General features: G+C 42.1%; 1 long non-coding RNA gene across 1 annotated transcript; it reads right to left on the reverse strand.

Moving 5' to 3' along the window:
• Positions 1-12,746: 12,746 nt before the first annotated feature.
• Positions 12,747-52,820, reverse strand: LOC118153592 (uncharacterized). The gene is made up of 4 exons (XR_004742857.3): positions 52,590-52,820; positions 47,547-47,660; positions 16,779-16,903; positions 12,747-16,050 (listed from the first exon to the last, which is right to left on the reverse strand). It is a non-coding gene; the product is annotated as an uncharacterized LOC118153592 (long non-coding RNA).
• Between the last annotated feature and the right edge of the window lie 19,269 nt (positions 52,821-72,089).

Below are 72,089 nucleotides of genomic sequence, written 5' to 3' on the forward strand. Positions count from 1 at the left end.
CCCTTATTATTTCATTGCTACTGACTGCTTTGGGTTTGCTTTGCTCTTATTTTTCTTGACGTTTGGCTGGGGGGCTTTGATTATTGAACTTCTTCCACTTCTCTAATGTGTGCATTTAGTGCTGGAAGGTTCCTTTTTATCACTGCTGTGACTGTTTCACAAGTGTTAATATGTTGTGTTTTTATTCGATTCAATGTACTTTTAATTTCTTTTGAGACGTTCTCTGACCAACTGAGTGTTTAGAAGTGTATTCTTTACTTCTCAAGTGTTTAGAGATTTTCCTGTCGTCTTTCTGTTATTGATTTCTGGTTTGATTTAATTGTGGTAAAAAAATGCTTTGTTAGATCTTAATTCTCTTCCATTTGTTGAGTTTTCTTTTTAATTATACTTTGAGTTCTGGGGTACATGTGCAGACCTTGCAGGAGTGTTACATATGTATACATGTGCCATGTGCCTTGCTGCCTCCAGCCCCCCCCCATCACCTAGACTTGGTATTTCTCCCAATGTTATCCGTCCCCAATGTCTCCACCCCCCACTATCCCTCCCCTAGCCTTCCATCTCCCAACAGACCCAGTGTGTGATATTCCCCTCCCTGTGTCCATGTGCTCTCATTGTTCAACACCCACCTATAAGTGAAAATATGCAGTGTCTGGTTTTCTGTTCTTGTGTCAGTTTGCTGAGAATGATGGTTTCCAGATTCATCCATGTCCCTGCAAAGGACATGAACTTATCCCTTTTTATGGCTGCATAGTATTCCATGGTGTATATGTGCCACATTTTCTGTATCCAGTCTATCATTGATGGGCATTTGTTGGTTCCAGGTCTTTGCTATGTAAACAGCGCCACAGTGAACATATGTGTGCATGTGTCTTTATAATAGAATGATTTATAATCCTTTGGGTATATACCCAGTAATGGGATTGTTGGATCAAACAGTATTTCTATTTCTAGATCCTTGGGGAATCACCACACTGTCTTCCACAATGGCTGAACTAATTTACACTCCCACCAACAGTGTAAAAGTGTTCCGATTTCTCCACATCCTCTCCAGCATCTGTCTCAGGATACAAAATCAATGTTCCTTCCTATACACCAATAACAGACAAATAGAGAGCCAAATCATGAGTGAACTCCCATTCACACTTGCTACAAAGAGAATAAAATACCTAGGAATGCAACTAACAAAGGCCATGAAGGACCTCTTCAAGGAGAATCACAAACCACTGCTCAAGGAAAGAAGAGAGGACACAAACAGATGGAAAAACATTCCATCCTCATGGTTGGGAAGAATCAATATCATGAAAATGGACATATTGCCAAAAGTAATTTACAGATTCAATGCTATCCCCAACAACCTACCATTGACCTTCTTCACAGAACTGGAAAAAACTGCCTTAAACTTTATATGGAATCAAAAAAGAGCCCACATAGCCAAGACAATCCTAAGCAAAAAGAACAAAGCTGGAGGCATCATACTACCTGACTTCAAACTATACTACAAGGCTGCAGTAATCAAAACAGCATGGTACTGGCACCAAAACAGAGATATAGACCAATGGAACAGAACGGAGGCCTCAGAAGTAATATCACACATCTACAACCATCTGATCTTTGACAAACCTGACAAAAACAAGCAATGCGTAAAGGATTTCCTGTTTAATAAATGGTGTTGAGAAAACTGGCTAACCATTTGCAGAAAGCAGAAACTGGACTACTTTCTTACACCTTATACAAAAATTAACTCCAGATGGATTAAAGACTTAAACATAAGACCTAACACCATAAAAATCCTAGAAGAAAACCTAGGCAATAGGCATAGGCAAGGACTTCATGACTAAAACACCAAAAGCAATGGCAACAAAAGCCAAAATAGACAAATGGGATCTAATTAAACATAAGAGCTTCTGCACAGCAAAAGAAACAATCATTAGAGTGAGCTGGCAACCAAAAGAATGGGAAAAAATATCTGCAATCTACCCATCTGACAAAGGGCTAATGTCCAGAATCTACAAAAAAACTAAAACAAATTTACAAGAAAAAGTGGGTGAAGAATATAAACAGACATTTTTCAAAAGAAGACATTTATGTGCCAACAAACCTATGAAAAAATGCTCATCATCACTGGTCACTAGAGAAATGCAAATCAAAACCACATTGAGATTCCATCTCATGCCAGTTAGAATGGTGATCATTAAACAATCTGTTGAGATTTGTTTTATGGCCCGGGACATAGTTGATCTTGGAATATGTTCCATGAGCTGTTGGAAAGAATGTGTATACCACTGATGTTGTGTGGAATATTCCACAAATGTTGATTCAACTCTGTTGATTGATGGTATTGTTAAATTATTCTTGATTTTCTGTCTAGTATGTTTGTCATTTGTAGAGAAAAGGATATTAAAGTCTTCAGCTATAATTGTGGACTTGTCTTTTTCTCCCTTCATTTCTATCAGGTTTTATTTGGCATATTTTGTAGTTTTTTTGTTTGGTGCATACACACTCAAGATTACTATGACTTATGTGAAGAACTGCCTTTTTGTCATTTTACACAGTTCCTGTCTCTAGACTAGTTACTTCTGCTTTTCTTTGATTACTGCTTGAATAATATATCTTTACAAAAATCTTTTACCTTCAACTTGAGTTTCTTTTAGAAAGCATGCATTTACGTAGCTTTAAAAAATCCTGTCTGTCATTTTATGTCTTTTAGTTTTGTCTTTTATATTTAGACCATTTACATTTAATGTAATTATTAATATTAGGGGCCTAAACTTGACATTTCAATTTCCATTTTTTATTTTTTCTCTCTTTTTTGTTTGTTTTCTTTTTCATGTCTTCCTATGGGTTACTTATGTATTTTGGGGTGTGCCATTTTATCTATTTATCTGTAGTATATCTGAGAGTATCTCTTTGTATAATGTTTTTAGAGGTTGTTCTAGGTATTGTATTTATTACAATGCATGTACATACCTTATTTAGTCTAATAGTGTCATTGAGTGAAGTAATATATTTGTGTGAACAAAGTGTAGAAATCATCGCTCTCTTTATATGCCTTTTCTTTTTTTATAATAGAGTTGCCTTAAATATTTCTCTATACACATTTAGAACTACATAAGACAACATTATAACATTTTGTTTCAAACATTAAATGCAATTTCAAAAATCCTAGTGAAGAAGAAAAATGCATTTATTTCCCATGTTTTTAACTACTTTTATTGTTTTCCTTTCTTTCTTCCAAAGTTTCATGATTTCTCCTTTAATCATTTTCTTCTGTTTGAAGAATTTCCTTAGTCATTCTTTTAGGTGACAAATTATATTAGTTTATTTTCATCTGAAAATTTTAAATTTTCCTTCACTTTTTAAGAGTATATTAATTGGTATAAGATTCTTGGTTTGTAATTATTTCTTTAAGCACCTAGAAACTATGCCGCTGCATTCCGGCTTCTACAATTTCTGATGAGAAATACACTGTTGCTCCAATCGTTTCTCTCTGATGCTTTAAAGATTTTTCTTTGTTGGTAGTTTTCACATTAAATTTGATGTGTCTTAATGTAGGTTTTTGGTTTATGCTGCTTTGGAGTTCACATAACTTCTTGAATTTGTAGGTCTATGACTTTTGCCAAATTTGGGAAATTTTGGTCATTATTTCTTAGAGTAATTTTTCAGCCTTTCTTTTTCTCCTTTCCTTCTAAGAGACTGGTGGTATCAAAGGTAGCTCTTCTATTGCCTTAGTTTTACAAGTTTTGGAGGTAATGGTGTTGTTTGTTTACTTGTTTTTGGTGGGGGGGTCTTTTTTATTTCTGTTGTTTAGATTGGTTAATTTTGTTTGCTCTGCTATCCAGTTCTCTGACTCTTTCCTCTGTCCTTTCTATTATGCTGTTGAGCCAATTTACTGAGCTTTTTATGTTACTGTATTTCTTAGTTCTAAAACTGTCATTTGATGTTTTAGTTTCTTGCTGAGGCGTTCTTCCACTTGCTTCAAGCATGGTTATAAATACCAGTTGAAGCATTTTTTAAATTTGCTGCTTTAAAATTTTGGTCAGTTAATCTAACGCCTCTGTCATCTTGGTGTTGGGATCTACTGATTGTATTTTCATTTAGCTTAAGATCTCCTACTTCACAATATGCTATGTGAATTTATTTGAAACTTGAACATTTTATTCCTATGTTATGAGATTCCAGATTTTATTTAAATATTCTGGTTTAATGGATTTCTCTGAAATCATTACTGCAGGGAAAGGTTTGTGCTTCTGCATCCCTGCTGGGGGACGGTTGAGATCTGGGCTCCACACTGACCCCGTAGGGAGTTGCGGGGGGACGGTTGAGATCTGGGCTCCACACTGACCCCGTAGGGAGTTGCGGGGGGACGGTTGAGATCTGGGCTCCACACTGACCCCGTAGGGAGTTGGGGGGGGATGGTTGAGATCTGGGCTCCACACTGACCCCATAGGGAGTTGGGGGTTGTTACCACCTAGCAGAGATGAAAGCTTCAGCTCCTTACTCACACTTTTCAGACCCCATCCTCATGGAAGGGGGTGGGGTGGGGGTCCTTCAGCCTGGCAAGCATGAAAGTCAAGGCTTCCCACAGCCTATCTTTGCATGGGTGGGGTTGGGGCCTCAGTTCTTCTGTGATGTCTGGCTGTAGCAGAGTGGTTATTGTCTTGTAAGGTCCTTTCTTTTCAACATCTTTGGCTAGAGAGAGTAAGCTTTATGAAAAATATGTAATTGTGGTAAAACGCACATAACAAAAAATGTAACATCTTAATTACTTTTATGTGTACTATTTAGTCTTGTTAAGTGTATTTACACTTTTGTACAACCAATCTCTAGAACTTGCAAACATCTTACAAAACTGGAACTCCATTCCCTTAAATAATTCCCCATTCATCCCTACAGCAAGCCCATAACGGCCACCATTCTTCTTTCTGTTTCCATAAATTTGACTATTTTAGATACTTCCTATAAGTGCAATAATATAGTATTTGTCTTTTGTGACTGGCTTATTTCACTTGGCATAATATTCTCAAGATTCATTTATGTTGTAGCATGTGTGAGACTATCATTCCTTTTTAAGACTGAATAATGTTCCACTGCTCTTACATGTCAGATTTTATTTATTCATTCCTCTGTTATTGGACAGAAGGCAGACTTTTCTTGGCTTTTTTCTTGACTGTGCTGATTGGCATTTCTGGGTTGGTAACTTCTTCATCTCCATGTCTGGAGCCTTATAGCCAAAAGGAAGAGCAAGGGAACTTGCCACCATGTAATTCTTGGGTCCTGAGATACTTAATCAGTTTGTCTTATTCTCTCCACTTCTCTAAGTCTTCTTATGTTTGTGTCATTCATAATATCCAGGATTTTAGCTGTACTTGTTGAAAGAAATAGGGTCAAGTATATTTGTTCTGTTTTTTAAGTACGAGTCCTGGAGTTGAATTTTATGTTGGTTTGTAATAAGTATGCTACTCTTTTTGAAAATGTTTTAATATATCCCAAAAATATAATTTTTTACTAAGTCAGACAAGACCTTTTTTTAATTTAAAGTGCACACAATTTTGCTTTTTGGGACTTGAATTCTTAATAGTTTCACAGTTCTTATTTTGAAGATATTAAATTTGATTTTAAAGGGATTGTAGCAAAAAGGCCTATCTCTTTGCTCTATTTATAAATCTTGGTTTCTCCTGTTAATGTCAACTATCTGGTGAGTGTCTCATAGCCCTTATGTGTGTTGAATTTGAAACCACAGACACAAATCTGTTTCTGGACTGTGGCTTACAGAATGGGGATAAATTCTTTCCAGAATCTCCTAGACTGCTTACAGCTGTAACTTTTATTGACTTTTGAACACTTCATAAAATTTAAACTTACTGAGGAAGCAGTTTGTCACAGATCTTTAGAAAAAAAACAGAGGTAGGGTCTCATATTTTGCCACCAACCTGCAAAGCCTCTGGATGAGCAATGGAGGTGAGAATGATATCTTTTTGAGGGGCCAACAACATTTACTCTAAGTGAAAAATCTTCCATTTGAAGGATAGTAAGTATAAATAAAATTTGAATTTATAGGCTCTTTTTCATAAAATTCACTTTAAAAAAAAAACCTTCTGCACTGAAACATATAATTCATAAGGATACTGTAGGACCGTTTGAGGCATTACCGAGCCAGAAGGATTTGCTTACCTTCTTGAATAGAATCTTACGATAGAACCACAAGGTAACAGACATGGCAATGGCTCAAATGAACAACTGTCTGGCTCCAAGGGAAAGATGAAAATAGAACTAAATCATGAAAGCTTCTTCATGCTTCACGTCTTCTTCTAAAATTTAAAAAAATTAAAATAAAAAATCTGGAGGTGCTTAACTTTAATTACTGCGGGACTGATGTGAAAGGCAGAAGCTGGCCAGGCGCGGTGGCTCAAGCCTGTAATCCTCGCACTTTGGGAGGCCGAGGCGGGTGGATCACGAGGTCAAGAGATCGAGACCATCCTGGTCAACATGGTGAAACCCCGTCTCTATTCAAAATAAGCTGGGCATGGTGGCACGCACCTGTAATCCCAACTACTCAGGAGGCTGAAGCAGGAGAATTGCCTGAACCCAGGAGGCGGAGGTTGCGGTGAGCTGAGATCACGCCATTGCACTCCAGCCTGGGTAACAAGAGCGAAACTCCGTCTCAAAAAAAAAAAAAAAAGATAGCCTTGAACAATGAGGACTGGTGATAGAAAATAGCAAATAGGTGTAAATGCCAATGCTTTGGTGTAAGGAGTTAATACTAGAACCTTTTATGATGTGTAGAATCACCACTAAGTGTCCTTCATACATCCTGCCTGAATGACTGCAGTCTCGAGCTGAGACCACAGCAGCTTAAATGAATGAGTTCAAGACACTGGTTAATTATCACCTGCTGCATAACAAACTGCACCCACACTTACAGCATAGAACAACCATTTTATTATGTCTCACAGTTCTGCGGACCAGAAATTCAGGCAAGTCTCAGCAGAAAGATTATTTTGCTCCACCTGGAGTGACTGGGGCACTTGGGGTACTCAGCTCATCACGTGGCTGATCTGAAGGGTGCAGGTCAGATTTATTCACATGCCTAGCCCCTTGGTACACATGTCTAGAAGGCGCCTTTTCTACTCCAGGTAACCCCAGGGCCTCTTCTCGTTTCTCTGAAGCAGAGCCATTGAACTTCTTACATGGAAACTCCTGGGATGCGTGTTCTTGGATGCTTCCATGTATGAAGTCCATCAAGCCTGTAATCCCAGAACTTTGGGAGGCCAAGGTGGGTGGATCACAAGGTCAACAGATCGAGACCATCCTGGTCAACATGGTGAAACCCCGTCTGTACTAAAAATACAAAAAATTAGCTGGGCATGGTGGTGCGTGCCTGTAATCCCAGCTACTCGGGAGGCTAAGGCAGGAAAATTGCTTGAACCCAGGAGGCGGAGGTTGCCATGAGCCAAGATAGTGCCATTGCACTCCAGCCTGGGCAACAGGAGCAAAACTCTCTCAAAAAAAAAAAATTAAAATTAAATAAAAAAGAAAAGAGAAATCCAACTGAAATAATGTAAGAAGTCTACTGAGAACAGCCACACCGCTGGGGGGAGACTGGGCTACAGGTGCCACCACTACACCTGAACCAGTCCCAGCTCCTGCTACTGGCTGTTTATTAAATATTAACTGTAAAATGGCTGCAATGAAAATCATAACCTGATTCAGTGCTAAGTGCCTCATCTGTCTCTTAAAGTCTCCATACCACTCCGACAGGGTTGGTCAGCTTCTGGGGTGACTCTCTTCCAGGCTGGCACTCAGCTGCCGTCTCACTCTGTCCTCCCGTGTTGAAGAGAACCCTGATGTCTTTTTCTGTTCCCATAAGCCTGCTAATCCCATCATGGGACTCTGCTCTCATCATGTCATCTAATATTAGTTAATATCTTCCTTAAGGCGCCACTTTCTTTTTTTTTTTTTTAGAGACGGAGTTTCGCTCTTGTTACCCAGGCTGGAGTGCAATGGCGCGATCTCGGCTCACTGCAGCCTCTGCCTCCTGGGTTCAGGCAATTCTCCTGCCTCAGCCTCCTGAGTAGCTGGGATTACAGGCAAGCGTCACCATGCCCAGCTAATTTTTTGTATCTTTAGTAGAGATGGGGTTTCACCATTTTGACCAGGATGGTCTCGATCTCATGACCTCGTGATCCACCCGCCTCGGCCTCCCAAAGTTCTGGGATTACAGGCTTGAGCCACCAGGCCCGGCCTAAGGCGCCACTTTCTAACACTGTTACATTGGAGGTTAGGGTTTCAACAGACAAATTTGGAGGGAACAGAGACATTCCGTCCATCTGGTAATATGTCTTGTTATGTGTCTCTTATCCCTTGAGGTGGCCATCAATGACTATTGATTGAATGAATGAATGAGTGAGTGAATGAATGAATGAATGAAACACAAAGCATCTACTAAAAGTAACTGAAAATATCCGGATTGCAGATTTGATGGCCCATTGAGATGAGTGGTATGGCAGCTGAATCCCTAAACTTGCCCCGTGCCTGATATGCGACCCCAGGCCAGCCCTGTGTGTGGCCCTGAACACAGCCGTTCCACCAGTAAAGTGATGACATTGAGGAGACCTGTTTGTTCAGTGTCTTTTAGTGCCTGTGTGGTGAGGGCTAAGGAAACACAAAGACCTTGGAGAAGGGCTCATTTTAAGGAACATTTCACAGCTTTTGTTATTTCAAAGGGAGTCCCTGAACTTGTCTTTACATCATGTATATAATCTGGGCAGGGTAGAAAGTTCTGCTTCCCTGGAGTCCCTGACACCCAGCATAGAGTTTCAGAGACTATGCAGCCACACCATTTGAACATTTTATGGAGCCTTAAGAAAATCCAATTTTATTATTAACAAAAAGTTTTATTTTAGTAGCTATCTATTTAGAAAATGTCAATAGTATTCTAAAGGAAATGAGAGCAGAATTTGTCTTCCCTGAAATTGAATTGTTGCTGCAGCCTCTGAGGAAGCGCCAGGTTTATGAGACCTGGATGGAGCTGAGCAGCTCAAGGACAGAAGGGACGAATAAGGACACATTCGCTCCTTGGCTACTAACTGGGGAATACAAATGGCCCGGGAGTCAAAGATTCTGCTGAGACCTTCTTGTAAGGGTTGTGGCCATAACTCAGGATGGTTTGGAGCTAGGGAGAATGTTTCACAGAATCTGGTGACCAGAATATATGTGCCTTTTACACCTTAAAACACAACCCCATGAAGGTTTTAGGAGAGTCAGGACCATGACGGAAATTTGCAAATCTGAAGGAGACTGATATGCAAAGAGATCGCAGTTGCTGAGGTCTGTGGCACACGCATGTGTGACACTCAGCTTCAAACTCAGCTGGTATTCTTGGGCAGCTTCCGGGACACTCAGGTCCCTTCTGGGCCAGTCAGAAGAGCAGCCTTTCTGAGGTCCCCATTCCTTCTCCCACTCATATTCAGCCCACCCACAACAGGTTGGAAGTACATAATCATGTGCGTTGAAGATGAGACCTTCCTTTGTGTCTAGTAACTAACCTGGGCTACACCTCTTCCAACTTTGAGTCTTTGTGTGTCCTCCTTTCTGTGCTGGACGCGATCTATGCATGCAATCCAGGAATGACTAACAGCATTGGCAGAGCCTGGCACACAGTTAGTGCTCAGTAAATCTAACTGGGATGAACGGGGGTGTCTTTGTCCATTATAAACTTAGGCCAAGAATAATAACAATAAATCAAACGGCCAGGCACAGTGACTCACACCTGTAATCCCAGCACTTTGGGAGGCCAAGGCGGGCGGATTACCTGAGGTGGGGAGTTCAAGACCAACCTGACCAACATGGAGAAACCTCATCCCTACTAAAAATACAAAAAATTAGCTGGGCATGGTGACGCTTGCCTGTAATCCCAGCTACTCAGGAGGCTGAGGCAGGAGAATTGCCTGAACCCAGGAGGCGGAGATTGCAGTGAGCTGAGATCGTGCCATTGCACTCCAGCCTGTGTAACAAGAGTGAAATTCCATCTCAAACAACAATAACAACAATAATAATAATGATAAATTAAACAGTAAGTGTAACCAACATATGACTAAAAAGTAGAGCACACTGTGGTAGGGGCCTTCTTAGCTCCCACAAAAAGGCTGAAAGATGAATAAATATGCTGGATAGCACAAGATTTCTCAGACCTAGATAGGATTTGATAGCCCAAGTCTTGTCATGGACAAGCAGAGTCTTATTTGCCGCTCCTCCTTCAACTTTTCCCGATTACAGTAGTAACTCCCTCTTCTTTGAAACCCTCTTCTATAAAATACAAATACTATGACTTTGCTTGTGTGTGCTATCTGTCTACACTGCAGACAGACTGTTAGTGTAGGTGAGTTCATATTATCAGTGACTTAGAAAATTGTTTATTTGCCCCTTAGGTTCAAACCATGATATGATGATTGCATTAGCTTAATTCTTTCAATATTTTTGGTCCTCCACTTTCTGAATTAAGTCTTATTTTTAATGAGATAGATCTTGAATGTTGCCTCTTTTCCCTTATCCGTTCTCTCTTCAGCCACCCCAATCAGGCCTTCCTCGATGTGTTGTTGTCAGGATCACCAATGAATGGCCTGCAGCCCTCTGCATCGCCCTTCCCAGAACTCCCTGTGTCCACCCTATCCACGGGCATCAAACTGGGCCTGCCCAATATAGATATTTGAGTCCCCACCACTCTTAAATCAGCTCCTTACCCCATCTTCTCCATTTCAATGAAGGATGAACCATTTGCCCATTTGCTCCAACCCAAAGTCTAGGAGTCTTTAATTCCTCTCTCTCATACCCCACATCTAATACAAAAGTACTTTAAAACGTTTCCCAAACTTGAAACTTCCTGCCATTTCCACGGGCACAACCTATTTCTACCCACAGTCATTTTTTCCTGGAAAACATCAGCGGCTTCTTGTCTTTCTTCTCTACAGTCAGGTTTGCACACACCATCAAGAGTGATCTTCTGACACTGTGAATATGATTATGTCACCTCTCTATCCAGACCTTCCAAGGATTCCCATTGCTCTTGCACTAAAATCCTCACTCCTCTTCATGCTCCCAAGCCCCTAAGTTATCTAGCCACCTGGACTGGACTGGGTTTCTCCAAGGTGGTCAAACCTACCTATTTATCTGAGCCCACATGCTCTCTCAACGTGGCTGATGCTCCTCCCACATCATCAGTCTCTGCAAGTTCCTACAGATAGTCTCTACAGGTCTGGGCTTTGACTGGTAGAGTACAGCAGAATTCAGACGGGTTGAATTATAAGGCTACGTTGTATAAAGGATGAAACTTCCTCCTAGATCACTCTCTCTTTCCCTACTCACCTTTAGAACTCAGCTACCATGTTTTGAGGAACTGAAGCCCACAGCCAACAGTCGGCATAAACTCGCCCCCCTTGGGAGGGAGCTCCCTTGGCAATGGCTCCCTGGCCCTGGTCAAGCCTTCAGATGATGGACGTCCAGCTTACTTGTGACACAAGAGACTCTGAGCCAGAACCACAGATGAGCCCCTCCTGAACTGTTGACCAACAGAATTCACGAGAGATAGTAAGTTACTGTCATTGTTATAAGCCACCCATGCAGCGTTTAATAACTAACAGGTGCCTACTTTCTCTGACTCGGCCGCAACCTCTCTGGGTTGCTCAAAAAGTCAAGGCTTACTTCTGCCTCAGGGACTTTGTGTTTCTTACTCTTTCCAAATAAATGTTTTCTTTCTCGTATTTCACATGGGCGTGGTGGCTCACGCCTGTAATCCCAGCACTTTAGGAGGCCGAGGCGGGTGGATCACGAGGTCAACAGATCGAGACCATCCTGGTCAACATGATGAAACCCCGTCTCTACTAAAAACACAAAAAATTAGCTGGGCACGGTGGTGCACGCCTGTAATCCCAGCTACTCAGGAGGCTGAGGCAGGAGAATTGCCTGAACCCAGGAGGCGGAGGCTGCGCTAAGCCGAGATCGCGCCATTGCCCTCCAGCCTGGGTAACAAGAGCGAAACTCCGTCTCAAAAAGAAAAAAAAACCCAAAACATCCTTTCAAATGTTCTACCGGGAGAGCCTCCCTCCACACTTAAACAACAGAAAAGTGTTCCCTGCTGCCTGCACAGTCATTTCTAGCCTAGGACCTCATGATCTTTTCTTCACTGAACATTACTGTAGTAGCTGAGACTATATGCTGATGTACTTATTGAATTATCTGTCTTCTCATTAAAATAGAAGCCTCATGAAGGCAGGAATTTTAAGTCTTATTCAACAGATTCACCAAAGCCTGAGAAAAATGCACAGCACACAGAAAACAAACAAACAAAAAAACTCAATTAAAGTGTGTTAAATAGATATTGAAATAACTCAGTCATTTCCTGGGTTTTTCTTCTAGGGTTCCACCAGGGAATCCTAGTCAATGCCATATGGGGCAAAAGAACCACCTGGCTGAGCCCAGCCAGAACTCCTGACCCACTGATTGTAGCAAAATGGAGCAAGTAGTTTTATTTCTATGTTTCGGGAGTGTTTATAATAAAATTATAGTTTACATGAACAAAAGACTTCCACTCTTTTATTGTGAATATCAGTTCTTGGTCCCCTTCCCTGAAATACTCCTAATCATCCATATCAGGGACCTCATCCCAAGGACAGCCCCAAGAAACCCTGATGGAAGTGTTTTCTGCCTAGAAGAAACCATAGATACATCAAGAAACAATTAAAGTCACACTCTCAATTCTTAACTTCTTTTAATTGAGATCATCAAAGAGAAACAGATTTCATTACATGCACAGCATGTGGGCTACATTCTCTGGAGTTCATGTGTTATTCATTCAAATGATTTCATTTCACTCAGTGTTTTGTTGCAAATAAGTGACTTAAATTGAAAATGAAGAGAGGACAGAATAATTTAAACTGAAAAGTAAAATCTAATATTTGGAAGATTGTTCTGTCAGGAGTGAGACTTTAAAACTAAATTTTTAATGGCCAATCTAAAAATTTAATATACAGCATGTACCCCTGGAGGGATGATATATTTAAAGTCAGACAGCCAAGACAGCATTTACTGTAGAGACACACATCTCTGCAATGGAAGTGTGCCTCTGCAACAACTTTTCTACTCTATTGTTTAAGGATGTTTCCCTTTCATTTTTAATGACATTATCTTTGTAATATATTTTACTGTTATCTCCAGCACTTCTATTGTTAGAAATGTTAGCAATTGCTGAACTCTCTAATAAAAAAGGAGATTAATCTACATTCTAGCACATTGTTTTAACCACAATTAACATTTTTCTTTCTATTATATTTCTATATCTATTCATGTATATTCCCTTTCTAAGACTTGAAGAATGCATGTATTGTCATACACATAAACCAACAACATCACTGGCTTTTGCTGTGAGTTTTTTTTTTCTGTTGATGAAATACGTATTTATTCTGTTAGACACCAGAATAGTTCAAGGTGGACAATTTGTCCTGAGATGGTAACCTGAGATGCCTGGACTGGACTGACCAGCTGGCACAGACCAAGCTCTGTTGACCGTTTATGTCATCAACAACTATTCAGGCATGTGCCCTGCAAGGTAACTTAAGAAATAGAAATTCATATAAAATCTGGCACTTGTCGTTGAACGGTTGATGAGACGGTAGAGAAACACTGGCTACAATATGAGGATTTTATTCTAATATGATAAATGCATAAATAAAAATTTGTCTCAGGTAATGAAGGAGTGGGAGGAGAGATCGTTCACTGCCGTTGATACTGTTAGAGTATCCTGGCTAAATTATATTAATTGTCTATAAATAAAAGAAATAATCATTCCAAAAAAGTTCAAACTGGAAAACAAACGATCCTTAGATCAAAAAACAAGGCAGGACCAGGCGTGCTGGCTCACACCTGTAATCTCAGCATTTTGAGAGGCCGAGGCGGGCAGATCACTTGAGGTCAGGAGTTCGAGACCAGCCTGGCCAACATGGCGAAAACCTGTCTCTACTAAAAATACAAAAAATTAGCTGGGCATCATGTTGTGTGCCTGTTATTTCAGCTACTTGGATACCGAAACAAGAGAATCACTTGAACCTGGGAGGTTGCAGTGAGCCGATATCATGTCACTGCATTCCAGCCTGGGTGACAGACTGAGACTCTGTTTCAAAAAAAGAAAAAGGAAAAATAAGGCAAAGAGAGGTAGACTGTGAAACACCACCCAAGACAAGGTTAATGCCCAAGGATCCATGTAATTTCCTGTCCACCGGCTGCAGGTCAGCCACGCTGAGGTTCCACTTTGGATCAGTCAGTGCAACGTGACTGCTCATATTATCACAGGCTCTTATACTGTATGCATCAACCAGCTGCTCTAGAGAAATGCAATTTTTTTTCCCGACAACTGATTAGGGATCAATTGGGATTATGCATTTTAATATACAAATCATTCCATGTTCAACCTACACCAAAAATCTCAACTCATGTCAGAAATTGCCTGAAAATTGAAATGTAAGTTGACATTTAAAGTTCATTTTTTAATTTAAATGGCCACTTCAAGGATTGACTATGTCCATAAAAGCTCTTCAGAACTTAAGGATGCTCTTTGGCTGAGGAGAATGGCTTCAGGTATCAGCTTGAGGCTTCTGAAGCAGCTCCTTGTGCCTGTGATTCAGAATTCCACAGGGCTGAGTAGACTTCAAGACTCATGTTGGCATCTGCCCTTAGTTACTGTTCCCAGAAGAACCCTTGTTGGAATCTGGGCTTTGAGATCTCTGACCTAAAGCAGCCACTGCCTAGTGCTGCCTTGGCATCAGGCACTCTTGTTCCCCACCCAGATCCCCATGGATCCCCATGGATCTCTGTGCACCCACCCCCAGGTTCCTAGTGCATTGCTGCTAATGCCTCACATCTGTGCCTTTCTCCGGAGCCCTGCCTGTGAGCTGGTGGAGCTGCCTAAGAATCCCTAACCTGTGGCTCCAAGATGAGCCAGACAAACCCTGGAGTATACATTGTAATTTACCCGCCGAATCAGGCTGAAGCTGGGTCTTCCCTCAAAACTGCATCCCTTCTCTACTGGGCCTTATCCCAAGACAATGGGAGCACGTCCTTAATAATCACTCGCTGCTGGATTCTGGGCTCAGACTGGGATGGTAGAAAAATGCTAGGTCTGCTCCATCAGATTCACCCCTGATGGGGCTCATTTCTAAGGTTCTCCTAAAATCCTCCACCTCCCCATCCTTCTCCTCCCTTGTTCAATTTCTTCATCCTTTGCTCTCATAAAAAGAATGAGTTTTTTCTCCAAAGTCCGATTTCCTGACTCAACAGTTCACAGAAAAGCCATTGATAAATGAAGGTATTTCTTGATTGTTAGTTTTTATTAGAATCTTATCAATAAATCACATAATTTCAGAGCAGGAAGTAAGCTAAACAATAATAAAATAGTAAAACATATAAGATTTTTAAGAGTCTGCTACATGTGAAACATTTACCTGAACTAATTCAAGTAATATTTTACAAACCCCCAATCCTGCAAGACAACACAGCAGGGTGTTGAGAATGAGACAGTAAGAAGCAAATGCAGCCTCTGTGTTTACCCAGCTTGCCATGCTGCAACTTGCTCACCTGTGCCACGGCTCACCTGTGCCACGGCTCACCTGTGTCACGACTCATCCATATGATAACCTTGAAGAGCAGCCATTATCTTCCTCATTTGCAACTGAGGAAACACTCTTCCCAAGGTCACTTTCCTGGTGGTCATCCACTCAGAAGTCACCCCCAGGTGTGGTGGCTCTCAGTGCCCACCATCCCCCACCATGCCGTTTACATCTCACATTTACTGACAGCCAGCTGAGGCTTCCCCCTCAGTCCAGCATCGCCGGCCACTGCCCTCAGCCAGGTGAGAAGTGAGCCTTGGAGTACGAGTGTGTCCTGGGCAGAGAGGGGGTGCTTGGTCCTCTGTCCCCATCCCAGCCCTGTCCAATGAGAACATGAAGTCTTGCTTCCAAAAGGACCTGTTTTGTGTCATGTCTCCTCAGTAAATTTTTATAAGTTCTGGAGGATGAGGAAAAAGTTTCACTTCTTTTGTTTCTTCCTTGGTCCCATAAATAAAATAAGCACTTAAATGTAAGTTAGATGTGGGAGTGAATGAATGAAAGTATCTGTTGTTTGCTCAGTTCCTCCCTGATAGAAAGTGAACTCCAAACCAACAGAGCACTTATTAAGACAGCAGAGACCTGTCATCAGAAATCCATCTTGCGCTTCCTTTCTGAACGACCCAGTATAACCGTGGGGAAATCTGAGGCAGCTGAGAATGTTCTTGTCGTGTGATGGTGTCCCCAGACCACCCTCTAACTGTAATAAACTGTTCTCAGCAGGAGGGGATTCTGATGGGAAGGCCAGGACAGCCAGAAGCTTCCTGAACCTGCTAGCCAGAGAAACACCTTGCCTCCAATAGTGCAAATATTCCCTTCTGTGACCCCTCTGGAGTACTCCTAATTGAGCCTGAGGTCACTCAGCTCCTTGCTGGGACCGGGACATGCTCCACTGGTTGCAACTGCATTTGGTGCACTGGGTGTTCCCACCCTAACTTCATTACTATTTAATTAGTTGTGGGTATAAAAGAAGCTTCCTCTCCCCACAGAGCCTCCCGGGGTCACAGAGAGGGTGCCACGAACCACACTCTGGAAGCTTCTAGCTGCCCCCATTGCTGAGACCGCCCACCCCAATCATCAGGCTTCTGTGTCGAACCTCATGTCGATTAGGTATTCCTTAACACCTACCTGTCATTGATGATGCTAATCCAAAGAAATCAGTGAAATGATGTACATTTCAGACACCAAATCAAACAGATGCAAGACACAATGGTGGCAAAGGGTCCTGCAGGGTCTTGGAAATCAAATCTCCCCTGGAAAGTGAGCAAGGACAAATAAGTCAAGGCAATTCCAGGCAAGGCAAGAAGATTCCTGGCAAGGCAAGGCAATGCAAGGAAATTGCAGGCAGGGAAAACGCAGGCAAGGCAAGGCAATGCAAGGAAATTGCAGGCAAGGAAAATGCAGGCAAGGCAAGGCAATGCAAGGAAATTGCAGGCAAGGAAAACGCAGGCAAGGCAAGGCAATGCAAGGAAATTGCAGGCAAGGAAAACGCAGGCAAGGCAAGGCAAATAAGTCAAATTATGCTGACATAATGGACTCTAGCCTGTGCTCAGCCCTGTTCAGAGATTAAGAAACTTAATCTTCCAATATGAATTTATGAAGTTTGTGCAATTGCTATCCCCATTTTATAGCTGAGAAAACAGAGGCACAAGCCATACAATTAACCCAAGATACACTGGTATTGTGTAGCAGAGCCAGGCTTTGAAGTCAAACTGTCCCAGAGGCTAAGGCACTGAGCGGGCACAGAGGCTGAGCCCATACAGATTCCCTCATGTGAGCCACCATGCGCATGAAGCACCTACTGTGTATCTAGTACCCAATGATGGATTCAAAATTATAACATGCACTGTCCCTGCCCTGTGCTGGTCTCGGGAATTCTACATACTTATTAGGAATTAAAGATGTGCATATATTCCACAGACACATCTAAAATTGACAGCATGAAGAGATGATTGCTTGATTATAGAAGGAGAATATTGTGAGAGTGAGAAACTTTATTCAACAGAATAAACTCTCTTTGGTAGCCACTTAAAGTCTAACATATCTCAATAATCCATTTTGGTGTAGGAAAGAAATATTTTGAACCATAATCCGTAGAATATTATTCAAAAGGTAATAAGAATTTGAGATCCTAAATAAATCCCAAGACGGCATTTTTTGAGTTTGTTATATGATCCTTTCGCTTAGAACCTCTTTAGAAAATCACAGTGGGGCTGGGCGTGGTGGCTCATGCCTGTAATCCTGGCACTTTGGGAGGCCAAGGCAAGAGGACAGCTTGAGTCCAGGAGTTCGAGACCGTCCTTCTCTACCAAAAATTAAAAAACTAGCCGATTGTGGTGGCACATGCCTGTAGTCCCAGCCACTTGGGAGGCTGAGGGGAGAGGATCACTTGAGCCAGGAGTTCCAGGTTGCAGTGAGCTATGATCACACCATTGCTGTTTAGCCTGGGTGACAGAGTGAGACCCTGTCTCAAAAGAAGAAGAAGAAGAAAGAAAATCACGATGTTGAATGAAGTGATTGAGCCACTGCTGTGCTGAGTCGATGCAAAACAAACATCTCATGGGACAATTCATGTCCCAACCAATGAGCATCCTCAGCATCACCCGCCCTGGCATTATTCAAATTAGCACATCTCTTTCATGACCAGTCGAGTCCATTAAACATTCCCAGAGGCTCCCCGAAGTTGTGAAGCTACAGATGTGAACACACATTAGGCTGGTGCTCCATGTCTGAAACGTCTCAAAGGCAAGGGCAGATGGGCACCGAGGAAAGAGGTGCTCCGTTTGTTTTAGAAACGAATCATCTCCACGGCAATAATGCTGTTGGCAAATGTTCTCTTTCACAGTTCCATATTTGAGAATATTACTTTAGAAGTGATAAAGTGCCAGTTATTATTTGATTATCTCAGCTTGGAGTTTGCGATGTAATGACTTCCTCAGTAGGACGCCGAGCTGCTAATTCATAACCTCCTTCTGAAAAAGCTTTTCAGGAAATTAGTAACAAATCCATTAAATTAAAATGAATTTGTGCTATATTGAGAAGTAACTGAACCATATGGGGCCAATCCAAATGACATTCTTTCCATTTTTTTTTCTCCAACCCAAAGAACATTCATTCCCTTTACTTCTCTTGAGTGAGGAGGCATATGCTGTTTTTAAGAGTCGGGATCTTCATGATTCTTGCAGAGGGAAATTAAATCTCATTATGAGATCCATTAAAAATTTTCTCTCTTGTTAGCCATGGGTCCGATTACAGTCTGTCATGCTTTGTATAGAGTGCAAACTGAAAATACTTCAAAGGTGCACTTACGAACTGGAGTTACCAAGGTAAAGGGCAGTAGTTTGCAACCCTGGCTGTGCCTGGGGAGCTGTTCAAACCTGGATGTGTAGGCTACACAGTGACTCAGAGCCTCTAGTGGGGGACCCACACTTCAGTGTTTTAAACGCTCATCAGGTGCTTCACATACGCAATGGGGGAGCAGTTTCCACATTTGGCTGGCTGCATCCGTGTTACATGGAGACCTTGCTGAAATACAGACTGCTGCTCTCCCAGCCCTCATTCCTGACTGAGTAGGGTTTAGACGGAGCTGAGAATCCGCTGCTTGTCTGGGGATCACACTCCATGGTGGGAAGACCTCAGGCCTGTGCAGAAGACCCAGGTCCAAATCCCAGTAGCTAAAAACACATAAGACTCATTTTCAACATCTGCAAAATAAGGCAAAGTAGTTAATCTTTCCAATCCTTCTGCCAGAATTAATTGTAAATATGGTTGTGAACACCTTTGACAAAACTTAAGGTTTGCAATATTTGGGTTCTTTTAGGTTATAATGAATAAACAATTCTTAGGGGATAATATTCAAAAAGAAAAAGATCACGACTTTAATGAAAATAAAAATGATTTTATTTAATTTATTAACTAATGATCTAAGACACAAAAGCAGGTTCAAGGAAGCATTAGGCTACCAAGAGACTGAGATGATTTGTTAATAGATGCAAAATGAGTAATATTTTAGGCACTCAAACATGATGTTTGGGGGAAAATGGAAGGTTTGGATTATCCTTCCCACAGCCCAGAAATCAATTCCACCTCCATGAGGGGAAAAATATCAGCATTGCCCCGAAAGGAACAGCTTACATCACAATGGACACCAAACGTTGGCATCTCCCTTGGCCCTCCAGAAGGGTATTTCCTCTTCCTTCCTCCTTCCCTCCGTCCCTCCATCCCTCCATCCCTCCCTTCCTTCCTTCCTTCCTTCCTTCTTTCCTTCCTTCCTTCTTCCTTCCTTCTTCTTCCTTCCTTCCTTTCTTTCCTTCTTTCTTTCCATCCTTCCTTCCTTCCTCCTTCCCTCCTCCCTTCCCCTTCCCTTTTCCCTTCCCCTTCTCCTTCCTTTCCCTTCCTTTTTTTTTTTTCCCAGAGTCTCATTCTTGTTGCCCAGGCTGGAGGGCTGGAGTGCAATGGCACAACCTCAGCTCACTGCAACCTCTGCCTCCTGGGTTCAAGTGATTCTCCTGCCTCAGCTTCCAGAGTGGCTGTGAGTACAGGCATCTGCCACCATGCCTGGCTAATTTTTTATTTGTATTTTTAGTAGAGACAGAGTTTCAACATGTTGGCCAGGCTGGTCTGGAACTCCTGACCTCAGGTGATCCACCAGGAAGCTACTTCTATTTCTAGGAATTGCAAAATAGCTTGGCTGGGAACAGTTAAAAGCATTCACGCCATAGATGAGACAGTTCCTGAAGGTGCAGTGTCTGGCATGGGAGTATTGAGACCAGTGGTCTTCTCTGTTCTTTTCAAGACAGCCATCATGAAGAAATTAGGAAATGTATAGTCTCACACATTCCCATAACAGTGATCCCCACTTGTATTCTGAGAAACAAATTACCTTAGCTTTTGTATTCTGTGTTCCGTTTTCTCTGCCTTTGGTGAAAGCCACAAGCCCCTATGCTTGGCTTTTGATAACTAAGACTAGAAAGGAGATTGGGCTAAAGAAGAAATGCTTGATTCTGGGAACCCTACCCACTGGGCACTGCCTGAGACAGACCTCCTTGGATCCCATTCATACATCGTTTGTATAATACTAAAAAATAGTCAAAACCAGCCATTCAGAAAAAACAGAGGCAGGGCTGTGCTTCTTAATTGATTCAGTCCCAAATCTCTAGACAGAACACTGGCAAAATCTCTAGAGAACATGAAGGAAACTCAAGTAGAGGGAGAAGATAAAACATAAAATCACAGCATGCTGTTGTTTTAAAAATAAAAGTGGGGAAGAAGATGTCTCTTTGTGGTTTTGATTTGCATCGTTTGATGATTAGTGTTGAGCATTTTTTCATATGCTTGTCGGCCACTTGAATGTCTTCTTTTGAGAAGTAGCTGTTCTTGTCTTTTGCCCACTTTTGAAGGGGGTTATTTGACTTTTGTTTGTTAAGTGGTTTAAGTTCCTCATGGTTTCTGGATGTTAGACCTTTGTCAGGTGCATAGTTTGTGATATTTGCTCCCGTTTTTAGGTTGTCTGTTTACTCGTTGATAATTTCTTCTGCTGTGCAGAAGCTCTGCAGTTTCATCAGCTCCCACTTGGCAATCTTTGTTTTTTTGCAATTGGTTTTAAGAATATAGTCAAAAATTCTTTCCAAAGGCTGATGTCCAGAATATTTCCTAGTTTTTCTTCTAGGATTCTTCTAGTTTGAGACCTTACATTTAAATCTTTAATCCATTTGAGTTAATTTTTGTATAAGGTGAAATGTAGTGTCTAGTTTCAGTCTTCTGCACACAGCTGGTCAGTTACACAGCACCGTTTATTGAATAGGGAACCCTTTCCCCATTGCTTACTGTCCTCAACTTCTTTGAAGATCAAGTGGCTACAGGTGTGCTGCTTTACTTCTGGGTTCTTCATTCTTTTTCATTTGTCTATATGTCTGTTTTGTGCCATTACCATGCTGTTTTGGTTACTATAGCATTCTTAGGCATTTTAGTAGGTATTACCAGCAATTTTATATATATTTTTTAATTTTATCAAATACTTTTTTATATATATTGAAATGACTATTAGAATTTTCCTTAATGTGTTAATGTGGTGAATTTCATTTATAAATTTTTATAATGTTAATTTCCTGCATTTTTAGAATAAGTTCAACTCAATTATAATATTTCAACTTTTTAATAAATTACTCTATTTGGTTATTTATATATTGCCTAAAGGTTTTGCATTTATGTTCATAATCATGTTTAAGCAATAATTTCTTGTTCTTATACTTTTCCTTTTAGATTATGATATTATGGTTACCATTGTTGAGTAAGAATCCTTATTTTTCTCTCCTGTTTTTATCATGTTGGAATGAGTTTTATCACGTTGGAATGAGCTGGTCTTTAAAAAACAGGTTCAACTTTTATGTAAAATGGCTTCGTGTTTTTGGGGCGTGTGTGTGTGTGTGTGTGTGTATAAAGATTTTGAAATACTGATTCAATTTCCTTAACAATTAAAGGATTTTTCAGGTTTCCTATTTATTCTTGAACCTTTTTTAGAAAATTATTTTTCTAGCTTTATTTCTATTTTATCTAAATTCTGTTGGAAGAGTTGTTAAGTTGTATTTTCTATTATCTTTTAATTAGCTTTTTAATCTCTGCTCCACCTATTGTTATGCTTATTCCTCATTCCTTTTTTTAAAGTAGTTTTGAAACACAGTGTTTTTATTATATGTGGTTGTAATTAATTTTAAAGTTTCATTTTGATTTCTTCTTTGCCTTGTAGGTTGTTTGGAAGGATGTTATTAATTACCAAACTTATGGTGTTTCATTTCTCTTTTTGTAAATGATTTCCAACTTAACTGTGCTGTGGTCTGAGAGAATGACTCTATGGTTCTAGTTTCTTTGAAAAGTCTGAGCAGGACTTATGGCCCAATCTATGTCTGTTTTATTTTTCTAAGTATGATTTATGTGTGCTTGAGAGAAACACATATTCTCAATTCATCAAATCAAGAGTGGTAATTGTATGGTTCAAATATTTTAAATTCTTACTAATTCACTGTCTAGTTGACCTCTTAATAGTTAACAACTACGTCAAAATATCCCAGTATATTAGTGATTTGTTCTTTTACCCCTGGAGATCTAGCAAATACACTTTATGTATGTATTTATTTTAAACTATTTTATAGGTAGGTAAATGTTTAGATTTATTGTATAATTCTTATCATTTAAACCACTATCATTATTTAAGCCTCCATTTACCATGTTTTCATAGTATAATTTCTTTTGTTAATATTATGACAGCAACTCCAGCCTTCATTTGGGTAATATTTGCCTGCAATGTCTTTTTAAACTCCTTCCATGACCTAACTCTTTCCATGACCAGGAATACTTTGCAGATATTTTGTAGAAATTCCATCTATTGGGATTCGTCTAATGTTTTTCTCATAATTATATTAGGCTCATTGGTTCCTGCCGGGAAGACTGCAGAGGTAAAATGGCATTCCATTGCATTGTTTAAAGGGTGGATACAATCCACATGATTTATTACCCTTGATGTTGACCTGGGTGAGGTAGTATTTGTCAAGTTTCCCCATGCAAAGGTACTCTCTTCCCTACCCCCTTTTCCAAACCGTACTATTTGGGAGGCAGTCATTATGCACCATTCATATTTAGGGAATTAGGACTTATGCTCATCTTCTTGAAACTGAAATATGAAAACATATTATTGGGAATTCTTCTGCAAAGGAGACTTATCACCTGTCTCCACTTATTTATTTATTCAATCATATCTTTCATGAACTCATAGTGGTTTTTTTTTTTGCACTTTGGGTTATAATTCAATATTAGACTACTTTATGTTATCAAATTATTCCAGCCCTGACTATTGAGAGTTTTCTTGGTCAGTCCTGTGCCTTCCTGACAAACCCTCCTGAATGTGGCTTTGTTTACCTGTTTCTTACTTTCCTGCAACACGAGGTGCTCCAGTCTCATTTTGTATATTCTCTATCCCTGTCTATCCCTGTCTTAGAATCAGCCCTTTTGCCAAGAAGCTGTGGTTTCTCACACTGGAGAAGAGTATTTGAAACCAAGATCTACGCTTTTAGGGTGAGAATTGCTGCTGGGATGTGCTTTTTTCTAAGCTATGTCAGCGGAGAGAGCAAGGAAACATGTATACACATGTTTATACCATGTGTCTCTATATACATGCACACACATATATAGGCTGTGTACACACACACACACACACACACACACACACACATATATATATATATATAGGTTAATAAGCCAGATCCCAGCAGCAATTATCACACTACAAGCTCAGATATGTATATAAATACGTATGTGTGTGTGCGTATTATACATATATATATATATATATGTAGCTGCTTGGATGTGGTTTCTTATATGTGTGTGTATATATACATAAAAGAAATCACATATGTACACATGAACATATATATGTGGTTTCTTTTATATGCATATATGTATAACCACATTCCAGGAGTAATGATATATACACACATGTAGCTATGTGTACATATGTACATGTATACACATATGTACACACATAAATACATACACCCATATATACTAGCTCATATATATATATATACATGTATCTATAAATATTTTGACATAAAAATTTGTATCATTTGTATCCATACTTAGCTAAATAGGAGTTAATACTGATGCTTCCAACTGAGTTCATTATCATGTAAATCATTTTAGCCTCCTCATCTTGCTGGTGCTCTAACAGTGAGAAACTTGGCTTCCACCATCCACCATCTATTTACTTAATGGTTCAATTCCATCAATTCCAGTATACATTAAAATGTATGGTGTTAGAACAGTTGACCCCTACTCCCATAGGACACAATGTTATTAACTAGAGCACAGTGCTTAAATTCAGTTCCTTCACCTCTAGTCTCACATACTCCACTAGGATTTCCTGTTATGTCTTCCAAAGTTAAGCAGTTGTCATAAGGATTGCTACTGAACAATACAAAATTGTGGAATCCCAGTTGCTGATTTGAAATCCCATCTTTATCATTTATAAATGCTAGATCCCATTTCTGAGCCATTGATTTATGTACTTTTATGTAGACATTTTAATTATTATACCTTTATAATATGTTTTAATGACCGGTAGTACACACATTGCTTCGTTATTTTTGCTTAATGTTTGTTAAATATGTTTAATATTTAAAAAGCATTCCCATTAGTTCAGAATATTTTATTGTATATTTTCACAGTTTGTCCCCAATCATCTGGCCCTAGGAAACTAGTTTCTGTTCCTCCCTGTTTTAAAATTTCACCTACATGAAACCATACGGTTGTATGTTCTTTCTGGCCAGCTTCTTTTGCTCAACATAATGATTTTTTAAATTCATCCATATTGTTCTGTTTATTCATTAATTAATTCTGGTTTATTGATAAGTAGAATTTTATTGTGTAGATTTACAATGATTTTGATGATCATTTTGGGTTATTTCTAGTTTTGACTACTATGAGCAAAGTTTCTATCAATACTCTTATGTAAACTTTAGTGTGAACATTATATTTTGTCTTGAGAATACCTAGGAGTAGAATTTATGGGTCATATTGTAGGTATTTGTTTAACTCTTATTTTTAACCACTTTATTGAAATATACTTGATATTATACAGTGAAACCACCCAAATGTATAATTCAGTGATTTAAAATATATTTTCTGTTATTCTGCCGTGACTGCAATGAATTTTAAAACACTTTCATCGCCACAAAAAGAACCTACATAACTTTTGGCAGTCAGTTCCCATTTCTCTGTAACCTACACAATCCTAGACAATCATTAGTCTACTGTATATCTTTCTTGATTCACCTATTCTAGACATTTCATACCAAAGGAATCATACAATTTGTGTTTGGGGGACTGGCCTCTTTCACGTAACATGTTTTCAAAAAGTTCACTTATATTGAACAATGTTTTGGCATTGTATTCCTTTTTATTTCAAATAATATTCTATTGTAAGGATATACCATATTCACTTGCCCACTCACCTGTTGATAAATAGTTTGTTTTCACTGTATGGTCGCTATGAATAACGCTTCTATGAACAGTTTCACACAAGTCTCTGCATGAACATGTTTTCATTTTTCTTACGTATGTACCTGGGGATGAAATTGCCAGTCATATGGAAATTCTACTTAACATTTGAGGAAAGGCCAAACTGGTCTCCAAAGCAGCAACACCCTTTGACATTTCCCATCATGTGTAAGGGTCCCACTTCCTTCACACTCTTGTCTACACTTACTGTTGATCTTTCACATTTTAGCCATCCTGGTGTATGTGAAGTGACATCACCTTGGTTTTGATTCGCATTTCCCTGAGGACAATGATGTTGAGCATCTTTTCATGTGCTTCTTGGCCATGAACATATCTTTCTGGGAGAAATGTTTATGTAGATCACTTGCCCACTTTTAGTTCATTATACGTCCTTATTGTTAAGTTATAAGAATCATTTGCATATTTTGGATCCTAGACCTGTATCTGATACAACCAATCCACATTATTCACAGATTTTGCGTTTATGAATTTGCCTACTTGCTGAAATTTTTCCACAACCTCAAATCAACAATCACAGTGCTTTCACAGCTACTCACAGGTATGCACAGTGTGGCAAAATGTTTGAACCACTTGGCATGCACTTCCCAGCTACAGTTGAATAAGACGAAGCTCTACCTTGATGTTTTAGCTCTCAGACTGTAAACAGGTGTCCTTTTTGTGACTACTGACTGCCATGATTTTTAAATTTTTATGCTTTTTCTGTTGTTGCTGTTGATTTCTCTGTTTTATATTGCCTGGCTAGTGTCCCTAAATGCAGGAAGGTTGTGAAGTCCCTTACAGAGAAAATATGTGTGTTAGATACTTTTCATTCAGGCATGAGTGATAGTGCTGTTGGTTGTGAATTCAGTGTTAACAAATCAACAATGTGTGTTAAATAAGGTGTCTTTAGATAGCAGCACACATAAAGCAAGGTTATGTATTGACTGGTTGACACAAAAGTGATGTGGTCAGAAGCTCACAGAAATCTAAACTTGTATTATTTACTTTAGGATCAAAAGTTCTGTATTTGCTAATTCAGTGTTTGCTAATGTGAATAATAACAAATTGACCTTATTTGATTTGGAGCTATTTCCTCCCATTTTGTAGGTTATCTTTTCACAATTTCATTGTATCCTTGGAAGGGCAGTCAAGCTTTGATAAAGTACAATTTATCCATTTTTTTCTTTTGTTATTTTTGTTTATTCTTTCTGGCTAAGAAGACATTACAACCAAGATTTTGAGATTTGGCCCCATATGTTATAATCATGTGGGCCAATTTCATGTAATAAGTCTCTTTTTATAGATACATATTATACTGGTTCTGTTTCTCTGGTGAACCATGATTAATAAAAAATTGCTATAAAAAAATTGGACATAATCTTAAAGATAAATTTTCTGAATTGGTTCTAGGGTTTCTTGAATTGACTCTTTAATTTGATTAAATAAGATGCTAATGTCTCTATTGCAGGTATAAAAAAAGCACTCATAATCCATGATGTGCTCTGGAAATCTATGCATGAGATCATCATTGGATACTTCTAATCAAACACTCATAAGAAGCAAAGGTCTGACTGACTGTGTATGTAATACTTTCAAACACTTTTGTCAACCTAACAAGTATAATGTGCACTTACGGGTTGCTTGCTGTCACTGGACAGTGTTGGAAAACAAAGGGTGCTCTCATTGTAACAGTAAATATTCTACAAGGCTAGAAATTCCATTTCTGTTGTTAGTTAGCCACTTGCAGGATAAGATTATGGGTTTCCTTTTCAGCAATCTCAGCCTTGTGGCTACAGGAGATAAACTGTCAGAACAGACATCGAAGCTTTCGAGTAATTCATGCAGAACTTGACCTGAAATTTTGAATCCTTGAGTTATTGAACATATCCTGTGGCTATTTTTCCAGTTCTAGTCTACACAAGTGTAACACTCAGCAGTTGGCAAAATCCCCACATTAGTGACCTGTAGGGTGAGGGAACAATTATAATGAGGAAGGGCAAGTGGAAGGCTAGAATGGTTTCTACCTAGGAAAATACTAAACAGAAAGCAAGACTACATTCTAGAGGAATTTAAATAATTAGCACCACCATCAAGGACTTGAAAAATACAGGGGCACTGATTCTCACTGCACCCCCAACTCACCTATTTGGAGTGCAGAAGACAGACTTTGGAGAATGGCAGTAATTATTATAAACTTAATTAGATGGTGACTCCAGTTGCAGCTTCTGTACCAAATGTCATTTCATTACTTAAGGAAATTGACACATCCCATGGTACCTGCTATGCAGCCATTGATCTGGCAAGTGTGTTTATGTCCATCCCTGCTAATGGAGACCACCAGAAGCAGTGTGTTTGAGCTCCTAAGGCTACCAGTACACCTTCACTGTCCCACCTCAGGAGTGCATCACTTTTGCAGCCCTGTGTCATCATTTAGTTCACAGGGACTTTGGTCACCTTCCTGGCTCAATACACTGATGACATTATACTGACTGGAACCAGTGAGCGGGAGGCAGCAATTATTCCAGACTTACTGAAAAGACGTTTGCATGCCAAAGAGTCAGAAATACATTTATCAGGGGCCTCATGCCTTAGCAGAACTTCTAGGAGTTCAGTGACATCGGGTACGTTGAAGTTTTCCTTCTAATGTGAAAGGTAAGTTGCATCTGGCCCCTCCTATAACTCAAAAGAAGGCATGATGCATGTTGAGCCTCTTTGGGTTTGGGAGGCCAACGCATTCCTCATCTGGGTGCACTATCCCAGCCTGTTTACTGAGTAACCTTAAAAGCCACCAGTTTTCAGTGGGACTCTGAAGGAAAGAAGTCTCTGCAACAGGTACAGGCTGCTGTGCCAACTAGGCCACATGATTTGGCAGATCGGACGTTACTTGAAGTGACGTTGACACGTAGTCACGCTGTCTGCAGCCACTGGCAGTCTCCTACATAGGAATTTCAGTGCAGGCCTCAGGATTTTGAAGCAAATCCTTCAAAAAGGATCCTTGCGATCCTTTCTGGATAAGCACTGTTCCTTTGGGATCAGGATTTGGACTGCTGCTGGGCTTAGCAGAGAATAGGCCACGGGTCACTAAGTTATTGTGCGACCTAAGCAGCCTGTCATGAGCTGGGTGTCATCTTACCCACCAAGCCATAGAGTTGGGCATGCCCACAACACTGTCCTCAGGAAGAAGTGGTTTAATCAGACCAACCATGTTGGTCTACGTGAGACCAACCCTAGCAGGCTCTGAAGGCACAAGTCTGTAACAGGAGGAAGCCCCCCAAACAACCATGGTTTCTACTCCTGCTGCACTGCCTTGTCTCTCCCAGCCTGTGCTTATGGCCTAATTGCCGGTTTCCAGGACCAGTTGACAGATGAAGAGAAGTCTTGGGCCTGGTTTAGAGATTGTTCTGCTGCCATACAGGCAATACCTGAAAGTGGACAGCTGCAGCCTCACAGCCTTTTTCTGAGATACTCTCGAAGGGCAGTGGTGAAGGAAGATCTTCCCAAAGGGCAGAACTCTAGGCAGTGAACCTGGTTGTGCACGTTGTTTGGAAGGAGAAATGGCCAGATGTGTGACTGTATACTGATCCAAGGGCTGTAGCCAGAGGTTTGTCTGATGGTCAGGAATTTGGAAGGAACACGACTGGAAAATTTGTGAGAAGGAAATTGGGGAAGAGTATATGCATAGACTTATATGAATAAACAAAAAAAGTCAAGATATTTGTGTCCCATGTGAATGCTTCCCAAAGGGTGAGCTCAGCTACACATTTTAATAAATGGGATAGTTTTCTCTGTCCATAACAGTCAGCCTCTTTCTTCAGCCACCTGTCATCATCCAACGAGCTCATGAATAAGGTGGCTGTGGTGGCAGCGGGGGATGTTAGGCATGGGCTCAGCAACATGGACTTCCAGTCCCCGTGGCCGACCTCCTCATGGCTATTACTGAGTTTGTAATCTGCCAGCAGCAGGGGCCAACACTGACTCCCTACTAAGGCGCCATGCTCTGGGGTGATCAGTCAGATACCTGGTGGCAGGTAAATTATATTGGACAGTTTCTGTCATGGAAAGGGCAGCACTTATTCTTAATGGAATAGGCACTTTGGATAGTGATCTGCTTTTCCTGAATGCAGTACTTCAAGCAAACTATCATTTATGGAATTACAGAATGCCTTATCCACCATCATGATATTCCACACAATGTTACTTCTAATCAAGCAACTCACTTCACAACAAACCAGGTGTGGCCAACCACCCCTGCTCGTGGAAATTGTCATCGTGAAGCAGCTGACTTTATATAATGGTGAAATGGTCTTTTGAAGACTGGTACCATGCCAGTTAGGCGGGAATACCTTCTGGGGCTGGAGCAAGGTTCTTCAAGAGGCTGTACATGCTCTGAACTGGCATTCAATATAAGGCATTGTATCTTTCATAGCCAGGATTCCTAGGTCCAGGAATTCAGGGCTGATGTAGGAGAGGTGTCACTCATTACTATCCCTAGTGACCCACCCGCAAAATGTGTGCTTACTGTTCCCACAACCTCATTCTCTGCAGGCCTAGGGGGCTTAGTTCCAAAGAGAAGAATATTTCCCCTAGGAGCACAATGATGTTTCCCTTGGACTGGAAGTTAGGACTACTTAACTTTGGGGACCTCATGCCCCTGTATCGATAGGAAAAATGATAGTTACTATACCACCTGAAGCGATTGATTCTTACGACCAATTTCTTCTTGATAGTAAGAATCAATCACTCTTCCTAAGGAGGGCTGTTAAAGTTACATTTTCTGCTGGTATTCCTTTGTTCATAGTTTTCCATTATAATGTTTTTTATTTCTGTGACGTCAGTCATGATATCCTCCCTTTCATTCTTGGTTTAAGTGATATGGGGGTTGGCTCATTAAAACTTTGCCAAATTTGTGGATTTTGTTAAGGAACCAAGCATTGTCTTGCTTATTTCTGTCCTTTGTATCTCACTGACTCATGCTATAAACCCTATCGTTTTCTTCCTTCTGTTTGATTTGCATCTAGTTTGCTCTTTTTCCAGAATCTCAAGGTGATCCTTGATTTGAAATTTTTCTTCTTTTAAATGTAGGAATGACAGCATAAATTTCTCCCTAAGCAAGGCGTTAGCTTTTTCCGGTGAGTTTCGGTATACTACATCTTCGTTTTCATTCGTCTCTAAGTATTTTCTGATTTACCTTTTGATTCCTTCTTTGGCCCATTTGTTACTTAGGAATGTGTTCGTTAATTTCCACGTTTCTAAAATTTACCTATTGATTTCTAATTTCATTCTATTGTTGTTGGAGAACGTGTTTTATAATATTTCAATCACTTTACACTTACTGCTGTTCTTTTAATGACCTAGCAAGTGGTTTATCCTGGAGATGTTCTCTGTACACTTGAGAAGTATACGTATTTTACTGCCATTTGGTCAAAGGTACTGTACGTGTCTATTAGTTGTAGTTGATTTATAGAGCTCCAGTCTTCCATTTCCTTATCGATCTTCCACCAGATTATTCCACACATTATAGAAAGAGGGGTGTTGACATTTACAACTATTTTTTATTACGCATTTACCCTTCAATTCGAAACTGTCGCCTCGTGTGTTTGGGGGCTCCGTTTTGAGGCTCGTATGTATTTCCAATTGTGTTAGCTTCCTGGTGGATTTGCATTTTCTCCTTTGAAAATATCTGTCTTTATCTCTAGTGACATTTTTGGTAAAAAAGAACTTTGTACGTTGCTAGCACAGCACCACCATCTTTCTTGTAGTTGGTGATTAGATGATATAGTTGCCTACACTTTCCTCTCCATCTTCTTTTATCATTCAGTGGGAAGTGTGCTGTCTGCAGATAGTGCTTGGTTGGATATTTTAATTCACTTTGACAATGTATGCCTTGAATAAAATTTTAAATCTACAGAAAGAAATACTTGCCATAGCGTTGGTACATGGTAAGACACCTACCCCGGGAGGGCTTCTTTCTGAGTTGTGCCTTCCTGAGGGTTGGCACAATTTTAAGCACTTAGTTAGCAAGGCATCTGTCCCCTCTTAAAGGGGGACATTTGATGAAAGATGGCCGGGATGAGAATGTGTTCTCTCCCAGTGAAGGTGCCGATTAATGACGGAGAGCTCACGGCCAGACATGGAGCGGTTTCTATTCTTTTTTGGTGTCATAGTTGATCATGGTTGAACCTTTCTCCATTAAACAATGACATTCGGAGGCCTCATAACAGGCTCCAGTTTGACCAAACGGGGTCACCAGAAGGGCACTTTGTCTCTCTGATTCTCAAACACACAGGGTTTAAATACGCAGGTGTGTATCTACCAGAGCATTTCAGAAGCCCCTTTGAATCCTGAGAAAACAAGTAACTACTTACATATTTCTGTAAACTCCTTTTGATCAGAAAAACTGATGCATTCACTGTCAGGCTTCCAGTCCCCAAGACATCGAGGCTTCCCAGAGCAGCCTCTGCATTTTAGAGCTGTCTGCCTTTCTTCCCCTCCTGACATTTCCGAAGGAGCAGCGTTCAACATCGTCCCACCTACTCAGAGGTCGGGGCAGTATATTCTGATCTATCGTCCAGAGAGAGCCAAGCAGAATGACTTTGTCAGCACCAGAACAGATTCTTATGAGGATGATGGGACAAGCAAAGCGAGGTGCTGTTGAGTCTCTGGTGCAGCAGGCTTTTCACACGTTGCTGTACTATTGCACTACATGCTGCTCACCAGGATGAAAGAACTTACACAAGAGAAAATTACGGCAGGCAGGTGTGTGCTACTGCAGCCATTAGGTGCATGCAGATGAACTGATTACTGGCTCCTTTTAGAATATTTGTTTCTTATCCAGTTTCTACATAATTTGCTAGCCCCACATATTGCTAATTTGAAAGCCAACTTTCTTTCAGAACTTTTAAATATCATAATTAGTTTAAGCCAACACAGTTTGGCACCATGCATAGCCCTGAAGCAGTGAAGTGCACAGTGTCTTCCCTTTAAATGAGGTAGAGCTGCCACATCTCTCAGGTAAAGGATGAGTGTTCATGGTAAACACTTGGGGAAAACGCTGTCACCAGATGACGGGTCTTCGCTTTCCTCTGTCCACACTCATCCAGCATTCTGCAGTCAGCTGTGGATCTCCCTGTCAGTGAAAAACCGCAGACTCTCCATCATCTGCCTGCCTGTCAGTTAGACTTGTCCAGTGGGGCCTCCGCAGGCATTTGGGAGGACTGCCTGAGACTGCCAGACAACTACAAAGAGAGTCAGACACAGATACTAGTACGTGCAATGCACTATGCCAAGTGAAGACACACAGGGATCTGTTTCCTAAATGCAGCCCAAGCCAGCGAGTGTCCTCATGTGCTGATCTGTGTACCAGGCACTGCCACCTGCTCAATGTGTCACAACAGCCAGCAAGGTGAGGTGTACCCTTCTCTCTCAGAAAACCAGCCTCCTACAGATAAGTTCCTGGGAGATGAGAGAGCAAGAAACTGGCTTGGAGAAAGGTCTTCTGGCAGCAAAGCCTGTCTGTCCTTCTATTACAAACCACCTGGGGCCTGAGCACAGCAGTCTAATGCTAGAACCTGGGGCTTTAGCCCCAAAATGGACCGCAGCTGTCCCGCAGGACACAGAAGCCTGGCTTCCCCAAACAGGAGGCGAAAACTGAATCAGTCAGGGTTGGTTCAGTTACAAAAGACAGAAAGATTTATCAGAGGGTCAAACAAGGCATAAGAGCTTTCCACTCATGTGAACATTCAGCGATCCGAGAGAGCCATCGCCCTCCACTGTGCCAGCGACCCACCTTCCCTATTCCATTTCTCTGCTGTGCACGACCTCAAACTTAGGGTCCGTGTCAGTCCTTTTATTTTCCAGGCAGTAGGATTGAGGGGTGGAGGAACCCAGTAGAAAAATCACAAAGGCCCTCATCAGCTGTGTCTTCCCAAAGGCCTTGAATGCTGCTGCCATGGCTGACTGTGCTTTTATATTCCCTGGACACGCCTGACTGCAAGGGAGGCTGGGAAGTGTAATCTTCCCTCCATATGGCCAGGGGCTACTACAGGCTTTAATACAACAGGAAAAATGGAGAATGGGTACTGAGGGGTGATCAGCAGGCTCTGCCATGGCAACCACCAGGGAGGGCGGATCTCCACTTGCAACTGTAAGAGACCCTGCAAGAGACACACCTTCCCCTCCTCTGCCTCATGGACTATGAAACTGTCTTTATGTATATGGGCATGTGTTTAATTGTTACCTGGTCTGTACAATGAACAACAGTGACTCCTTTCTGAATAACTGGTAAAACAGAGGGATGGGAGGGTAGGAGGTTTGTGGGCTCTGGGCCAAATTGCTTGGGGGCTGCTGTCTTTTTGATGGTATTGGTGGTCAGTTTGGTTGAGAACTTACATCACATGGAAGTTGAGGTCTGGGATTCATTTGTTTCCTGGAGATAGAAAAAGGAAGGAAACAGAATATATCCAGCCACCCACAAATTTGGGCACCAAGCTGACCGCCGCCTAGCCCTCCTCTTCTCTAAGAGTAGGAGGCAAATGAGAGCCCAAGAGACCCTTGGATGAGGGCCTACCTGGATACTTAAAGGGAACATTTGCATCAGCAGACGCATACCCTGCCTTGAAACAAGCATCCCAGAGGAAAACTGGTCCGCTCCTCAGACTTCCCTTCATTAGACAATCAGATGAGAAGCCCTGGGTGCTTGGGCCATGTCACCTACCTCGGGTTCTGCTTCTGTGGGTTCTGGTGTCCTAGGAGATGTTAGCAAGCTTTCTCCAGGAAAAAGATGATCCTTTATAGCATTTTTCTTAAACAGTCACATATCCCTGGGATAAGAATCTATATTTCTCAAGAGCACTTCATACCGCATTTAAAAATACAGTATACTGCTGGGCGCGGTGGCTCATGCCTGTAATCCCAGCATTTTGAGAGGCCGAGGCGGGCAGGTCATGAGGTCAGGTGTTCAAGACCAGCCCCACTGACATGGTGAAGCCCCATCTCTACCAAAAATACAAATATGAGCCAGGCATGGTGATGGGCGCCTGCCTGTAATCTCAGCTACTAGGGAGGCTGCAACAGGAGAATCCTTTGAAACCAGAAGGCAGAGGTTGCAGTGAGCCAAGATCAAACCACTGCACTCCAACCTGGGCAACAGAGTGAGACTCCATCTCAAAAACAACAACAAAACCAGTATGTCTCAAAATGCGGTGGACCACCTCACCGCCCTGCAGAGCAAGGAATTGTCGCTTCCATGTGGATGCCTCCATATGTCAGGTGTTACTTCATTGGTGAGAATATGTTCAGGGAAATGCATCACTAGGCAGTTCCTTCATTGTGGAGACATCACAGAGTGACTTACACAAACCTCCATGGTTAGCCTACTACACGCAGGCTATGTGGTAGAGCCTCTGCTGCTAGGATGCAAACCTGCACAGCGTGATACCGTACTGAGTCCGGCAGGCAGCTGAAACATGGTGGTAAGTATGCGTGTATCTAAACATAGTGCATTCAGATGCACTCTGAGTCTCCTTTGCTTTATTCTTAATACTTTCCGTGTGTTTCCTTGGCAGCTACTTAGGGCTGTCGGGATGGAAAAATCTGCTGCAAAGCAAGGGGGGGCTCAGAAAATGTGTCTCCCGCCCCCCCCCTTGGTCTTTGATGAGCACAACACACCCCCTTCCTTAGTTTTGTGCTTGCTCTGGGACCCAGGACCCATGTTCTTCCCCTAAATCCACTCCCCGCTTCTTGAAGCCATGAGTGGCTTACAGAAATTCTGGAATGAGCACAGATTAGACTCCAGCTGGGTCCTCTGCGGCATGAGGCTGGACACACACCTACACACCAGCAGAGGGCACAGCCAGGAGGCTGCTCCGACTTCACATGGAATCTCATGGAAAGTCACTGTTGATTGTACAGCATGTGAGGCAGATGGGACATGTAAAAGCATCTCCAAAATACGAGCATATCAGATCAATAGACCCCATTTAAAACAAATAATAAACTCCAACTCCAGTCCTCGAATAGAGAGCTCATTTCAACAGATAAAAACGAGCTGCAAAGCAGGTTTTTTTGTGGCAGCTCTCCTCCTTCAAGGACCTTGAAGGCAGAGGCCAGCGTCACAGCCGGCGTGTTAACGAGTCCCTCAGGCAGATGGGAAATGATTCTGCAGGAGCAGGAGCTGATATTCAGGCGCCGTCTTTATTTCCTCTGACTGATGGGGTTCATTGCTGCTGTTTTCAGACTGAGGTCCCAGCTATTAGTTAAGGGTGGGCTGTAAAACATCAGCAAATATACCGTGCTAAATAAGATGAGAAAAATCAATATTTGTTCCTACTACATTTGTTTGGGTCTGCATATGAGTAATTTTAATTTTTAAGACATGCAGTTTCAATAGGGGAATAACCAAATACTGCACACTTGCTGATTCTGGACATCAAGATGGAGAGTAGACAAGCAGCTTCAGAATCCTGCATTATTTAAATGCAAATGGCCCTTCTTTTCCTCTGATGCGTGAAGTTAGGCCGCAAAACAGACAAACGGGGAACTACAGACCCATCGTTAATCACAGCAGCAGCAGACTTTGAAGCCAGGAAATGCATGCGTTGCACGGCTAAAGTGAATTTCAGGGAAGCTTTCATTTTTGTACTCTTCTCTCAGCTCATCCAGGAAGTTGGGTTAGTTTATCCACTGCAGGGATGCAGGTGTGAGGTCAAGGCGCCCAGCCCATTAGGGGCAGGAGGGAGCATGAAGGAAGCGGGACCAAGGCTCAAGGCAACCTGGGGAACCAAAGACAGCTTGTGGCTAATCCATGAACACCAAGAGGAGTAAAGAAGGAGGCGAGGAGGTCTAGAAACAGCCTCCGTATTCACAGCATCAGGGCATCCCGGAGCCCCCCTGAGAAACGACATTAAGCGTCCTGTCCTGTTGTCTGTGCTGAGACTGGAAGCTTGCAGCCTTGTCCCGGCCTCACTCAGATGCCAATCCTCAGGCTTGGCAGATGTGAAAGCTCTTGGTGCCTTTGTCGTCCCTGCTAATCATCTGTAGGACTCACAGTCTGCAGGAACCTTGAACTTTCTGCTGGGCTCTGGTTCTGATGAAGGAACATCACAATAAAGACAAGGCCATTGACTCAGCAAAGAACAGATTTACACGACCCAGAAAGCTTGTTGACAGCCATAAGCTCAAGGGTTTAGTGAAGTCAGAGCACATGAGCCTTCCCGTCCTTGGAACATCGCTCTTCTCAGTCTGAGCCGTCTGGCCGGAGACCTGGTGCTGCGGCCCACAGTGAGCAGAGGCCTTTGGCACCCCGTGTGATGCCTTTACATTCAAATGACCAGAGATTAGAGATTGTGTTTCTAGTGAACTGCAAACCAGGGAAACTTTATCTCCAGGGCCTGAAAGAGAGGAGCACCAAGGGCAGCGGAGGAGAGGGGGTTCTTAGCTGAAAGATGAGCTTGGCGGTCACTTCCTCCTTCAGAGCTTTGATTGGGCCATTGTGCCTCAACTAGAAATCGTTCTGACTCTGATGGGCATTTGCTGGGTAACGCTGCCAAGGCCGTGCAGCAGGTGGCATGAGAAGAGCTGTTCCAGGGACCTCACAAACAGGTGCAGGTACAAGCAGGGCCTTCGCAAGGCCTTTCAAATACAGGCACAGTCCTAGGGAGCCCCGAATGCTCTTTGAGTTTGCCCTTGAAGTAGCAGCAGAATTCTGATGAGGAGAGAGGAGATCTATTGGACAAGACCCTGGTGAGAGTGGGGAGGCAGGGGGAGTGGGCGGAGAGACCATCCCTTCCCTCTGTTCCCTGGTCCTTGACATAACATCTATTTCTCAGAAGCTCTGGGCCACTGACCTCTCTCCACCTGTCTGGGGGGTTCCTGTGGAATGAGGAAGGACCTCTGTGATTGGTGATCTGGTGAGTCTTTTCCCCATAGGTGCCAGATATGTACGCTGGAAAGTCAGTGGATTAAAGGTCATCATTTTCTCCCATCATTTTCTTCATATGTCCGGGACTCTGTCTTCTGTGAGGTTTAGGGCAGCTCAAATCTTCCACGAAGCTCAGCCCACCAGCAGGTAATGGAAGGGTGTCCCTGACCCTACCCAACTCTAGTGTGAACTTCTTACTTTCTCCGAATGCTGAACACTAAGGGGCAAGAACAGTGGAAAGCTGTTAACATGGGTGCCAGCAGGGTAGCCGGGAGGACAGCCTAGACAGCCTTGGAAAGTCTGCACACGTCCCAGGATGGATCTCCATGTCCGGGAGCAAACTAAAACTGTTCCAGTTGGGAGGGGGATGTTGGGAAGAAGCTGGTTGCTTCCAAAAGACAAAGCTCATGGTAGTGTGGAGACACAGTCGGGGTGGCGTCAGGCCTCCAGAAACAGAGCACTCAACTGCCAAGAGGGCAGACACAGGCACAGAAGGATGGTGGCTCCACATGTGAACGTGCAGATGAAGAGTTCGGGGGTCAGAGAGGACCCGGTAGTAAAGCAGATTTGATGCATTTGTATAGTTTATGCATCAGCTTGACTTGATCAAGCCACGGAGTGCCCAAATGTTTGATAACAAATATCATTCCAGATGCATCTGTGAGGGTGTGTCTATGGGGCTAACACCTGGATCGGGGGACTGAGTAAAGCAGTTGGCTCTCCCCAGTGTGGATGGGCCTCATCCAATCCACTGAGGGCAGAAAGAGACAGGAAAGCTCATGCTCACCAGTATTTCCTATAATTCCCCTACAAATCCTTCTAATAAGTCCCCTGGTAGATTGGTGGCAAAATGGTCCTGTTTCCCCACCCCTCCTTGTATCTGTGCCCTCAGCAGCTCCTCCCACTGAGATGTGGAGTCTATCTCCCCAACCCTCCAGTTTCGGGTTCCTCATGACTCTCCTTCACCAATAGAATGAGGCAGAAGCCACGCCGTGCCCTCTGCATGACTGCTTTGGGACCCCTGTTCTGCCAGTGGTATGTGCTATTTTCAGTCACGGTTACATTGCTATGGCAATAAGGGCAGCTGAAATTTGAAGCAGCCTGAATCGCTTTCTGGCTTTTCACTCCCGGGTGGTCCTTGGGGAAGACCTGAGCTCCTTCCTATATCTTTCTGCACAGAGCTGATTGGCCGGACCAGGGTGGATGGGCTCTCTGATTCTGCTGCCCTGTATAGTTGCACCCACTATCAATGTGTCCCTGAGATGCCTTAAATTGAACCCCCTTATCCTCTGGGGGTGGCAGGCAAAAATACTAGCCCCCCATGAAGCCACTAATCCTTGATCACTCACTGTTGAAATGTCTCAGCTCTCATCTGCAGCATGAGTCATCACCATTCTCCTGAATAACATGCAGTGCCATTCTGTTTCCATTTCTACGGAAAGGGCAAGGTGACCACAGCAAGCCAGGTTTCCTGACAATTTCTGTCGGTCGTTGAGAAAAATCAGATGGTTTTGTGGAGAAATCAGATTTCCTGTTTTCTGGCAGTTCTTCCCACACAGCACTCTGGCATCTCAACTGAACTCCGCCCAACCCTTCTTTGGGGCAGGAACACTTCTTCCTCCAGACCCTCCTCTGAAGGCCTGAAGAGCCAGGCAGGATCAGTTAAGACAAAATCTGACGTCAGAAACTTACTGAGCTTCATGTGCTCATCATATCATACATCTAGGAACGTTTTCTGTCATGGGTTACGGTGAGAAATATAAAATATATGTATACACCCGTGGAAACACCTACAACACTACATGAACTCAGTAAATGTTGCACCCTAGTTCCCTTCCCAAGGCATGAAAAAAAATGGGAAGAATGAAGGGAAGGGTTAAAGAGCAAACCTCAGGTTTTGAAGGTCAGCTTGGGCCCTGGGTTTGGTGGTAAACCAAAATCACTAACTTCATTAAGATAGAAGAGATGTGGGGTGTGGGTGTGCAAGCATTGTGGTGTGGGTGTGTCTGCATGTGCACGTGTGTATGTGTGTGTGCATGTCTGTGTGTGCATGTGTGCGTGTGCCATCCATGTGCGTGTGTGCGTGTATGTGTGCACATGTGTGTGAGTGTGCATGCATGTATGCGTGTGTGTGTGATCTCCTAAGGCAAGGCTTGGACCCGGGTATTTATTTAGGAACTAGACCTTAGGGGCAGAGGTTCAGGGCAAGGAGCTAAGACAAGAAAGAGGGTGATCCCCTGAGTGTGAGCCCCGACGTGGGTGCCCCACGCCAGTGCCATCATCTGAGGAACTTGTGAAAGGAGTCTCAGAACTGCTTATATGGAAAAAGAAAGGAAAAGGAAGTTTCTCCTCACACCCATCCTGAAGCCAGGGGTGCCTCTGCTCTTCTAGGATATGCTTGTTTCCGGTTTCTTCCCACCTGAACAGATGAGCATAACATGATATAAGTTTCTCCGAGCCAACGGCAGAATCCTGGAGTTGGTCAGAGCAGAACCAGATGTGAACCGATCTCCTAACTCAGTAAAACTGAGACAGAGATTAACCTGTAGGGAAGAGCACCAGCCTGGACGAAAAGGAAGTTTTCCCCCTCAAAATGGAAAACATAAAGCTTCTTGATTCTAATGAGGCATTAAAATAACTTAGGTGATAACTCGGCATTCAATCCCCGTGGATACTACAGCACTTTGCAATCCTGGCATCTTTACAGGTCCTCTGCCATTTGCCCCTGCATTTGTCTGACTGTTATCTAATGCCCCAGAAAGCTCATGTGGTGAGTGAGTGATTGAGACACACAGCAGGGTAATGAATTTCAGCTCTGTTCCTGAGGGAGCAGGAACAGGCAGACAGCACAGTGAAGCCGCCCACACCAGGTGCGTGCTGTACTGGGCCAGCTTCATTTACCGCCCCCCCCCCCCCCGCAGCCACGCAGCCCACCTACCCCATGCCGCTCGTTTAATACAGAGCCCAGGTTGCTGCCCCACCTTTTGCTTTCTCCCCGAGCACCAGCCGTGTGTCCGTGAAGTGCTAGCAGGGCTCTGGCATGGCCTCCCTTGTGTCCGCAATGCCCCAGTGCCCCAGTGCCTCTGCACAATCCCAGCAGACTGTGGCACTTCTGGCTTCTCCTGTGGCTTCACAATCCATATGAGTTCCTTTACCAGGGGGTAGGGTTCTGGCTTTCTCAGCAGCTATGGCAGTGGCTGCCAATGCTATCTGGAGGGGTTCTCGGGAAGGCAATCCTCATGAGGAGAATGTAGTCCTGGGAAAGAAGGAGCAGGAGGGAGCAGACAGATGAATCCTTTTCTCTGTTTTCCGCTGGCAGACCCTTCTTCCTGGGCTGTTTATACATGCCTCATGTGACAAGAAATTAGAACTTAGTCACATTTCCTGTAAAGTTATTGCCATTATCCTCATTTTTGGTGCTATAGGATTGCACCGCCCCATGAAGTGGTAAGCCATGAGCTTTGCCTCTATTTGACTCTATTCGTGCTACCATAAGAAAACGCTGTACACTGGGTAATTTACAAAGAACAGAAATCTAATTTTTCACAGTTATGGAGGCTGGGAAATCCAAGATCAAGGCATCGGCCAGCAGATGTGGTTGTCTGCGAGGACTGCTCTCTGCTTCCAAGATGGTGTTGATGACCAAACAGGTGACTACAGCAGCTGTCTCAACCAACTGAGGTGTGTCAAGCCACCCTGAGGGTGTGCCCGGAAGACAAGTCACAGACACAACCGTTCTTTCCAAAGAGGTTCTCAGCAGGCTTAGTGTTTCTATACTTTTCTTAAAAAGCAGAGGAGGTGGTGAGGAGAATGGTTACATACTTGTGAGACTTCAGTTCCCAATAAATCTATATTTTACATAAGAACTGCTGAACCTTTGAAGAAAAAGGGAATGGAGGAAGAAAACAATTGTGTAGCAACTCAGGGAGGGGTGAAGGAATTATTAACCTCATCTTGCCTTTGTTCTGCACCTGGGGAGATAAGCTAGTAATTGACATTATCAGTGTGGAGCCTTAGGAGCTAGATTTGGATTGTAGGCCTAAAGTTACAATTGGCATGGCCTTGCTTATGGGAGGCCAGCAAAGAATTTTGTGGGTGCAGACTTCCAACATGCCTGAAGCCTTTCACCTTTCCTTTGGGACCTGGAGGGTAAATACTGCTAGTAACAGCTGCTTACTTTTTTTTTTTTTGAGATGGAATCTTGCTCTGTCACCAGGCTGGAGTGCAGTGCCACGATCTTGGCTCACTGCAACCTCTGCCTCTCAGGTTCAAGCAATTGTCCTGCCTCAGCCTCCCGAGTACCCTGGATTACAGGCACATTCCACCACACCCAGCTAATTTTTGTATTTTTGGTAGAGACAGGGTTTCACCATGTTGGCCAGGATGGTCTCAATCTCTTGACCTTGTGATTCACCTGTCTCAGCCTCCCAAAGTGCTGGGATTACAGGCATGAGCCACTGCAACTCCCACTGCTCATTGACTCAGGTGAGCAGAGGAAGAACTTTTTGTTCTGTCCTTTGTCCATGCCTGTGAAGATAAGCTGTTAACGTATATTGTCAGGGTGAAAATTAGCAGAACCACTTTAGGGTGAAGATCCTGGGGCCCATAGGAGATTTTCTTGTGAGCAAAACGTGAGGAAGGCACATATTCATCTATTTAGGAAAAAAACAGGAGGCAGGTTTGCATGACTCAGCTCCCAGCTTGACTTCTGACTTTGGCTTAGTGAGTTTGAGGTCCTGAGATTGTATTTTTGTTTTACCAGGAGAGCACTGAAGCCACAGGCCCCTTCCTCCGTGCCTCACCCTATGCACCTTTTCATCTTTATCCTCTGTAACATTCTTTATGATAAACTAGTAAACGTTAAGTGTTTCCAAGTTCTGTGAGTTGCTCTCGGAAATTAGTCTAACATAAGGAGGGGGTCATGGGAGTCCCAATTTATAGCCAGTTAGCCAGAAGGCTCATGTCCACAGCAGAGTTGCTTGCTTGCTGCTGGGGAGAAATGCTGGCACGTTTGGTCGTAGGAATTGTCTGTATTGATTTTGTGGTGTGAGAACAGAGAAAAAAAGTTTGTGTTTTTTTTTTCATTACAGTATATTAGGTCATAAAATAAGTCATGCTATTTCGAGTATCAAATCATACAAATTTCTTTTTCCAGAATGGAATGAAACTAGAAATAAGTTACAGAAGGAAGACTAGAAAGAGGAAAATATAGTGAATTGCAACTTACCACAACAGAAAGCCCGGAGCATCAACCCTTGTGGGAACCAATGTGAGGGCAGGAAATCCTGAACTATAAGTGGCAAATACTATCCCTTTAGTGGGGCAATGTTAAAGCGTGGGGTCTTTGAAAGGTGATTAGGCCATGAGGGCTGCTCCCTGTGAATGAGGTCAACATCTTTATTCAAGAGGCCGTACGCAGTGTCCAGTGCACTTGCCCTTCAGCTTTCCACCATATGAGGACATGGCACTTCTCCTCTATGGAGGATGTGGCATTTCAGGCACCACATTGGAAGCAGAGCCCAGGTCCCTGCCAGGCAACCAGACCTCTTTCCAGCCTCCAGAACTGTGGGAAATTGATTTCTGTTCTCTGTGACTTATCTGGTCTTAGGCACTCTGGTATAGAAACACCAGTGGACTAAGACACCATCCTCGTGTGAGTTTTAACATCTTGAATTTTACTAGATCCTCATAGTGACTATCAGAGAAAAACTCCCTCATGCTTCTGGCAGGCAGAGGGGAGAGGAATCATTTTAAACTATGCTAAAGCATTCTGTTTTCTTAATAATGTCTGCTCTCAGGAGAAAACTATTCAACCAGAGCCTGACCCGATGAGGTTTCATAAGAGCCTACGTGTCCTGGTGACAAGGAAATATGCCAGCAGCCACTGCGTCCTATCTAATGGAGGGGGAAGGAATTCAGAAGCACATGTGAAATTCACAGTACAGAGGCACAGACTCTCCTAGAGGCTTTTTCTTTTTCTTTCTTTTTTTTTTTTTTTTTTGAGACGGAGTTTCCCTCTTGTTACCCAGGCTGGAGTGCAATGGCGTGATCTCGGCTCACCGCAACCTCCGCCTCCTGGGTTCAGGCAATTCTCCTGCCTCAGCCTCCCAAGTAGCTGAGATTACAGGCGTGCGCCGCCATGTCCAGCTAATTTTTTGTATTTTTAGTAGAGACGGGGTTTCACCTTGTTGACCAGGATGGTCTCGATCTCTTGACCTCGTGATCCACCCGCCTCGGCCTCCCAAAGTGCTGGGATTACAGGCGTGAGCCACCACGCCCGGCCAGAGGCACAGACTCTCTAAAAGGCTGACACCTCATCATGTAACCATAAGGCTACTGAATGCCGCCCCTTCTTTGTGTATGACCACCACAGTGCTAAAAGCTTGTTTACTGCAGTTCCTTTTATCAAGTATATTATTTATGGTTACCAGTTAAAAATTACAAGACACAGTAAGAGGCAAAAAACACAGTGTGAAGAGACAGAGCAAGCATCAAAATCAGATATAGCAGAGGTGTTGGAATTAGCAAACTGAAAATTTTAAACAACTAGAATGACTATGCTGAGCTCTAATGAATAAATTGATTGGCATGAAGATGGTTGGAAAGTGTAAGCAGAGAGATGGAAATCCTAAGAAAGAATCAAAAAGATATGCTGGACATCAAAAACACTGTAACAGAAATGGAAAATGTCATTTTCTAAAAACACATTTTTATAAAAAGGCATTTTTAGGCATATCACTAGACTGGACATGGACAAAGCTGAGAAAAGTCTGTTTGCAGCTTGAGGATAGAAAAGAACAGAAGAAGTAGTTGAGTGTGTAATGAGTGAGAATTTCTCCCAAATTGATGTTTGGGACCAAACCACAGATCCGGGACATAATAGACATTACAGAACTCTCCACTCCAAATCAACAGAATGCACATTCTTCTCAGCACCACACATCACTTATTCTAAAAGTAACCACATAATTGGAAGTAAAACACGCCTCAGCAAATGTAAAAGAACAGAAATCATAACAAACGTCTCTCAGACCACAGTGCAATCAAATTAGAATTCAGAATTAAGAAACTCACTCAAAACTGCACAACTACAAGGAAACTGAACAACTTGCTTTTGAATGACTACTGGGTAAATAACGAGATTAAGGCAGAAATAAATAAGTTCTTCAAAGCCAATGAGAACAAAGGCACAACCAGAATCTCTGGGACACAGCTAAAGCAGTGTTTAGAGGGAAATTTATAGCATTAAATGACCATATGAGAAAGTGTAAAGATCTAAAATCAACACCCTGACGTCACAATTAAAAGGACTAGAGAATCAGAGCAAACAAATTCAAAAGCTGGCAGGAGACAAGAGATAACCAAAATCAGAGCAGAATTGAAGGAGACAGAGACATGAAAATTCCCTTTTTAACCAGGTTCTCACTTAGGTAAGAGTGTGATCAAAACTTAGGGCTCTAGCGTCACTCTCATTACCATCATTTTGGGTTTCTGGTTGCAGCATGTCATTCATAGGCTACAGTGTCCTCAAGGTCACACATTTCTTTCAGGTCTTGTCATTCCAGTTGAAGAGAGACCATTTGACATTCCAGAGATGGCTGCATCTAGACATTTGAAACTTTTGAGAGAATACAGTGCACCAAGGGAAACTACTATTATGATTATATCGAGAGTTTGGAGTATGCTTCTTACCCAGGATCCCCATAAACCAAACAGTCTAAAATACAATAGATCAAAGCATGAGCTAGATAGTCTACTCACTTAACTAAGCAGTTTCCCTGCTAATTCCCTACAACTGAATCTCTGTAATACCCAGTGTTTCCTCCATGAGCCACAAGTGCCAGCAGCTACACAGATGCTTCTGTTTAGCCAGTAAGTAATCTGAGCAAATATATTATTTAGCATAGCTTTCACAAGGTAGTTTAAAGTCTGTTAGGTGACCATAGCCTTTACAGTAGGATTTTCTACAGAGCCTATCATGAGAGATACATTTTCAATCATTGCCTCTTTTACTCCAAACTGTGGAAAAATGACCTAAGAGACGATGCCCTTCTAGAACACTGAAGGTCTCCTAGCAATGTTCTTTTTAACCCGTGATGGGGGTTAAAAAGAGTGAACCGATGTTCTGTTTCTGACTGACTATGAGGCAACACATGTACAATTAAAGTTTCTCACTTACACTGGGCCTTTGTCTTTTATCTACCAACATATAAGTTTACCCATGCATAAGTTTGGCTGCAAAATTCTTTGCAAATAAAAATATACCCGATAAGTGCACACAACAGACCCTCTTTTCACTTCTGTTGTTCATAGAGGCACAAGCAAGGGGAAAATATTCAAAGATAAGACCCTCATGATAGCATAGAAGTCTTGCTCTGTGATCTTAGAAAAAGCTGTTCACATCAAGGATGCCATCTTCTTTTGGGGAGAAACTTCTCAGGTTAGCTTTACCTTAAGGGTTCCAATGGGTGTATAGTTCCAAGAGTGTGGAAGGATCCTACTCAGTCATGATATTATGAACCCAAGGTTCAAGGTCCTGAAGTTTTGTTGCAGTGTGAGTGGCAAGGGCAGTCTTTTCTCAGAAGGGCCAGTGTTTGGGTTTTAGATTGTGACTGAGGTTGATTGTCCTCAGTCCATAAGCCTTAAAAAGCTTTCTTTATCCAGTGACAGTACACTGTAGCATAATAATCCACTGTTATAGCATTAGCCCTTTTGCATGGGAAAGCTTTTATATAACCAGAAAACATGTACTGAAAATGACCATGGAATGAAATTCCTCTATGAATGTTAAATGGCTCATCAGGTAGCTGAATGGGCCTGCAGCTTTGATTCTCTTCCCAGGAATATGGATTTGGCAAACCAAATGTTGGTCGTAACTACTTTAGCAGGTTAGAAGTCACCACACCAATATATATTTAATTTCACTCATTTTATCTTTTCCAGGGTGACTCATGTAATGCAGAATTGTTAATTACAAAAGCTACAAGCACTCAGGAAGGACAAGGAAGTAGTGCTGGTTCTAATGAGTCCATGCTTAATTGACATACAAGCACTCAGGAAGGACACGAAAGCAGTGCTGGTTCTAATGAGTCCATGCTTAATTGACATACGAGCACTGAGGAAGGACACGAAAGCAGTGCTGGTTCTAATGAGTCCATGCTTAATTGACATACGAGCACTCAGGAAGGACACAGAAGCGGTGCTGGTTCTAATGAGTCCATGCTTAATTAACATACAAGCAGTCAGGAAGGACACGGAAGCGGTGCTGGTTCTAATGAGTCCATGCTTAATTGACATACGAGCACTGAGGAAGGACACGAAAGCAGTGCTGGTTCTAATGAGTCCATGCTTAATTGACATACGAGCACTCAGGAAGGACACAGAAGCGGTGCTGGTTCTAATGAGTCCATGCTTAATTAACATACAAGCAGTCAGGAAGGACACGGAAGCAGTGCTGGTTCTAATGAGTCCATGCTTAATTGACATACGAGCACTGAGGAAGGACACGAAAGCAGTGCTGGTTCTAATGAGTCCATGCTTAATTGACATACGAGCACTCAGGAAGGACACGAAAGCGGTGCTGGTTCTAATGAGTCCATGCTTAATTAACATACAAGCAGTCAGGAAGGACACGGAAGCAGTGCTGGTTCTAATGAGTCCATGCTTAATTGACATACGAGCACTCAGGAAGGACACGGAAGCGGTGCTGGTTCTAATGAGTCCATGCTTAATTAACATACAAGCAGTCAGGAAGGACACGGAAGCAGTGCTGGTTCTAATGAGTCCATGCTTAATTGACATACGAGCACTCAGGAAGGACACGGAAGCAGTGCTGGTTCTAATGAGTCCATGCTTAATTGACATATGAGCACTCAGGAAGGACACAGAAGTGGTGCTGGTTCTAAGGAGTCCATGCTTAATCAACATACGAGCACTCAGGAAGGACACGGAAGTGGTGCTGGTTCTAAGGAGTCCATGCTTAGTTAAGGTTGCACGTAGGTCCTCTTGAACACCAGTTGCTTCTCCACCTTAGGTACACAGGACTGACAATAGGCAATTTGACTTAGCCCATGGAGTTTATCGAAGTTGTATATCTAAACAATTTCACGATTGGCTGATTCAGCAAGGAAATCTGGCAAAGTATTTTCTCGGTATCAGTTAATTTTAATTCTCCTTGGGTTAGCAGTTTTATAAACCAGTTAGTCTTTTCGTTACAGTTCCAGGAAACCTTACTCTGTTCAAATCATGATTTTGAAGTTACCAGAAACGTGTATTCAAGAGTGCTTTCCAGAGTCCTTTTCATCGTTTCATGAACCTCCTAAAAGACACCATATTCTAGGATTTTGTGCTTGCAACGGTTCCGGAAATTGCATAAGAATTAAGCAATTAGCAGTGGAAATGACTTTAAATAGCCACAGTTAAAGACACGATCCACAAGGCAATCTAGTTATTTCTGTGGTTTCAATAACTTAGCATAATAATCATAATTATGATGGATAACATACACTCACTAGAATTTTAGAATCCCACATAAGTTTGGAATATATATTAATATCATTCACTAAGATGTAACCTGAAGAGAGTTTCACATGATTTTTTATTCTGACAACACTTCCCATGTAACTTAGCATGTCAGAGAGTCCTGTTTACCTCCTTTTTGGATGTTTCTGGGACCTTCTGTAGCATCTCGACGATAGAGGTCAAAAAAGACCATTCTGAAGCTGAAATTTGATTTTGGGAAGCCTATCAAATATATTAAATGTTAAAACACTTGATATAAAATAGAATGCCAGGTCACCATAAGTCATTCATTTAGCCAAAATGATGACTTTTAAAAATACCGTAAGCCAAAAAACTTTATTCACTGATAGAAGACAGCTTTCTAAACAATCTGTCTCGTATTTCTCTTCTTTATTTTTTTTTTGGTAGTTTATTCAAAAGGCAAGCAAAGATCTTCCATTATCCTTGAATATTACATGAAAGTCTTGTTCAAGATAGAAAAGCAAGATTCACCCTCACATTAGTGTACTGTTAATATTAACTCCAGTCTTTGAGCAGTCATTAATAAAAGCTCATGGGCAAATTTATCCAATCTTAATTTGACCCTAAGATAATATTCTCATAAACCTTTTATAACCCTTTACAAATTTTTGTTAAGGAGCAGATCAGTGTGCTAAGAAAACATTGGTTGTATCTTTATTCCAATGCTCAATTTCCAGATAAGCTGCATCATGCCCTTTTAATTTTAGCCCATATATTCACACATGGGATTTTTTACAAGACTAATTTTTCACAAACCTTTTATGACTTGCTCAAATGTTCAGTTTTATTCTATTTCATTTAAAACAGTCCTTTAACCCTTTAAGCTGGGCAAAAATTTACATTCTTATGCCTTCTTATAATCTTTTCCTAAAGGTACATTTCACTTTCCTTACACACCTTGCATGTAAAACTGTTTCTTTAGCTGTTAACTCTCAGCAACTTTTGGTGAAAAATCTGGTTAGTAAGTGATTTTAATTATGTACTAGGTGTGGAGCCAGTACCAGACAGAAGTGCAGATAAAAAGACTCTTTCCAGCATAGCTAGGGTGCCTGGCTAACTCCACATTTCCCTAAGCCTTACTGTAAAGTAGGCAGGTTGAACGATTTTCTTTTCTTTTTTTTTTTTTTTTTTTTTGAGACGGAGTTTCACTCTTGTTACCCAGGCTGGAGTGCAATGGCGTGATCTCGGCTCACCGCAACCTCCGACTCCTGGGTTCAGGCAATTCTCCTGCCTCAGCCTCCTGAGTGGCTGGGATTACAGGCACGCACCACCATGCCCAGCTAATTTTTTGTATTTTTAGTAGAGACAGGGTTTCACCATGTTGACCAGGATGGTCTCGATCTCTTGACCTCGTGATCCACCCCCCTCGGCCTCCCAAAGTGCTGGGATTACAGGCGAACAATTTTCAAAACACAAAGTAGCGGTTTATGACCTTTTAAAGCATTTAGCAAACCTAATATCTGACCTGCCTAATTTAGACCGAATGTCTTTATTTTGCCAAAGATTACTAAAGTCACATGAACAAAAGGCATTACAATTTTTATTTTTCTTTCAAAATATTTAAGTCCTTATTTTTATTTAAGCCACTTAATTAGAGTTCTTTTATATAAACATCACACACGCACATGTAACTACACAGACAGGCAGAAGATCTAATGGCTGTGGGGTTTTTCATTTGCCAGTTTCTTGTTTGCATTACTGGCTTCAGGGTGGGTCCCTTCAAGGAACGGGGCCGGGAAAGCAGGCAGTTCCTAGGTCCTAATAAGCAGCTACACTTGGAAGGCAAAACCTGTTCTCCGCAATCAAGGGTCCCGGTTTTATTCTGCATCATGGATCACGGATCCCAAAAAAGAGGGACATGCTATGGGAGAAGACAGCACAATGCATTTTACCGCAAAGCAACCCAAGGCCAATCAGCCCATCCTGTGATTAGCCCGTCCCCCAGCAGATTCTGTTCTCTCTGGGGGGAGGAAGATCTCTATACCTGCCAAGTGGCCAAGAACACGCCTCTCTGATCTAAATCTGCAAAGAGCCGAATATCCCTCCACAACTGCCATTAGCCAAACCCCAAAGTACACTACCTACCTAGTTACTACACACCAAAGCTCTCTCATGTTGTGAAGTAATTTCTGATACCCCCACACTCAAAACCTTTAGATAACACAATGTGAAGCAAATCAGAGTCTTCGATTTTTGAGAGAGCTCTATCCACTTTCACTTCCTGGGGTTTCACGAGGGAAACGGGATTTTCCCAGGACGGGATCTATGGTGCCTTCCTGCTCTTCCCAAAGAGTGCCAAGCTGTTAACGTTCTCTTAGGTTCTCTCCTGTGTGCCTCAACGGTGGCAAGACAAAATGGAGAAGAATAATTCAGTCAACTGAGAAAAAAGAGAAAATCTTTTTTCCAGAAAAACAAGATTCAAGAAGAGAAAAAAACAAACCATAAAGGCCTTTTAAATGTAGGTAGAGCTTGGATATCAATTTTTAACTAAGCTGACTTTTAACCACAGCCCTCTTAAAAAAAAAAAGTCCTCCTAAACTTATGACCCTACTTTAATCAGGCCAAACAGCCAGTATTTATTGCTTTCAAACTTTACCAAAAGTAACCTCACAGGTTATGACTTAACCATGGCGTACAAAGTATTTTTAAAGAGGTGGTAAGCAGTTTTTACAAAATCTAGAATCTTCAAAGGTAGCTCAAAGAAGGAAAAATTCAGGAAGGGAAGCCAGAAGTTGTTCATGGAGGGGAAGAGAATCGACAGATGGTAAAGGTCACACAAGTATCAACCAGCAAGTACTTACCCCCTAAGCCAACACTGACCCCGGGCCACCATTGTAAAGTGGCAGTCTTAGCTGCTGAGTTACAACACTGGGTAGTTTCTGCTCTCCTCAGAAGGGTAGAGAAGTCAGTTTTGAGGTGGCAATGGCTTTTAAGTACCCAAGATGATTTATAGAGCTAACTATGACATAAACTTCAAAATTCCTGTTCCTTAGTCGGCAGAGACCAAGAGAAAGTGCTATTCCATGGTTACAAGGTCAAGCTCACAAAGACGTAAACCAGATGGAGACCTCATCCCGTTATGTCTGCTGCAGACTCAGGTAACAAAGTTTATTCCTGACCAGCTGGCCGGGCCGTCTTGAATAGCAAGCTTATGGAGTCCTAAGCTCACGTTCTATTTTAAGGTCCCCCTCTTCGTGACAGAATGACACAGAAAGACAAATTCATAGCACAAAGTTCACCAGATTCGCTACAGCTTAAGACTAGCCTCATGAGTCCTTTTTCCTATTAATTAAAACTTTGCAAGAGGTAGTGATTTTTACCATTCCTGCAACCAGTTTGCACAGTGAAGGAGTGAGAGAGAGCATTGCCTGTGCCGTCTAAGGAAACGAGCTCAGGGAGGCCAGAGAAGGACCCACCCATTGCAGAGACACTGAATTAAAGTTCAGGTGGCAGCTTATTGGTTGATAATCTTTTCCAGCAGTCCCATCAGCTCTCAACTTTTTCCCTTTGGGGAGAAACAGTTCCCCACATTCCACAGTCCTGTCCATGCCCACCCCTGTAAGCCACAGCTGAGAGCAAAGGGTGCGAGGCAGATTGATCCAAAGAGAAGAGCGGTTAACATCCCAGGGTACCAAGTCCATTTATGACCAAGAGTGACTTTACTGAGGGGAGGGTCTCTCAATTCCATCCTTTACCTGAGTAAAAGGTACCGCAGTAATTAAACCAAGTCAGCCCCTTGGCGCTGCAGTCTATTTCCTGTGGAGTGGGATAGCTAAAGGGTTAGCAGATTTAATTTTTCAAAAGCTATTAGCTGCTTACGCTTTTTATTTGTCTTTCACAAAGCCGTTGAAAATATTGAAATCTTTTTAGAAGCTTCTGCATATCATTAAGTATTCCCAGATGAGACTGATTTGGAAGCCCTCATTTTCAAATGCACTGTTGTTCATTTGGAACATTCCACTGTAAGTTATCTTTAGCAAGATTTCACCATTTCTGTGAGACTTTGCTGCTTCCAGGGCCTAATACTTAAGCATGTATAAGCCAGAAGGAACTCAGTCCTTCAGAAATTAAAAATCCCATTTTTATCTAACATACTGACTTTGCTCTCAGGTTCCCTTGATTAGCTTAGCCAGTGAATCTCTTTTTCCTACCTTCGCTTTAAAACAAAAATGAAACAAAGGGGTAAATCCCTGTGAATTTCCAAAACCGAAATTTTTCATCCCCTGCAATGTTACCATTTACTAGTTGGATGTAAGAGACCTCTAACTGGGTTCAAACCAGTTAATTACCAGATCGAACCCACTCTTGGACTCAGTCGAGTTTCTGTCGTGACTCCCAAACCCAGTTGGGATGAGGAATTTGCTCCGAGAAACTCGGAGAGCTCAACACTCATGGATTCGTGCAGCTCTGAAATTTGAGACAGGACTTACCACTATCCCCAGAGGCTCTGAGAGATCAACGGACACGAGCGGGTCCTGCGGGCACCTGGCCTGTTTACTCAGCACTCCTGGGGGTCACTAGAAGGTCTCCTTCAGACCTGCTGTCTGACACCCTCCGACAAAAGAAAAACTTCAGCCGAATTAAATTTAAAAGAGTGTAATGGAGCGATAAACAGCTCACGAATGGGGCAGCCTTCCCTGACAGAAGAGGCTTGGAGACTCGGGCACAGCCTGTGCTGGGAAAAGACTTAGGGACAGAAAAAGGAAAGTGACATAAGAAAACGGAACTGAGGCACAGAAACAGCTGGACAGGTCACAGCTTAGCGTTTGCCTTATTTGAACACAGTTCAAACAGCTCCATTTGATTGGTGAAAATTTGGTGACTGGCACAAGTGTATGCCGCGGTCTGTTCACACCTGTGCTTGTTATAGTTCACGATTTACAGAGAGACACTTGGGCCACACTTAAAATATGTAAGGAGGCAGCTTCGGGCTCAACTTGATTTAGCAGGTCTAATGGATAACTGTTCAAATGTCAGCCATGAACTTGACTGTGTGTGTGTATGACAGAAATGAATAACTGGAAAAATACAAAGAAAGAAATGGGAGAAAAGAATTAGGATTATTTTGTTATTATAAGGTACCTACATTGTTTACAAAGTGCTATAATCTTATTTGAGAGTGATTTGTATTTTTTGTAAACTGCAAACTCTACAGAAACCACTAAAAAGGTACAACTTGTATACTAAGAAAGGACAGAAAATGGGGAAAAAATCAAGTGCTCAGTTAAAACCACAAAAGACAAAAAAAAAAAAAGAGTAAAGGGCAAAAATTGGAATAAAAGAAAAAAGCCAACAAATAGAAAACAGTAATAAGTGTGGTTTATAGTAATCCAATTATGTCAACAATCATTTTGAATATCAATGGTTTAAGTGCACCAATTAAAAGACATAAATTGTCAGAGTGAATGAAAAAAATAAGACCCAACTATTTTCTATAAGAGCCTACTTTAAAGACACATAAAACAAATAGGTAAAGAAAAATATGCCATAGTAACACTAATCAAAAGAAAGTGAAATTAGTTATATTAATCTCAGAGCAGATTTCAGAGAAAACCCTGTCATGGATAAAGTGAGGCATTACAAAAGAATCAATAAATTATCTAAGAAAATTATAACAATCCTTGGCCAGGCACAGTGGCTCACACCTGTAATCCCAGCACTTTGGCAGGCTGAGGTGGGCAGATCACAGAATCATGAGTTCAAGACCAGCCTGACCAACATGGCGAAACCCTGTCTTTACTAAAATACAAAAGATTAGCTGGGCATGGTAATGGGCATCTGTAATCCCAACTACTCGGAAGGCTGAGGCAGGAAAATCTCTTGAACCTGGGAAGGAGAGGTTGCAGTGAGCCAAGATCATGCCATTGCACCCCAGCCTGGGCAGAGTGAGACTCTAAAAGAATTAAATAAAATTTAATTTAAATTTTAAATATTAAAATTTAATTTAAATTTAAAATTTAAAAAAAATTTTAATAAAATAACAATCCTTAACATGTGTGCCTTTAATAACAGAGTGTCAAGATACATGAGGCAAAAACTGGTACAACTCCAAGAAGGAAAAGACGAATCCACATTTAGAGTTGCAGACCTCAATACCACTCTGAGAAATGGGTAGAATCATTAGGAAGAAATTCACTAAAGGTATAGTTGAACTCCACAGCACATGAGTCAACTGGATGTAACACTGCTTCCTCCAACTGGATATAGACAATTTCATCCAACAACAGAATGCATGTCCTTCTGAAGCCCACACGAAACATTCGCCAAGCTAGACCACAGTCTAGGGCATAAAAGTTTCCTTCAAAAATCAGAACAGAAATCATGTAAATCTCTGCTCTCACACCAAAGAGGAATTGCACTGGAAAGCAAAAATTGGAAGATAGTTAGAAAATTCCAAAGTATTTGCAAAGTAAAGAACATGCTTCTAACTACATGTGTCATAGAAGAAATCTCAAGAGAAAATGAAAACATAACTTATCAAAATTTGCATGGTGTAGTGAAGGTAGTGCTGGGGGAGATGGATAGTGTTGAAACAAATATCAGAAAAGCAGAAAGATCTAAAATCAGTCACTATGCTGCCCTCTTTAGAAATGAGAAAAAAGGGAGAATACTAAATCCAAACTAAGAAAAAGAAATACTGAAAATTGTAAATATTAGAGCAGAAATCAAGGAAATTAAAAACCAAAATTCAATAGAGAGCATCAGTAAAACCAAAAACAATGTCTTTGAGAAGAACAATACATCAGTAGGCCTCTAGTGAGGCAAACAAATAAAAGATGAGAGAGGATACAAATTTCTATAAATGAAAAGAAGGAGGAAGCCATTGCTACAAATCCCACCAGCATTAAAAATGAGAGAGGATACAAATTTCTTTAAGTGAAATGAAGGAGGAAGCCATTGCTACAAATCCCACCAACATTAAAAATGAGAGAGGATACAAATTTCTATAAGTGAATGGAGGAGGAAACCATTGCTACAAATCCCACCAGCATTAAAAAATAGTACTATGAACAACTTTATGCCTAGGAATTTGATGACTTAGATGAAATGGATCAATTTCTTGAAAGACATAAACTGCAAAAACTCAAATAAGAACAAATAGACAATCCTAATAGCCTGTATCTATTAATGAAATGAAATAAGTCATTAATAGCCTTTGAAAGCAGAAAGCACCAGGCCCAGATGGGTTCACTGGTGAATTCTGCCAAATATTTAAGGAAGAAATTGTCTACAGTCTCTTCAAGATCAGAGCGGTGAGAATACTTCCTAACTCATTCTATAAGGCCAGCATTACACTAATCCCCAAAGACATTACAGGGTAAGAGAGCTACAGACCAATATTGCATAACCATTTACTAATAAACTATTATTAAATTTAATCAATAATGTTTAAAAAGAATTATACAATATAAGTGAGATTTATGTTAATATAAAATGTTGGCTTGACATTTGAAAATCAATGAATGTAATGTATCACATCAACAGGTTAAACAAGAAAAAAGTCACATGATTATATTATTAAAGAAAAAAATATGACAAAGTCTAATATCCATTCATGTTAAAAACTCTCAGTAAAGTAGGAATGGATAATAACTCCATGAAGTGAATAACAAATATCTACATATGACCTACAACTAACATCACACTTAATGTTGATAAACTAGAAACTTTCCCACTAAGACCACAAGCTCCTGGAACTAAGACTGCAGGATACAAGGTTAGGATATTCAACCACTTTCCCATATACCACAAATGCACAAGGGGAATTTGAAATTGAAAGCACGCCATCACCCAGAAAATGAAACATTTAGGTATAAATCTGTCAAAATATGCAGAAGGTCTATTTGAGGGAAACCATAAAATTTTGGTGAAGGAATCCAAAGAAGAACTAAGTATATAGAGAGATACTGCATGCTCATGAATAGAAAGACTCTGTATTTTCAAGATGTTAGTTATTCCCAAGGTGATCTGCAGATTGAATGCAATCCCAGCTGAAAAAAGAAAACCTTAGCAAGTTATAATAGCCAACACAACATTCTTCAGGAGAAGAGCTAGGGGACTGATATGTCTAACTTCATGACATACTACAAAGCAACAATAATCAGAAGATAGTGTGGTGTTGGTGAAAGGGCAGACCACAGGCCAATGGAACAGAACAGAAATTCAGAAATAGGTCACATCCAAGTGGTCAAGTGCCCTTTGACAATGAAGTGAAGAAATGAAGAAAAGAAAGTCTTTTCAATAAATGCGCTGGAACAACTGCACATTTACATGCAAAATGACTGGACATAGACATTACACTCTGCACAAAAATTAACTCAAACAAGATCACAAATCCAAATGTAAAATGCAAAACTGCAAAACTTCCAGAAAATAACATGGGAAATAATTGTTGGGTTTAATGATGACTTTTAAAATACAGTACCGAAGCCATGCTCCATAAAAGAAAGAATTGATAAGCTGGACTTCATTAAAATTTAAAATTCCTGTTCTGTAAAAGACACCGTGAGAAGAATAAAAAGACAAGCTACAGATTAAGAGAAAATATTAGTGAAAGACACATCTTATAAAGGACTGCTATCCAAAATATACAAAGAACTCTAAAAATGCAATAATAAGGAAACAGACAACACATTTAAAAAACAGACAAAACGTCTGAACAGATAATCACCAAAGAGGATACACAGATGGTAAATAAGTGCATGAAAAGATGCTGCATATCCTATGTTATCAGGGAATGCAAATAGAAACAATGAGGTTCTGCGCACCTGCTAGAATGACCAAACGCCAAACATGGACAACACTGAATGCTGGTGAGGAGGTGGAGAAAGAGGAACTCTCATTCATTGCTGGTCTGAAGCCACTTTGGAAGACAGTTTGGCTTTTTCTTACAAAACTAAATCTGTCTTCTCACCATATAATTGGTCATGCTCCTTGGTATTCACCAATTGGCTTGAAAACTTTCACAGGTTCACACAAAGACCTGTGCATGCATGTTTGTAGCAGTTTTATTGACAAGTAGCAAAACTTGGAAACAACCAAGATGTCTTTCAGTAGGTCAAGGGATAAATAAACTGTCGTACATTCAGACAATAGAATATTATTCAACTCCAAAAAGAAATGAGCTACCAAGCCATAAAAAGACATGGAAGAGCCTTAAATACATTTTCCTAAGTGACAGAAGCCAATCTGAAAAGGCTACATACTCTTATAATTACAACTCTGTGGCATTATGGAAAAGGCAAAACTATGGAAACAGTAAAAAGATCAGTAGTTGCCAAGGATTACAGGAGAGAAGTGGGTGAATAGGCTGAGACCAGGAAATATTCAGGGTAGTGAAAATGGGAGGCTGAGGTGCGCAGACCACGAGGTCAAGAGATCGAGACCATTCTGGCCAGCATAGTGAAACCCTGTCTCTAGCAAAAATACAAAAATTACCTGGGTGTGGTGGCATGCACCCGTAGTCGCAGCTACTTGGGATGCTGAGGCAGGAGAATTTCTGGAACCCAAGAGGCAGAGGTTGCAGTGAGCTGAGGTCAAGCCTCTGCACTCCAGCTGGGTGACAAAGTGAGACTCCATCTCAAAAAACAAAAAATAACACACATAAAACTATAATTACACTAATTTAAAAATGAGAATTTTCATGCTGGATTAAAAATCAAAACCCAACTATGCATTACCTATTCGAGGAATGCTTTAAAATAATGATTAAATGTGGAAAATAATGTTGCAAAAACATACCAGATAATATGGGAGGTCTCATATTACTCTTTGACAAAATAGAAGACACGTCTTTATATCAGGAAAAACTGGAAGTTCATTACTGATGGGATACAGAGCACGAAGATGCCATAATCATCATCATGTGTTCTTTTACAATATATGCTATAAAACATTTAAAGAAAATAATTGTGAATTAGGGGTAGAAATAAATGGCTACCTCCTGTAGATTTTAATAAATCTTCTCATAAATGATCAGTCAAGCAGACCAAAAAAATTAGACATGTATTATAACAGCCCAAAGGGACACATACATTTTGGTCTTACGTCGTTGAACACAGAAAACCTGCATTCACTAGGCCAACCAATAGTGAATCCGCAACGAGATCCGTGCTTTCTGAACTGCCCGTGGGCCTGAGCACATTAATTGGCTTCCCACGTGGAACTCCACAAGTGAATCGGGCCCCACAGAAACACTCTGAGTGAACATTGTCTTAAATTAATATTGTTTACATACCAAGGAGGGAACATAACCAGGAGAGCCCAGGCACAGAGGTGATGCATGAGTTCACTGCCTACAGTGGGTTCCTTAGGACATTGGGCTTCCTTCTTCCATGTAGTGTGGCTGGGCCAGGGTACAGAATGGGATCATGCAGGTGGAGACCGCACGTGGACCTTCCTTCGTGGCTGCTCATAAAAATCCACAAAGCGTGGGCTGAAGACCGCAGGTGAAATGACATGGAGGAAGTTGTGTGCTGTGTTCTCAGCGTTGTGAGCCTTCTTCGGCTGCTGACACTGGGATCCAGCCCAGCACGTCCTCACACTATTCATAATTCTTAGACCTAAGTTGGTACATAAAACACTGCTTTATGGTATATTATGACTCCTGTGAAGAATTTGTTATCCCAATTAGCAGAGTTAATCCTGAAATATTTATGCAGTTGAGAGAACCGGTGATAAAATACTGTTGTTAATTACAATGATTCTTTCAGAAAAAAGTGAATCATATTCTGCTGATTTTTTATTATTATTAACAGTGTGGTCTCCTTGATCACAACCTCTTTATCATACAGTTAATAATCTTGTGCACTTTAATTCTGTAATTTCTCATTCTGTAAGGTAACTATAGAGCAATTTAAATACCTGTCTAGCTCATGAACACTAATTGCCTTTAATCATGTGATGTGCTGTGATGGCACTCTCCCTCGCAGATGAAGCTCGGGGGTATGAAAATACCACGGCCCTAATGGGAGATGGACTCCTGGGGAGGGAGGGGACAGTCAGGGCAGCCTCGCGTCTGAGGCTGATCTGGAAGGAACTGGCAGAAAGGACTTCAAGTCAACAGTGTTACTTACTTTTGTATTTTTCTCCACCTGCTTCCATATACACCTACCTCCTATCCCAGCCTTGTCTGGGATTTTAGCTGGAGTCTTTTTGTCTGTTAAGGTAGAGTAATGTTTCACTGTCCGTTTCATTATCCAGTGTGCTACCGCTTATCTCATGTCTCAAACACGACTCACGCCTTTGCGCCTCCGCGTGAGCAGCTCAGACACACCCTGGGCAAACAGCCACCCTGGGAGCACTGTCCTGGCACCCGCAGCTGCTGCCTCTGCAGGCCCCTCCCCTCACTTCATCACCTTCCCATCTAAAACCCCCTCTTGTCAGAGAAAGTGGAAGTAGATGGAAGCCAGGCAGCTCTCCCATGCTTTGTAAGAAGCTTCCAAAAATATGAGCCAAGGGTCAAGTGACCTGGGAGGCCACATTGGCCTTTTCCTTATTTTCTTTGTTTTTTGTTTTATTTCGTTTTTAATAAAGATGGGGTTTCACCATGTTGGCCAGGCTGGTCTCGAACTCCTGACCTCAAGTGATCTGCCCGCCTCTGCCTCCCAAAGTGCTGGGATTACAGGCATGAGCCACTGTGCCCCACCCCTTTTCCTTTTCAATAGAATTAGGATGGTCTTTTAGCCCAAATTTCAGATTTTAGAATCTGTGGTTCAGGTGCACTATAGTGCCTTTAAATATGTGATTAAGGAGCTTATAGGTAGCTAATGTTTGCTCTTAAAAATGGTTTCACTTTAATAAAAAAAAAAGATATATGTGTGCAAGATGTGAAAATTGTCAGATTCAAAATAGAATCACCTGTGCAAAAAAAAAAAAAAAGAAAGAAAGAAAAAGCAAACCAACAAAAACCACCCTGACACTCAGAGCTGGAGAATGCCATGAAGTGAGGCTGTCCTTCATAAAGGTCTGATAACAGAAGCTACCGTGAAATACTCCACAAAACCACAACTTTGTACAGAGACCATTGCAACCCTACAGGAAACATTTCTGCAAGAAATCTGCCCAGCAACTGCCTGTTCAGCCTTAACTGGTGTCGCCCTAGTTGTGGATCCTTGTAGCCAAGGACAATTATTTCAAAACAATTATGTAGTCCTCCCATTTTTCCTTTATTTGTCTACACATACCTGGCAGGAGGTGTACCAAGATCAGGGAGGTGTTTTCCCAAGGGAAGCTCCCCATGCTGACTCTCATGATTTCCCCAAGTGTAGGACACTGGACTGCACAATCTGTGTAGTGGGAGGTAGTATTTATGCTCTCCCCTGAAAATAAAATACATCCATAAATAAAATTTAAACATAAAAAGCTTTTGTCTATTTTTACCTCCCTAAATACACACGGTTTGGAATGCCACACGTATTCCCATTGCAATGCCCTATTCCAGAATAAATATCATTTTCTTTTTGGGGGGCTCTCTCTGTTTGTTATTTAGGTTGACAAAAATTTTCAAAATATCAAATAAAGCCAAAGTACATACAATGAAATGTAGTCAGACTACCCCAAGGTAAGAAGGTACCCGCTTTTCTCCCCAGAGACACTTGATTCTATCAGCTTTCTTTTCTGTCTTGGTTCATTTTTGCCTGTGCAACATTCTAAGGATAGTATTTTGCTACTAAAAGTAAATTTTCTATGCAAATACAAGTATGTTTTCCTTTGACACCAATGAAAACATGTATGTGTCTATAGTTTTTATACTTTACATTTTGGAGATAATTCCATAATATCAAAAATAGACGCTGAATTCTTTTTCTAACAGGTGCATGATATTCCTTTCCAGGAACAGCTCTTAATTGTTCATCTGGCTCCTCGTTGATGAACATTTGCTTAGATCCAGGCTTATAAAGTCGTTCTTGTACATTTGCCTTTGCAGGAAAGTGGTCATTTCTACATGTTAAATTTCCACATTAGAAATGGAGGAGATAGATCGTGGTTCATTTTAAATTTGGAACAACATTGCCAATTGCCCTTTTGAGAGATTTTATAAAATTGACATGCCAACTGAACGCCTTAGGTTTTTTTTTTTTTTTTTTTTTTTTTTTTTGAGACAAAGTCTTGCTCTGTCGCCAGGCGCCAGGCTGGAGTGCAATGGCGCAATCTCGGCTCACTGCAACCTCCGCCTCCTGGGTTCAAACAATTCTCCTGCCTCAGCCTCCTGAGTAGCTGGGATTACAGGCACGCACCACCATGCCCAGCTAATTTTTGTATTTTTGATAGAGGCAGGGTTTCACCATGTTGACCAGGATGATCTCGATCTCCTGACCTTGTGATACGCCTGCCTCGGCCTCCCAAAGTGCTGAGATTACTGGCGTGAGCCACCGTGCCCAGCCAACTCCTTAGTTTTCTAAACAATTGTTTTCTGGACTTTGTCCAATGAATTCTGAAAAATCACATTTTCTAAATATTTTTAGTTAATTATTTGGATATTTTCAAATATATAATTGCATTTTGTAAAATAGTGATAATTTTGTCTTTTCCATTTTGTGTATTGGAGTTCTTTTTCTTGTCTAATCTAAGTGACCAGTGTCTCTAGGGCAATAAAAATAAGAGATAACAGTGGATATTCATGATTTGTTCTTGCCTTTAAGGAGAAGAGACCCAGGGCGTTGACAACAACGTGGGTTTGAATCGTCTTTGGAGGCATCGATGTGGAGACACAGCTACAGATCAGTATGTGAACAATCAAGTCCTTGGTCCTTCTGAGCCTTATTCTTGATGTCTTTTTAGCGTTTTTGCATAGGTATACACTCTTTGTCCTTTGACTTCCATGTCACAGTACTTCATAGCATCTTACACATTTACTAACATTAAACCTTTTATCAGAGTCCTGTGATGAATTCCACTTGGTTGCATTGAGTGATCTGCCAATATCTTATTCTGGACGGTTGCTCTGAGAATCTCTCATATTTCTGGACCTGCTTTGTGTATTTTTTGTTGTGTTTTGTTTTGTTTTTGAGACAGAGTTTCACTGTTGTCACCCAGACTGGAGCACAATGGCGCGATCTCGGCTTACCGCAACCTCCACCTCCTGGGTTCAGGCAATTCTCCTGCCTCAGCCTCCCGAGTAGCTGGGATTACAGGTGCGCACCACCATGCCCAGCTAATTTTTATATTTTTAGTAGAGACGGGGTTTCACCTTATTGACCAGGATGGTCTCGATCTCCTGACCTCGTGATCCACGCACCTCGGCCTCCCAAAGTGCCGGGATTACAGGCGTGAGCCACCGCGCCCGGCCTGGACCTGCTTTGTGAAAGTCCAGAGCACAGATAGGCTGTTCCTCCCTCTTAACTCCATTATTGCTGTACAGCAGCATGGGCATGGTGCCCCAAGCTTCCTGACTCCAGGTCTCCAATCTGTCCTTTCTCACTTGCATTCGGAGACATTAAATTGCCGGAATACATAAGCCGAGTAATTGGATGGGCTTCCTCTAACTGAAGACACCAGTGAGGAGGTACACAGACTTGAGACCACCTGCTGTGGCTCTGCCTGCTCACATGTGCTTTAAAGCTTAGTCCACCCCTTCTGCAGATGGACAGTCTGATGTCTATTTCTGCCACCATTGGAGCCACCAATATTTGGCCAATTTTCCCCACTTATCAGATACAGAACCTGAGGTCTGGGGAGGTAACTGTGGCCTGCGGTCACTGACCAGTGATCTGCTCGTTGTCTCTGAGGGCTGCAAGGAGCCGGGTTGGCCTGGCTTTGAAACCTGGGATTTCTTCATGATATCCTGTTGCCGTCTTCTTCTGTTTTCCTCCATTCAATCTTCAGATTTCCTTCCCTGTGTAGGTGTGTATATTCCTGAAATAATTCCCCTCCCTTATGACCATTTCGTTATGTGCTTGTTTTGGGCAGACTATCCGCTGGCGTCTTCCAAGGAGGAATGGCAGCTCAGTGATGGGAGCCCTTTGGAATTCAATGCACTCTACAGGAAATAAACTTTTCCTGGGTTCCTCTCTCTCTTCTGCACCACGTTCCTCGCCTCCTCAATATTTCAGAGTTCATCCTTCCTCCCTCACGATCTATTTCTTGTGGATTTTTTATGAATATATTTTTTCCACCATCTTTAGGATTCTCGTAACCTTGCTAGAGATCCAGAGTATTCATCTGCTGTTACCAGGGGCCTCTGGAACCTGGAGAATGCTACGTTCATTCTCCTGAGAATACAGTGTTTTTAAAATATGTAGGATCACATTATCTTCTAACATTTAAGGCTTCCAGCAAAATATAATAAAAGTTTCAAAGTGGAAGTATGTTATCATATAACAAAATGTATTGACCAAGCAACCATGGTGGTTTTAGGATAAGATTGTGGGTTACCTTCTCATTTATTTGCACAGTGATTAGAAAGATAAACTATGGGAAACCAAATTTCGTTTTAAGAATTTAAAATTATCTTGAACTAGCTCCATTCACCATTTGCCCATTCACCTAGAGGCCAACAAACCAACCACCAGACTGAGAATGATGCGAGAGCTCTAGACTATTATCCTATCTCCTTATTTTTAGGAATCATTATCCATTATATTTTCCAAAACATGTTGATATGGGTTGTCTACATAAACCCCAATAGATACTAAGGCCCTGTTTTCTTGTTTCAGTTTTATCTTTATCCTGTGTATGTAGATCTTTTTAATTTGCCAAATGCCTGAATACCCTGCCCTCATTTGACAACAGGGAATAGATCTGAAGAAATAGATTATTTTGCAATCTTTACTCCCCTGGAGCAAATACAGTTTAAGAAGTTGACACATCTTTTGAGATAATTTGCACACCAATTACCCTGGAGATTTTATTTATGCAGAGATTTCTCTGCAAAAGTGAAGCCCACTGACCCTGTTCAGTAGTGCCTTAAAGAAATGCCTGAGTACTAAAACCACAGCTTCTGAAAGTTTTACCGGAATTCAACTCCACTCACACATCATCTCAATTATTCCAGCTTTGCAGAAAAAGAGTTGAATATGCTAGTCTGCTAGTGTCTCTCTAGCCCAGGTTGGAGGACAGTGATGCAATCTTGGCTCACTGCAACCTTCACCTCCCAGGTTCAAGCAAATCTTGTCCCTCAGCCTCCCAAGTAGCTGGAATTACAGCAACACCATGTCCAGCTAATTTTTTGTATTTTTAGGAGAGACATGGTTTTGCCATGTTGCCTGGACAATCCGCCCACCTCGGCCTCCCAAAGTGCTAGGATTTCAGGCATACATCACCACACCTGGCCTGACTCACCACTATTTTTAATATAAAGAACATTTCTGATTGTATTTGGAGAGAAATCATACAGACAGTTAAAGTGAAATCGAGTAAATGACATGGATCGGTGTTCATTGGTTGTGACAGTGCAAGCAGATTGGATCCTTCAACTAAATCCAAAGCAGGACTAGAAAAAGGACATTTCAAAAGTGAGATTCATTTCTGTCACATTTTGTCAACTAAGCCATGATTCCTAAGAGATATGAGCCCCCAGGGTAAGGTGACATAGACACTTAACGCCAGGAGGAAGCTCACAAGCCCGTCTTCCTCACCCCACTGCCTCAAGACAGAGAGGATGCAGCACCTCCTCCTCTGACATTCTTGAAGATGCCCTGTTTGGAAGGTACCTTTAAAAGAACTTTTATTTTAAGTTCAGAGGAATATGAGCAGGTTTGTTATGCAGGTGAGCTTGTGTCATGAGGGTTTGCTGTATAGGTAGAGCAGGTTTGTTACACAGGTGAGCTTGTGTCATGATGATTTGCTGTACAGGTAGAGCAGGTTTGTTACGCAGGTGAGCTTGTGTCATGAGGGTTTGCTGTACAGGTAAAGCAGGTTTGTTACGCAGGTGAGCTTGTGTCATGAGGGTTTGTTGTACAGGTAGAGCAGGTTTGTTACACAGGTGAGCTTGTGTCATGAGGGTTTGCTGTACAGGTAGAGCAGCTTTGTTACGCAGGTGAGCTTGTGTCATGAGGGTTTGCTGTACAGGTAGAGCAGGTTTGTTACACAGGTGAGCTTGTGTCATGAGGGTTTGCTGTACAGGTAGAGCAGGTTTGTTACACAGGTGAGCTTGTGTCATGATGATTTGCTGTACAGGTAGAGCAGGTTTGTTACGCAGGTGAGCTTGTGTCATGAGGGTTTGCTGTACAGGTAGAGCAGGTTTGTTACACAGGTGAGCTTGTGTCATGAGGGTTTGCTGTACAGGTAGAGCAGGTTTGTTACACAGGTGAGCTTTTGTCATGAAGATCTGTTGTACAGACTATTTCATCGCCCAGGTATTAAGCCCAGTGCCCATTAGTTATTTTTCTTGCTCCTGTCCCTCCTCCCACCTGCCCCCCACCATCTGCAAGGCCCCAGTGTGTGTCCTTCCCCTCTCTGTGTCCATGTGTTCTCATCATTTAGCTCCCCGTCAGAAGTAAGGGCCTGTGGAAGATTCTATCACGTCCTTCTACCTGCCACCTGCACATTGTCCCCTGCTGAAACTCAGAAGGTAAATCTGAACTCTTCATGTCAATTCCCAAACTGGCAGCCCAGAGTGTACTTAGCCCTGACTCTCCCCCTTCAAGCCTGCAAGCCCCCATGACTGGATCACCTGTGTTCTGAGACCACGTTCTGAACATCAGGAGCCCAGCTGCCACCCCGCTGCACTGCCCAGGTCTCTGGTACTGGGTTATGGACTGTGTGCAATCCTAGGACTCCCTTCTGCCAGCAGCAAAACAGTAGCAGTCTGAGAACCCGCCTTGGGCCTTTTCCTCCCAGTCAAAATCCAAATTGTAGCCCTCAGCTGTCACTTCTCTAATATCAAGAACATGACCTCAAAGAGAAAGTAGGCTGAGGAGAAGAGCTGATCACAAACACCTCGGGCATTCTGGGAGAAAAGGGTTTTTTGGAGGTGCATGTCCAGACTCACAGTTCCCTGGATTTATTCTGAATTGTTCAGAAATAAATAAAATGTGGAGAGACCCATATGTATAGAAACAATCTCTTAAAACATAAGAGATACAGCCATACAGAGAGACCTCACTCCTCAGGACCCTAGCCCCATCCCATGGCAGCCCTGAGAGCCCTGGGAGCCCTGCATTCATGTTTCCTCATGAGTTCATTCAAAGAAGTGGCAGCAACGTAAAAAAGTACAGCAGACATGAGTGGAACATGCATTCAATCTCTTACAAAATAATCTAAGTGGGAAAGAAAATTCCTAATTTATAAGAAACTTTAAAATCCTCCCAACATTCTCCCATCTAAGTATTTTTCACAGCCCAGATGACCACCGTCCAGCAGCACGATCCTCCTCTCTCCTCCACACCCCTTCCAACCCAGGCTGCCCCATGCCAAGGCTTCGCTTTGCACCCACTTCTTCGCTGCTGTGTCAGAGACTTCCCGCCGGCTTCCATTTTTACTTCCATTGCCCATTACTCAGATTAGGTACAAAAGGAGGGCAATGGACCCAACAAGCACGAATCCTGAGCATGACAAAACTCCATGGATTTTCTTTCATTCCCATTCCATTTGTCATGCACCAGATTCTATTTCCTAGCACCACAGTTCAGTGTCCTGTTTTCTCACCTGTATCCATCTGTCCCCTCATGCACACATAGACACACGCACATGTGCACACATGCACAGATGCAGACATACACACATACAGGCACACATACATGTGCATACATGCACACACTCACAAAGTGGATGTCTGAGTGACCTTTAGGGAAGACTGCAGTGAATTAACTCTTGTCTTCCAGGTGTGTACATGTAAGGATGAGGACACTCCTGGCCACCATGAATTTCTCATGGGCAGAACCCTTAAGGCACAGGATCACAGCTCCTGTAACTCACTTCCATCCTGGGTGAAGGTTAAAAAATAACAGCAACAAAGTATTTACAAATATTATACCTTTCGGAAACCAAATTAAATATCTACCCAGCTCTCTCTTTCTCCAACAAATGATCATTCTTAAACATTCATTCCTTCCCCAATCACCTCCTGTCATCCAAAATTATTTGCCCGATGTCTATTTCTAATGAGATGATTATTTGAAATGCTCAAATCATTCTGTGAATAAAAGATCCTGAGGGAAATAATCTCAAAAAATATAGTCAGACTTGGAATTTTAGGGAGTTTTTATGTAGCTCTGTGTAGTTCAGTCCTCCATAGGAGGGGTTCTCAAGACAAGCCATGTGGCCTCCTCACATCCACCATGGCCAGGTCTGATATACACCACTCCGTCTCCCATGCAGGAACATGCTCCCTCCGCACACATGGGAACTCAGTATTTCAGCCTTCAGCCACCAGCTTCTGTTTTTCTACTCACAGAGGATGTTAAATAGAATAAACAGTGGAAACGTGCCATGGAAATGTCTAGAGACTGCAGGGCTGGACATCAGATCAGTGTCACAAACATGCACTGATGACACGAAAATCAGATCTCTGAGAAAGCTCAGTATTTTTTTAACTGGTCTGAGTTGGGGGATAATCCCACTTACAAATACGTATTCAGAGATGATCAAGAAATAGTTAATTTATTTCATCTTCAGGTTTTCTGAACAGGTAAATTTTTGGACAACAAAATATCCTCACCTTAGAGAAGGCAGAAGGTATCCACATTTACATTTCTCATGTGATTCAACCTCGAAACAAGTATGGCTGGATTTCAGGATCTTCATGAAACCATCTGTCCATGTCTGTGTAGTAAATAGTTACTCTTACTAAGGTGAGGTCTATCTTAGTACCCGCTCCTGGGCTCCTGAGAAGTTATCTCTAAAGCCTTGGAAGGTCCTGGTGGAAGCCTTTGCTATTCATGGTGGGCCTTCTGAGACCACACCTGATAGTTTATGCTATTAGGTGATTCTATATGGAGGCTCTCCACTCCAGGAAGACCACCTGAGTGATTAGATGGTAGGAGGTTTGAGATATGTGAGATTAGCTTGAACTCCTGGAAGGGAGAGGGGCTGGAAAATGAGTTCAATTACCTGTTGGTGATTTAATTAATCATGCACATAATGAAGCCCCAACAAAAACTGTGGAGACGGAAGCTCAGGTGAGCCTCCTGGTTAACCACACTCCATGTGTATTGCTGCACATTGATGATGGGAGGGTAACACATGCCCGAAGATAATGAAATCTTTGTGTTTGGAAGTGTCCCAGATACCTCCCTATATGTCTCTTTCATTGGCTGGTTCTATTTTGTATCCTTATGCTATAATACAATTCTAATGCCAGTGTACTTTGCTGAGATCTGTGAGTCATTCTAGTGAATTCTCCAGCCTTAGGGAGTTTGTGGTGACTCCCAAATTGGAGTCAGCTGACATGAAGTGATGCTGACCCTGGGGACCCTGAAATTGAAGCTAGTGTCTGAAGTGAGGACAAATTTGTGGGAGTGGTCCCTCAGACTTTGCAGTGTGAATAAACTCCTTTTTAATGGGTACAACCAACATTTCCTAGAGATGTAGATCTTCTAATTCTTCCAGGCAAGGTGCTATTAACACTTCCAGACTATGTTCTATAGAGGATTCTGGGCCACTGAGGTAATGTGCTCTTGTCAAACCTGAGTTTCCAAGGGATATTATAGAACGGTTTTGCAGCAAGAACTTTTAGTGAAATCACAGGGCAACCTTCTTCCCCTCTCTTTCCTGACTGTTCTTGGATTACAGATTGCTGGTAAAAGAAGAGTATGTTGATACCTACTTGGGTTCAGAGGAGAAGAGCAGTGCCACAGTTTCAGGAATATCACTGAGAAGGTTTGCCTTACCAGCTTTCCCTGTTCCTAAGGAGACAAATATCAGGCTCTGGTTGGCCAGTATCCATCGTCGGAGAACACCAGACTCCCTCTGAGTTACACCTTCACCATCTCTTCTCCCCTAGCTTCAGTCTGTACATCTGCAAAGTGTGGGAAATGCCAGTACAGGGTGGTGGTGATGCTAATGGTCCAGACTTTTTTTTTTTTGAGATGGAGTTTCTCTCCTGTTACCCAGGCTGGAGTCAATGGCGTGATCTCAGCTCACCACAACCTCCGCCTCCTGGGTTCAGGCAATTCTCCTGCCTCAGCCTCCCGAGTAGCCAGGATTACAGGCACGCGCCACCGTGCCCAGCTAATTTTTTGTACTTTTTTTAGTAGAGATGGGTTTCTACTCTACTAAAAAAGTAGGTTGACCAAGATGGTCTCGATCTCTTGACCTCGTGATCCACCCGCCTCAGCCTCCCGAAGTGCTGGGATTACAGGCTTGAGCCACTGCACACAGCCTGGTCCAGACTTCTTAAAGGGACAAAAGTAGTGTGTTTTTCAAATATTGAAGATGCTGCAGTAGGGCAGCAGACTCCAGTTTAGTAGTGGTCAAATGAGGGGGAAAGTGGTAATGGAAACACAGGTCTCGGGGAAAAGGTACAGAAATAGATTAGGTGTAGTCACATGGAATACAGAAGAAGAAAGTTCTGCGTGGATACACTGCAGAGTTCCTCACAAATAGGCTTCTTCCTGCAGCATATTTTATGATAACCTTTAGGTTTCTATTTCATTTCTTAACTCATAATATTAACCCACAGCACGCCAGGGGCAACTTTACCACAGCATAACGGGAGCAACTCACTATGTGATTCATGGTATGCTGGTGTGGGCAACAAGTTTCAGAGTCACCAGAAGATGAGAGCAGATTTGGCACAAGTGTTTTGGGGTACTAGGAATTGAAAGCTTCAAATACTGCAGATATTGAAAAGTTAAGCGTTTAAATCAGATTCTTCCGTTAGCATCCCTCTGCATGAGGACAGCAGGTGTCCTGAAGTGAATTAAGTGTGAGTGCAACATGTTTATCTAGTTTGATTCCCTTTTGGTCCTTGGGTCATAGTCAAACCCCTAGGGCTGATTAAATCATTTGAGAGTGATAAATACAAGTAAAATTCTAAGCGCCCTCAACCAACTGAAAATCCTCCTCTTGACCAAGGGGACCCCAGAAAAGTCTTAAAAACTAAGGTCCCAGCTGCATTGGGACAGGAGGTGGAACATGCCTCATTACACCCCCTCCCTGACTACATTATACTTGATTTATACATTAGACTAACTACATTAGACTTTATTTCTCAAGAGTTAAACAGAATCCAGGCCCTTTGAAAGAAAGACTAGCTCCACCACTGATTTTAACAAACCTCCTGATGCTGCAGCCAGACCACCCCCCTTTGCAGTTTCAGAACAACAACCAATCAGCATTTCCTCCCCATAAGAGATTGAAAACCACTGCCTGGCTCAGGCCGGTCCATGGAGGCCACACACAGGGCACCTCTGGGTCCTCCATGTCACCTTTTCATGTATAGAGCCTAACTGTAATGCACTCAAGTGTTAAGTCTCCACTCCAAAGTGAACACGGGATTTATAGAACACATATGTTCGCTTACTACATATGTGCATGTGAATATCCATGACTCTTCCCATAACCTGTTCAATGTGGCTTTGTAGCCAACCTGTTCAGCATAACTTCCTATCCCATCCATCCACCTTTTAAGTGCCTGCTTTTGGTTCTACCAGAGGCTGTGCTTCCCAACCTGCTGGGTGGCCAGCCTGCAGGCTGCAACTCTTTACAGGAAGTAAAGCTCTCCTTTCCAAATCTATAGGTCTTGTGATTGTAAGTGGACAAGGCTGAGGAGCAGATCTGGGCCAACCAGGGTCTTAAGCAGAGAGCTGGTCAGTGCCAAGACCAAAGAGCTAGAAGGCTGCTCCTAGCCATCCTCAGCCAGAACATCCTGGGACCAGAACTCAGTTCCAAGTGAGATTAACGCAGAAACCAGTACAGAAAAATCCAGAGGGAAGACACAGCAGCAAAAGGGATGCAGGCTCAAAGGATGTGGACTAGAGATGGAGTGAGCCTTGGGGCCACTGCCAGAAATACAAAGATGAGTTGACACAAGGACCCCCAGAAGCAACAGAAGGATTGGGACTGAAAGGTCTTGTCCAAGAGCAAGGAACTGGTCCTCCTGCCCCCTAGCTCCCATTCCTCCGTAAGAGCTGCTGCCTCCCCCAGAACTTCTCATCAACCTCATAAGACAGATATTCCCAAACCATTTTATGGGTGACAACAGGAGACCCATTTTATGGGTCAAGTCCCATGCTCAATATACATGCTAGGAAATGATAAAATGTGCATGTTTCTGATAGCAAAGCCAAGGTTTCTTGCACATTTCCAGTGTGTCTCTGTGTATTGGTGCTCCAGCCCTGGGACCTTCAAGTCACCAAGCAATGCTCCCAACGTATAAACTTGAATATCTGAGTAAGTAGGAGAAGCACTCAGCTGCTAATTTTTAAAAAATACCGCATGTTCTCACTCATAGGCAGGTGATGACCAATGAGAACACATGGACACAGGGAGGAGAGCACTACACACTGAGGTCTATTGGGGGGAAAAGGGGAGGGACAGCAGGGGGGAGTTGGGGAGGGATAGCACAGGGAGAAATACCAGATGTGGGTGAAGAGGAGGAAGGCAGCAAATCACACTGCCACGTGTGTACCTATGCAACTATCTTGCATGTTCTGCACATGTACCCCAAAACCTAAAATGCAATTAAAAAATGACTGCTCCTGTTTGCTGGAACAAGAGCTCTACTTGAAAGAACACAGGGATACCAAGTGGCTGCAGGATGGCAGAAGATGACAGTGTGGCAGCAGGGACATGGTGTCTCCTTCACTAATTGCTGAAAACAACTGAATCTTGCCATCAGGGCCTAACCCCAAGAATGTGATACTCGACCACTTCACAATGGGTCTCATTGTCTTGTCCTGGCTCATCTTCATGGCCTCACCCCACCAAGTCTGCTCCTATGACAAAGATGTCCCAGAGACTGGGTGATTTATAAAGGAGAGAGGTTTAATGGATGCACAGTTCCACCTGTCTGGGGAGGCCTCACCATCATGGCAGGAGGAAAGGAG

This window comes from Callithrix jacchus, chromosome 5 (assembly GCF_049354715.1).
Source record: "Callithrix jacchus isolate 240 chromosome 5, calJac240_pri, whole genome shotgun sequence".
Classification (NCBI taxonomy): Eukaryota; Metazoa; Chordata; class Mammalia; order Primates; family Cebidae; genus Callithrix; species Callithrix jacchus.